The sequence below is a fragment of the Salvia miltiorrhiza genome, chromosome 1 (assembly GCF_028751815.1).
Source record: "Salvia miltiorrhiza cultivar Shanhuang (shh) chromosome 1, IMPLAD_Smil_shh, whole genome shotgun sequence".
In the NCBI taxonomy this organism is placed as follows: domain Eukaryota; kingdom Viridiplantae; phylum Streptophyta; class Magnoliopsida; order Lamiales; family Lamiaceae; genus Salvia; species Salvia miltiorrhiza.
Genome location: NC_080387.1, coordinates 35,403,525 through 35,470,194, shown reverse-complemented (window position 1 = coordinate 35,470,194; position 66,670 = coordinate 35,403,525). Strand labels below are relative to the sequence as shown.

The following is a 66,670-nucleotide window of genomic DNA, read 5'->3' as shown; positions in this document are numbered from 1 at the left end:
AACTTTAACCTATTTTGATTTGTATGCCAACTTTAAAATTAGTGCAAAAATACACAAATTTAACAATTATTGTAATTTTATATATCATGATTAAGATTTTTGTCCAAAATAATATTTTTTTTGCTCAATTTTAAAATTGATATGCAGAACAAAAAATCGATCAAAATTAATATATACTTCTTCCACCCACAAAACTGTTACACTAATTTTTCTTTATCATTTTAATCTATCCATAATAAGTGTGGTGTTTTTATTTTGATACACATATTCTTATATTTTCAACCCACTCACACTCAACATTTACAAAAAACTCATATGACAAACTATTTCTTAATTGCTTAACAAATTAGTTTTAATTGATCTCTTTTGACACTTTACACATTAATTTGTCAACCATTTATTAAAATTTGTACTCCCTTCAAATTATACCAAGCTAATGTTGAAATATAAACTTGATTTGTAAGTAAAATATTTTGTAAAGAAATATCTAGAATATAGGAAATAAGTAGAAAAATCTAGAACCTAAGATATTTAATTAATTATCTAGACTATTCTAGCAAATGAGTAGTCCTAGACTATTCTAGTAGCTAAAATTAATTAACTAGTCTAAAATGGTGAGCTATATCACCGACCTATGCCACTATATATATGTGTGCATTTGTATTGTTGGGATTGTGAGGAAAAAGAAGTTTAAGAAATCAAACTCCTATTCTCTTATCAATTTACACGTCCACACACATACACATTTATACAAATTAGTTTCTCCACTATAAATTATTCATTCTCCAAAATAAAATCCTATACATATTTTCTTATATTCCAACAAAGTGGTATCAGAGCCACAAGATTCTACTTGTGGTATGGCGAATTTACAATCGTTTCAAGTCCCCATGCTCAACAAGAGCAACTTCGACAATTGGAGCATCAAGATGAAGGCGCTATTGGGAGCCCACGACGTTTGGGAGATCGTGGAGAATGGCTACGAGAGGCCGCAGGACGAGGCCGCACTATCCCAACAACAAAAGGATAGATTGCGAGACGCGAGAAAGAGAGACAAGAAGGCTCTCTGTCTTATTTATCAGGCGCTAGGGGACGACGATTTCGAGAAAATCTCAAACGCGAGCACCGCCAAAGAAGCATGGGAGAAGCTCTAGAACGCGTGCAAAGGAGCGGAGCAAGTAAAAAAGGTACGACTTCAAACTTTAAGAGGAGAGTTTGAGTCTTTACATATGAAAGAGTCCGAATCGATATCGGATTATTTTTCAAGAGTCTTGGCGGTGTCTAATCAAATGAAAAGAAATGGTGAAAAATTGGAGGATGTAAGAATTATGGAGAAAATATTGCGCTCACTAACCCCAAAGTTTGAGCACATTGTGGTGACGATTGAAGAAACTAAAAATTTGGAGGAGATGACAATCGATCTTTTGTTGGGGTCGTTGCAAGCATATGAGGAGAAGCAAAAGAAGAAGCAAGAGATTTCAGAGCAACTTTTAAAGTTGCAAGTAAGCCCGAAAGAGAAAGAAGAAGGTCCGAGCAATGGCCATGGACAATTCGGGAGAGGACGTGGTCAAGGTCAAGATCGAGGAAGAGGTCGTGGACGTGGACGAGGACGAGGAGGCTTCGTCAACAGTAGTGAAAGAAAGGAGTTTACAAGTGGTCGGGGGAGGAGCAACCCGCAGTCGAGGTACGATAAATCTTCGATAAAGTGTTATAATTGCCATAAATTTGGGCACTATGCTTCCGAGTGCAGAAGTGAAAAAGTAAGGATTGAAGAGAAGGCCAATTACGCCGAAAGTACAAATCAAGATATTGGTAGTGTGCTTCTGGCATATAAAGGAGAAGCTGGAAGACAAGATGACACGTGGTACCTCGACACTGGTGCTAGCAATCACATGTGCGGGAAAAGAAATATGTTTGTGGAGCTCGATGAGTCGGTAAGTGGCAACGTCTCCTTTGGTGATGAATCTAAAATTCCAGTTAAAGGAAAAGGAAAAATTTTAATCCGCTTGAAAAATGGAAATCATGAATTTATTTCCAATGTTTATTACGTGCCCAATATGAAAAATAATATCTTGAGTTTGGGACAACTCTTAGAGAAAGGTTATGATATTCACATGAGAGATTATAACCTTTCAATAAGAGATGGCAAAAATAATCTTATTGCCAAGGTGCCAATGTCGAAAAATAGAATGTTTCTATTAAATATTAGAAATGATGTGTCCAAATGCTTGAAAGCTTGCTATAAAGATCCGTCTTGGTTATGGCACCTACGGTTTGGGCACTTAAATTTTGGCGGCTTGGAGTTGCTATCAAAGAAAGAGATGGTGAGAGGCCTACCATCCATCAAGCATCCCGATCAACTCTGCGAAGGTTGTCTACTCGGGAAGCAGTTCAGAAAGCCGTTTCCAAAGGAGTCAAGCTCAAGAGCTCAAAAGCCACTGGAGTTGATTCATGCTGACGTGTGTGGGCCGATAAATCCAAGCTCCCTCGGTAAAAATAATTATTTTCTGCTCTTCATTGATGATTTTTCTAGAAAAACGTGGGTATATTTCTTGAAGCAGAAGTCAGAAGTATTTGATGCTTTCAAGAAATTCAAAGCTGCCGTCGAGAAGGAGAGCGGACGACAAATCAAGGCCATGAGGTCCGATCGAGGCGGAGAATTCACGTCAAGGGAGTTTCTAGAATTTTGCGAAGCAAATGGAATTCGGCGGCCCCTGACAGTTCCGAGATTCCCCCAACAAAATGGAGTGGCGGAAAGAAAAAACAAAACAATTATGGAGATGGCGAGAAGCATGCTAAAGACGAAGAATCTGCCTAAAGAGTTTTGGGCCGAAGCAGTGGCGTGCGCGGTGTACCTATCCAACCGATCACCGACAAGGAGCGTGTGGGGAATGACTCCACAAGAAGCTTGGAGCGGGAGAAAGCCAGGAATTTCCCACCTAAAGGTATTTGGGAGCAAAGCCTACGTGCATGTACCAGATGAGAGAAGGAAGAAGCTCAATGACAAAAGTGAAGCATTCATATTTATCGGGTACGACTCTAACTCTAAAGGTTATAAGTTATATAATCCAAATACCAAGAAAACAGTGATAAGTCGAGACGTGGAGTTCGACGAAGAAGGAGTATGGGATTTCAGCTCCAACGGTGACTTCACCTACATCCCACAGTTAGAAGAACAAAGAGCAGAAGAGCAAGTTGGAGAAGTCCAACAAGAGCCAGTGACTCCACCAGCTTCACCAGTGCCAGTCACTGAAGACTCGCCACCATCTTTCTTAAATGAAAGAGCCACACCACGAGCAAGGAGTTTGGGCGAGATATATGAGGAAACTGAAAGGTTAGAAGATCTTACCTTATTTTGCCTATTTGCTGATTGTGAGCCTGTTAGCTTTGAAGAAGCAGCAGATAGTGAAAATTGGCGAGTCGCGATGGATGAAGAAATCAAAGCCATAAAGAAAAATGATACATGGGAGCTCGTGACACTACCAAAAGGGCACAAGGCCATTGGAGTCAAGTGGGTGTATAAAGTTAAGAAGAATTCCAAGGGTGAAGTGGAAAGATATAAAGCGAGGCTTGTCGTGAAAGGATATAGTCAAAGAGCTGGAATAGATTATGATGAGGTATTTGCTCCCGTTGCTCGCTTAGAAACTATCAGACTAATACTCTCTCTTGCAGCCCAAAATAGATGGAAGATTTATCAAATGGATGTCAAGTCAGCCTTCTTGAATGGGTATATAGACAAAGAAGTCTATATCAAGCAGCCAATGGGCTACGAGGTAAAAGGGCAAGAAGATAAAGTCTTGAAGTTAAAGAAGGCCCTATACGGATTAAAGCAAGCACCAAGGGCATGGAATAGCAGGATCGATAAGTACTTGGAGGAGAATGGTTTCACCAAATGCCCTCACGAGCATGCTCTCTACGTGAAAGTCAATGGAGGAGATGCCTTAATTGTGTGCTTGTATGTAGATGATTTGATTTTCACAGGAAATAATCCAAAGATGATTGAGGAGTTCAAGAAGGCCATGTCAAAGGAGTTTGAGATGACAGACATTGGGCTGATGGCGTACTACCTCGGCGTAGAAGTCAAGCAACTCGAAGATGGGATCTTCATCACACAAGAAGGATACGCCAAGGAAATTCTCAAGAAGTTCAAGATGGAGGACTGCAAAGCAATCAACACGCCAGTGGAATGCGGGATAAAATTATCCAAGAATGATAGAGGAGAAAATGTGGACCCGACATTGTTCAAGAGCTTGGTTGGAAGTTTACGGTACTTAACTTGCACAAGGCCGGACATTCTTTATGCGACAGGACTCGTGAGTTGCTATATGGAGAATCCAACCACTACGCATTTTAAGGCGGCAAAGAGAATTCTTCGCTACCTCAAAGGTACGCTCAACTACGGCCTATTCTATTCAAATACTCATGATTATAAGCTTGTTGGCTATAGTGATAGCGATTGGGCTGGAGATAATGATGGCCGCAAGAGTACGAGCGGGTTCGTGTTTTTTATGGGAGACACCGCTTTCACCTGGATGTCAAAGAAGCAACCCATAGTCACGCTATCAACATGTGAAGCTGAATATGTGGCTGCCACATCCAATGTTTGTCATGCAGTTTGGCTACGAAGTTTACTGGAAGAGCTTGGGTGGCCACAAAAGGAGCCAACAACTATTTGCGTGGATAATAAGTCAGCAATCGCGCTCTCAAAGAATCCGGTTTTTCATAATCGAAGTAAGCATATTGACACCCGCTTCCACTACATCAGAGAATGCATCGCAAAGAAGGAGGTCCAAGTGGAGTATGTGAAATCACAAGATCAAGTTGCCGATATTTTTACCAAGCCGCTCAAGTTCGAGGATTTTGTGAAGTTCAGAATTTTGCTCGGGATGACAAATCAAGTTTAAGGGGGAGTGTTGAAATATAAACTTGATTTGTAAGTAAAATATTTTGTAAAGAAATATCTAGAATATAGGAAATAAGTAGAAAAATCTAGAACCTAAGATATTTAATTAATTATCTAGACTATTCTAGCAAATGAGTAGTCCTATACTATTCTAGTAGCTAAAATTAATTAACTAGTCTAAAATGGTGAGCTATATCACCGACCTATGCCACTATATATATGTGTGCATTTGTATTGTTGGGATTGTGAGGAAAAAGAAGTTTAAGAAATCAAACTCCTATTCTCTTATCAATTTACACGTCCACACACATACACATTTATACAAATTAGTTTCTCCACTATAAATTATTCATTCTCCAAAATAAAATCCTATACATATTTTCTTATATTCCAACAGCTAATAGTATATATTTTATCGCAAATAATTAAAACAACCAATAATAGTCCAATTTTTCCGCATATGAGACACACATGCATGTATTCACTATTCTCTTCGTCCACAAAAAAATTTTCACTTTTAATTTATTATAATAGTTTGTTCATACAACTTTATTTACATTTAAAATAGAATTTTTACTTCATTAATAATTTAATTTATATTTTATTAAAATTCGTGTCATCTAATAATAAAATTTTGTGGATATATATGTATTTTTTTTGGCTAATGGATATACATGTATTTTTTTCAATAGACATAATAGTGGTTGGCGCTTCCAACAAGGAAGTGACGCATGCATGACTGTAACAATTGTCATAAATCATAAAGTAAAATATATGCGACGACCAGCTAACTGTAAAATGGAGCAATGCAACTTAAGACGTAAATTTTTGTCACTGTTAAGTACTGGAGTAGTGAAATACTATATATTTGTCACTTATCATTTACTAATTTTACACGTGTATAGTTATAATTATATCGTTATAAATGCAGTTGGATGTGATCAGTTCCCCAAATTTAAAATAAAAGGCCTTGATTGGTGTAAAACCTTAGACGTGGGGACTCTACTCAATTAGTTAGCATTGATGGACAAAAGCATATTTAGATCTCTATATTTATTTTCCATTTTCTTTTTGATAAATTAATACTCAGTATTAAATAAAAATAAATAAAAATAAATAAAAAATCGCACTATAAAAGACTCAAACCCAAAACCTTTGGCCATTTGACCAACACACACTTATTTTCCAATTTTTGTTTCCTTGTAAAAGTAATGGTTAACAAATTGAATCATTGTAAAAGTAATTGTATATTTACAATACCATTTTAAATATTGACATAAAAATATGATCTTTACAATTTATGTGATTTACAATATCAACTAAAAATTAGGTGATATTGAAATTGATATGATTGCAAAAAAAAAAAAAAAATGAGGTGATCTTGCAATCAGATTGTATCCTGATCTGAATCCGCTACCTAATCCGAACCGTGTAAATGACACTATTCGATTATACAAATGACACTGTCCGTAATTGACACTATTTAGTTATACAAATGATATTGTGTATAAATGACATTATAACATTGCGAATGACACTGTGTATAATTGACGCTATTCAAAAATATAAATGACACTTCCTGCAATTGACACTATAAGACTGTAAATGACACTATAATATTTTAAATGACACTATAAGATTGAAAATGACACTATAACATTTTAAAATGCTATAGTGTCATTTATATAACCGAATAGTGTCAATTATAGGCAGTGTCATTTGTATAACTGAATAATGTCATTTACACGATTTGGGTCAGGATGTGGGTCAACTCGATTGTACGGTACATCCAGTTGTACCCAAATTTTTGTGAAAAAAATACACATGAAATTAATCGATCAGTCACCTTAAATGATGTAGTTGTTGCATTTTTTTATGTTAGCGATTAATCCACAATATTTACTTTCCAGATAATTATATCAATTTCAATTTGATCAAAAATAGATTGATGTTGTAAACCAAACAAGTACAAAACTCAAATTTTAAAATTTATAAAATCATGTTGTTAACCAGAAAATAAGTGAAAATGATGTTATTATATGCAATTTTCCCTTTATTTTAACCTGATATTTCAAATAAAAGAGTACAACGACCTAATTATGATAATTTTATATGCATGAATTAGGTGGAAACTCCACTTTTCGAGAAGAAGAGATGGTCACAATTTGGTCGTTGCTAGCATTGAAACCTCACTTCCTATACACATATGAAGTTTGGACTAATTAAGAAGTAATTAGTCTCATTTAAATTTTAGGAGTTAGGACCACATGCCAACAAAAAACACACACAATTAAAAATATATGTAAAGTGATGCCAACAGACATGAAGAAGGCATTTGCCCTATATTCAAGGGATGTGACCAACACACACATACATGTGTCTCCTTAATTACAACTGCAGCCAGAACCAGTGCTTTTGTGTGTGGAAACTATGGAGGATATTATTGATATAGTCTTGGATTCTTTCACTTCAATAATTATAATTTTCTCAACTATGGCCCATGTGCCATTTGGGAGTTTTTCGTCGGTATCGATGCATGTCCGATGTATATTTTTATGAGTAATGCTAAATAGTCACATTGTGGCTCACTACAAAAAAAGCGTTGATTACCGACGGCTAAATGCCGTCGGTAACAAAAGACGGCCGCCGGTAAATAGTGTTACCGGCGGCGATAACGGCGGCAAGCTCCCGCCGCTAAACGGTTCGTCGGCAACGACAATAACGGCGGCGAACATCCGCCGTCAGCAGTTAATGGCGGCGATGCCGCCGGAATTGTCGCCGTTAAACGGCGGAGCCTAGCCGGAGAATTAGCGGCGGCAGACACCGCCGCTAGTTACCGAGGGCTATTTTGCCGTCGGTAGAGAGCCACCGGAGTCCGACTGACCTTGCCGGAAAACTAGCGACGGCGATTACCGCCGGCTAACTAGCGGCGGCGAAACGCCGTCGGTAACAAGCTACCGCCGTCCGGTGGGTCATGCCGGAGGATGGCCGGGTATTTACCGAGGGCAAATTGCCGTCGGTAACTACCGACGGCGTTTTGCCCACGGTAATGTTTTTAATTTTATTTTTTTATTTTATTTTATTTTATTTTATTTATTTATTTATTTATTTTATTGTATATTGTATATCCACAATTTATTTTCGTATTTATACGGTATTGCATACTTTAGACGAACTTCCCAGTCGGCGACCCGACTTCCCAGTGGGTCACCCATCTTGCTTGTGCTCTGTGTCAAGCACGCTTAACTTTGAAATTCTTTTCGAGTGATCACCAGTACAGAACACTCGTATTATTGATATATCTACATCTATTAATTCATTTAAATGCTATATACTCACTCATATAATTATAATCTTTGAATATGTGGAGATAATACCTGAAATATGTTGTTAATTAGTGAGCGAGTTCGTTTCGATCCTTATTTTTATCGTCGGTAAAATATTTAATTAATATTTAATAATTAATTAATTGATTAATTTTTTTTAAACATTAATACACCAAAAGTGTTTTAATTTGGTTATTATAATGTGATTTGAATTTATTTGTTTATGTTAAATGCAATCATCATCATCATTGCCATAAATATATAAAACATATATAGTTTTAATAATTAAAGCACTTGAAATATATAGTTCAATAAAACATAAATTTGAAAAGAAAGTGCAAATGTAATTTTGTTTGAAAACATAAATATATAGTTTTAATAATTCTAAGCATCATCATCATCATCATCATCGGCATCAGGCCCTGGAGGTGGCTGAGCATTATACATCCTCATAAACGCCTCCAATTGAGCCATGCGGTCCTGCATCTGTTGGCGTGCTGCTTGCTCTGCCGCCATGCGCTCCTCCATCTGTTGGCGTTGTGCTTGCTCTGCCGCCATGCGGTCCTCCATCTGTTGGCGTTGTGCTTGCTCTGCCGCCAATCGCTCCTCCAGCGTGGAGATCCGTGTCTCATAAAGCTGCTGAGACACCGCAGAACTGCCCGTGCTGCGGATAGACCCCCTACTAGCCTGACTCTGCCCGGCACTCCCGACGCCGTAGATCCGTGACCTATCCGGATGCACCACCTCCAAATACACCTCGTCTAGCCGCTCCTGTCGTTCTGTGGCAGCGGCCAGTCGATGAACCTCGGCCTAATTCATACATAACAATGCATAATTGTTAGAAAATAAATACATTCACTAAATATTTGAATAAACTTAAACACTTACGTCAATTCTAGCATCTCTCTCCGACGTATAACTTCCGTCGACGTACATATGGAGGCGGAGGAAGGTGGCATAGTTCGGTGCATCCTGGGGAGTACCAGGATCCAAGCTCTGTAGATGCATTTATATAAGATAAATAAGTTATATTAGTCAATATATTAATTTAATTTATATACTTAATTATTTGTTAATTACATACCATATACTGCTGCAGGATACGAGTCGACTGGGACCCGCCCACGTGCCTACTGATCCCTGTACCCTCCCCATCGGGCTCGGACATCCGGTTGGCACGTGCTCGATTTGAAACAGCCTCAACCTCGGGCTGATGCCAGTAATCCCGGAGTCCAGTCCAAAAATCGGGAGTCATCCAGACGGGCCTAGACATCTCTCTCCCTTGGCGGATACACTGCTTGAGATCTGTCTTGTAGTCGCTCATCATGTCGGAGTACCTTTTGCGGCCTTTTGTCTCCCACATTTTCCTCACGTCACGCTCATCATCGGGCTGCCACATAAACTCTTTCTGTTGAAAGAAAGAGAATTAATTTAATATCAAACATTTTAACAATTTAATATGATATATTTATATGTATTATAAATTTAATTGTACCTGTAATTCATCAAAAAATTTATCCTTCATCGCCGGGGGCGTCAACTTCCATGTGTACCCGCCTGGGTTATCAAACATCTTAAATGTGCGCGTGCAAGCTTTGGACAGGCCAGTGGGCTCCAACAAAACACTGTGTACAAGTAATTTTATCACTTAATCATGGTGTACGAGAAACAGTAATTTTAACTAAAATACTTACCCAGTCGTAGGATGCCTCTGAAATACCGTCCTCCCATCAGGTGCCTTAACCTCTCTCTCTCTGATAGCGGCAGCTGTAGGGCCCCTAGGCCTTCTAGCCCGTGAACTACTAGAAGCCTGGGGAGTCTCGGGAGTCCCAGAAATATGCGTCCCAGACCCATCAGATGTATCTGCTGTAGCTTCTGGCGCATTAACGTCAGATCGCCTCCCAAATCCCAAGAAACCTCGAGAGGTAGACATGATGCCTGTTGCATACAATTAAATTAACAAATATATAGCGAAACATAACATTAACAGTAACTAACAAACATAACAAATTTGCAATCAAATTCAACCAAAATGTGCATTTACATTTATTCATAAGCATCACTACTATCATCATCACTATCGTTAGATGTCAACGGGGAATCATCGTCTTCTGCTTCATCGTCATCTTCAATCTCAACGACTCCACCGAGGGGATGAAGGAGAAGTGGTTGTTCAATGCCTACACTTGTGTGAGTAGGCATAATAGTAACCACTTCTTCTTGAAATGGTTGATCTAATGTTGATGTAGATGCTGCAGTAGACACTTCAACCTTTGATCTTGCGTTGACTTTGCATGCTGACCACCAATTTTTCTTTGATTGGTTCGTACTGGGATAGGGACAGTAAAACACTTGAACTACTTGACTCGCCAAAACAAAGGGATCATACTTCTTATATCTTCGTGTGTGGTTCAGTGAAACTAACTTGAAGTCTGTATCAATAGAAGTTCCCTGAGCCGACAAGTCAAACCATTCACAGTTGAACAAGACTGTCTGCTTAATTGGATACCCCGGATACTCCAGCACGCAAACCTCTTGCAGACGCCCATAAAAGTCTAGCACATCTCTATCACTACCATAGACCGAGCCTTTTATGCAAACGCCACTGTTCACAGTCGCACTCTCTCTATCATGATCAGTTGTGTGAAACCTGTAGCCATTCACGAAATAGCCGGAGTATGTTTCAATCTCCCTTAATGGTCCAGCTGCAAGCGACCTAATATAAGGGTTCAAATCGTCGTTACAAGGACGACAAACCTGTTTCACACAAATATCATTTAAGTTTGCTAGCCAATTTTAGAGTAAGTAAATGTATATTTAACATAAATTTATAGTCTCTTACGTAATGGTTAAACCACACAATAAACTCGTTGTGAAACGCGACTTCAAACTCTGCATCAGTCATGTAAGGATTTGCATATCGTTTTTCCTCCTCGAAGATCCTTGGATACAAAGAATCAAATAAATATGTTAACACCTATATATGATGAACACTTCTTATACGTAAATTGAACGAGAATACTCACTTGCTATATGTCTCTGCAACCTCTGCACAATTGCTCAAAATATACATGTGTGCAGCAAGCCATTCGCGCTCATCCATGTATCTCTTCGTCCCTCGGCCAAGTGAACGCCCAATAGGTTTGAATATGGCGAGACAAAGAGGATCATCATTTTCAACAACGAGCATCTCAATATTGCGAGGCAAAGTTGTCCACTTTGTAGATATTTGATCTTCAAAGTAAAACGAAGAGAAGGTTGACATTTCTGCAAGTAAGTATGCATTGGCGATGGACGCCTCAACCTTGGCTTTGTTTTTTATATGATTTTTTAATGTCCTCAAATATCTTTCAAAAGGATACATCCACCGATATTGCACTGGACCAGCCAATCGTGCCTCATCTGCCAAATGAACTGGTAGGTGCTCCATTGAATCAAATAAACTAGGAGGGAAGATACGCTCAAGTTTGCAAAGAGTAACAGCTATCTTCTCACTCAGTATTCTCATGTCATATATGGCCACGTTGCGGGATGTTAATTCTCTGAAGAAGAAACTTAACTCTGTAATTGCCTCCCAAACATTCTTAGGAAGAAGTTCTTTAAATGCAACAGGCAGAAGGATTTGCATGAACACGTGACAGTCGTGACTTTTCATGTTGTGCATCTTCAGGGCGTTCATGTCAATGCATCTACTAATATTTGACACGTACCCATCGGGAAACTTAAGACTCTTGATCCATTGAAGTAAGATCTTCTTCTCTTCCCTGTCAAGCATATAACATGCTTTCGGATATCCTCGAGTTCCATCCACTTTCTTCAACTCTTTTCGCTTGCAGAAGGTGTTCAATTCTTCTCTAGATTTTTCTGTATCTTTTGTCTTCCCCTTCACATTCAGGACAGTATTAAACACGTTATCAAACACATTTTTCTCAATGTGCATGACATCCAGATTATGTCGAATCAAAAGATGTCTCCAATAGGGTAGATCCCAAAATATGCTTTTCTTTTTCCACCCTACACTTGATATTTGGCGAGTTGAGCGTTCCTGCCATCGAAGTCTTCGGTAACCTTCACGAAGCCTAACCCCTCGATTTGATTCAAGATTTGTATTCCTGATCTTTGTTCTGGTGGACCAACATTGCATGTCTTATTCCTCAAGAATGAAGTTTTGTTTCTCCTAAACACATGGTTAGGAGGTAAGAACTTCCGATGATTATCAAACCACGATTGTTTTCCACTCATCGGCAAAGTGAATGCTTCTGTATTCTCCATGCAATGTGGACATGCCAATTTCCCAGCTGTACCCCACCCAGACAACATAGCGTACGCTGGAAAATCACTGATAGTCCATATCAGAGCTGCTCGCATCTGGAAATTTTGCTTCAACGATATGTCGTAAGTGTTCACACCAACCTCCCACAGAGATTTTAACTCGTGTATCAATGGCTGTAAGAATACGTCCAACTTCATCTTTGGGTTTGATGGACCAGGCACGAGGACTGTGAGGAACATGAATTGTTCTTTCATGCACAACCACGGAGGCAGGTTATACGGCGTGACAATAACTGGCCAAGAAGAATATTGACGCCCTGATTGTGCAAATGGGGCAAAACCATCTGTAGAGAGGCCCAATCTCACATTTCTGATCTCCTCGGCGAATCCAGGAAAGACTGAATTCAAATGTTTCCATGCCGGAGAGTCGGCCGGGTGGCGCATTATCCCATCGTCTGTGGAGGTCGCATGCCACCGCATATGTTCAGCAGTTGCAGGAGATGCAAACAATCTCTGCAATCGGGGCGTCAAGGGAAAATAGTGCATCTGTTTGGCAGGCACTTGTTTCTTTCTGCGACTCCCAGATGCACGCAAGCTGTCCTTATATCGTGATTGGTCACAGAACATACAACTATGTAGCTCACTAGTTTCCCCCCAATACAACATGCAGTTATTAACACAACAATCGATCTTCTCTACTGGCAAACCCAAACCACGTAGATTTCTTTTCGTACTATAGAAGTCTTCTGGACAGTTGTTACCCTCTGGTAAAGCAGCTTTCATCATCGAAGACATCTGATTGTAAGTCCTCTCTGACATGTGGCTTTCAGTCTTTATGCTCATGAATTGAGTCATCCAACTTAATTGTGTGTATGTGTCACATCCTGCGTACAATGGAGTATCCGCTGCATCCAACATGTTATAAATCTGTTGAGCGTCATTATTGGGCGGCTGCTCCAGATTTGGAGGATCTTGATAATTACTAGGTCCAGCATGGTCATGCACCATCCTTTCGTAGTTATTGTATAATCCATCATCCTCATTCATTATAGCATGTTCTCTCGGCATAGACAGCGGTGCTTCCCCGTGACAAACCCAAACTTTGTAATTCAGGACAAATCCACGCCTACTAACATGTTTTCTGACCGTAGGTACATCTAAATACGCTTGATTCTTGCACTTCTTACACGGGCACCTAATGTTACCTTGTCCATCTGTGTACGCCGTTTGATTGAACGCCCACTCAAGGAAAAACTCAAGCCCCGTTTCAAATGCGGTACGATCATTGTATCTCGCGTACATCCACGTACGATTATCACTCATTCTTGCAAATTCTAATTGAAAAAAACAAATAAAATATAATAAATTACTTGAAATCTAACAAAATTTCGACAGCATAACCCCACTATCCTAACTACCAAGTGCTCAACTCTACCAGCAACTATAGTGACCATAGTGGTCCTAATTTACTAAGCCTATACTAGGTCTACCCGGCCCCCCAATGTCGAAGCAATAATACAATACAAATAAAAGCAATAAAAATCATGGTAATTAAATTAAAAACAATCATTTGTTGGGAGAAGATCCTTAAGAAATAATCAATTTCTATCCCAAAGGGAGAAGATCCTTAAGAAATTGATTAAATCTATCCCACAATATTATCCAACATATATAAATTATTCTAACAAACAACTTAAACTAAATTATATTGATTAAAATTAATATAATTTAAAATTAATCATGCTTCATAATTTAAAACTAAACTAACAACATATACTAATTGATTAATATAATTTAAAATTAATCATGCTTCAATTGATATAATTTAAAATTATTCATGCTTCATATAATTTATTTATAAACAAAGCCAATTATAAATTAATTATTAAACTATATATAACAAATAAATCTATTTAATTAACATATAAATACATAAATAATTAAACAAGAGAGCGTACGGTGGTGGTTTCCGGCGGGTGTCGTGAAGAAAGCGGCGAAACGAAATCGTCGAACTAAAATAAATTAATAATATAAGTCAAAATTTAAAAATTATATATATATATATATATATATATATATATATATAGAGAGAGAGAGAGAGAGAGAGAAAGAGAGTTACCTGGGCGACTGGGCACGGCGGCGGTCGGCGGCGGGGTTCGGCGGCGGCTGTCGGCGGCGGTGGTCGGCTGGTGGAAGCAGCAGGCAGCAGCAGCAGGGGCGAAGCGGCGGGGGGGGTGGGGGGGGGTGGGGGGATTGTTCTGCGCAAAAGTGAAAAAAAGGAGGTTACGCGTGCCCTAATATTGGCCATTACCGACGGCAAGTGCCGCCGCTAGCTAGCGACGGCATAAACGCCGTCGGTAATTGTGTTAATTTAATGTTTTATTATATATTCGAAACTTACCGGCGGCGTCGCCGTCGCTAGTTAACGGCGGCAAGTTTGCCGTCGGTAACGGGCCGGTAATTTCGAAAGCTCGGGTCGCCTGGAATGCCGCCGCCGTGCCGCCGTTAATTACCGACGGCAAAATCGCCGCCGGTAATTACGCGTTTTTTTGTAGTGGCTATTCATAATTTACCTAAGTAGAAAATAATTTAATTTATTTAACTTATTTTTTAAAATAAAAATAGGATTTAGTTATTTTATCATATTCTCTATATTATAGTTATTTTTTTGCAATTTTTTGGTAACTTTTTTATTTTTATTAAAAAATAAATTAAAAATAAAAAATGCAAAAAAATTAAAAAAAAAATAAGTACAATGTAGAGAATATAATAAAATAACTAAATCCTATTTTTATTTAAAAAAATAAATTAAATAAATCAAGATTATCCTTATTATATTAGTGTGTCTTATTATATTAGTGTGTGGATGTCCACAATGTGGCTGCATAGTTTTATTGTATTTTTATAACAATATTTATTTGGTAGCGACGAACTTAATTATGTTAAGATATTTTAGTAGAATTAAGAAAGAAATTAGAGAGTAAGTAAGTAGTTAACCACAATAGACAAATAAAGTAAAATTAATACATTAAAAAAAATCTTTATCTTGGTTTTTCTTATGAGTTATGAATGTTGGAGTAAACCCTAATTAAACTCCAAAAAAGCAAAAAAGAAAAAACTAGGAAATTGCAAGGAGAGAGAGAGAGAGAGAGTTTTATTTGTAGTGATTTCATTATACATTTAAATGTATGTGTGTGTGGTGTGTGTAATGATGGGAACAGTTCAAGTGTTGATGAGTCACATTCAATGATGAGGCTACATATCAAATCAAGATATTGAGGCCCCAATGTCCAGAGATTTTGATGCCACCCTTCCCACACACATGAACATGCATTTTAATTACCAATAATATCACTATTTTGAAGAGTAACAACTTGTTTGTATATACATCTTACTTGTCGTATTTTATTTTATCAAAAATTATATATTATGTGAGAGAAATTGAAACAAGAAAAGAGAGTGGGAAATGCAACAACGACCTCCACAGATTAATAATTGCCGCTGGTGCTTGTATAAAATCAATGCATCCATGATGTATCAATTCATTGTCAGTCTTTCATATTTGAAAGAAAAAGAGGAATAAAAAGAAGAGCCAACTTCTAACTAAATCATTATGAAAACAAAAAGAAACATTTGAATTTTAATTATAAAGATTTGGGTGTTAGCAAAGAAAAATGCAATTCTTGTGCTTTACGTGAGGGTTTCTTTGGTTAGTAAAATTATGGTTGCAAAACATGGTATTTAGTTTTCATTAATTATGTAAAAAGTCACATACATTTATAGTGAGGAATGTTTTGCAACGCATCTATCATGAGCATTTGAGTGAGCAGCATCTAATTTGGTAAGATGGGCTTAATTTCTCTTATTATCCTTTGTATGTTATGCTTTTAAATATCAATAAATCTATGCAGCCACATTGTGGCCACCCATACACTAATATAATAAGGATAATCTCAATTTATTTAATTTATTTTTTAAATAAAAATAGGATTTAGTTATTTTATTATATTCTCTACAATGTACTTATTTTTTTTATTTTTTTTGCATTTTTTATTTTTAATTTATTTTTTAATAAAAATAAAAAAGTTACCAAAAAATTGCAAAAAAATAATTATAATGTTGAGAATATGATAAAATAATTAAATCTTATTTTTATTTAGAAAATAAGTTAAATAAATTAAATTATTTTCTACTTAGGTAAATTGTGGGTGGCCACAATGTGGCTGTTTAGCATTACTGTTTAAATATACTTTCAATTACTTTGATTTTTTTATAAATTTGTCGATTTTCAACTAATTAATGGCACTATGCAGTGGCGGATCCATGATTTGTGATTTGAGAGTACTAAATTTATATGAGGGTTTCGGGGGCGGGAGCTCCCGAACTATTTTTTTTAAAACATTCTGTACAGTTTATTTTTATATTCAAGTAGAATCTTAATGAACTTAGAATTAGAATCAATCACTTAATATAATAAATAGTTGTTCGCAGTTCTATTGATCATTCAACAACAAGTACATTGAAAGCATATAAAGACCTACTTCTTCGCTCTTTTTTTTTGAAAAATTATTTCATCTTCTAAAAATATAAACTAATTCATTATATTCATAATTTTACTTTGACTAGATCATTTGCTCAAATTCAAACGCTAAAAATTAACTAAGAAATGAAAATGAGTCAAAAATAACACAAATTTAACAAACTAATATAATAAATCACTATAAAATATTAAATAATTAACATGAATATTATAATTATTAAAAGAATATATTATATTTGTTCTTATATTTCTTATATATATATAATATAATATAATATAATATAATATAATATAATATAAGAAATTTCGGGGTACAGGCCAGCCTTGCACCAATATAATGTGGCTCTGCCACTGTCACTATGGCTATATGACTGAAGTGACAAACTAATGTCATCGTGACTAGATAAAATGGCGTAGACATTTAGTTATGCCGTTAATATATCGATCATTTATATTATGCATGTGGAGGGGCAACTATATATCAACTGTGCTAAAAATCAAAATAATTGAAAATTTACGTAATTGGAGGCAGAGAATCTTTAGCTCATGTATAAATTAGAATTTAGTAGATTTGTTGAACACATAAGATTAAAATTAGAAAGTTCAACACATCAGATTTGATGGGATGCTCATTATTTAAAATTCCAATGTATACATATATTTTTGAGGGGTCCAATGTATTTTTTTGAATAATCTGTTGAAAGATGGGGATTTCTTGTCACGTCTAATTAAGTCAAGATCTAAGTGCAATCAAAATCAGCCAAATAAAGAAAGAAAACACCTTGATCTGCTTAATTTAATTTTGTTTCTGAACCAAATATTTGTAGTATACATGCACAGGAAATTAAACTAGACTAATTGAGAATAGTTGAAAGAATCAAAATCTGCATGAAAGAAAAGTGAGGCCTCTTCCCTTTTTTGGCTTTTTCTCAGTCATCTTTTTGATAAAGAAACTTTCTTGAAATTAAGTTACAATTAAAGAGAGAATCTGTAACGTCAAATCATGTAGTTGGGGATTGGATGGGATGGTGGGGATGGAGGTGTGGTGGTGGTGGGGTGGGGGTGTAGGGGGTAAGGTGGGGTTCAGCTTTAGATGATCACCCTCTTGTCCTGTATCCACAAGCCAAACGTTGTCGTTTTCTGGAAATATACATGTACATGTATGTGAGTGCCGTCCACGTTTAGCCTGTATTATCGTTATTTTTATTTATTTTATATAGTATATATTTTAATTCTTATAAATTGTATTCTCTCTGTTCCATTCTAATAGGCTCGTTTTTTCTTTTTAGGACGTCCTACTAGAATAGATTCGTTTTCCATTTTGAAAAAAAATATTGTATTTAATTGGTGTGGATCACATCACTTTCCTCATAAAAAGTAAATTTCTTAATCTTTATACATAAAAAAATGAACATATTAGAATGAGACGGAATGAGTAATTGATATCATGAATTGGATAAATTACATAAAAGTCAAAGCTTAATTTGATTTTTTTTTAATATTTATTTGAAGTTAAGTGGAAAAAGAATAAATCGAGCAAGAGTAGGCAGTACCTATCCCTTCTATAGTACTGTAATACCCATGTATTTTTGTGTAGAAAACAATGCAATATTATATTTCATCTGTCCACTAAAAATATGACAATTTTGGTGATACATGTTTTAATAAAATAATTATGATTTCTATGTAGTTGAGAAAATGGTCCCATCATTTTATGAAATGAGTGGTTGAGATTGAATTAAATATGGGTCAGAGGTGATTTTCTTTTTTTGTAGATAAATGATAATGAAAAGATATGAAATCATGTCTTAAAAATAAAAATACCATATTTTTTTATGAATGCTATAAATAACAAAATTATGATACTTTTGATGGATAGATGAAGTATATATATAATCAAACATCTTTTGAAAATTGCATTACATGCACATATGCAATAATGGTAATGCATTTATGCAAATTTGAATTCATATATGTAGTTTTTGTATTCAGCATTATGCATTACTAAGGGTACTTCAGTACTACCTATAGCTAGAGCTGTCAATAGGCATTGGACCAGTCCGCCCAATCCAACCCCTATCAGGCCACTAGGCGGTCGGGTCAAACCCACCCAATATTTGTTTTCTCTCTTAAATTCCTCCGTCCTTAAAGAGTATGTGGTCGATATGGCGTAGTGGACTTGTGAAGTCTCAGCTCTAGCGCTCTTCTCAGCTCTAACGTCCGCATCTGCTCTGGTACCCTAGTCAGCTCAGGTACCCTGGTCTGCTCTGGTACCCTAGTATGCTCTGCTCTGCTCTGGTACCCATGTCTGCTCTGGTATCCATGTCTGCTCTAGTAGGGGGTTATCAGCGCTGGCAGCTTTGATAATTGTTATAGTGTGGGCTTGATGTAGCTATGGGTTTCCAGTTTGCAGCGGCTGCTGCAACTGATTCAAGGCCCCTGTGAGTTGCCCAACTGTAGTCTCGAGACGCTTTATGGTAGCACTCTGAGCCTCTATCGCTTGCTTGCTAGCTTGCATAAATGACTGCATCGTGTCCTCTAAAGAAGGTCCCGAGTGTTGGTACTGTTGCTGCTGGGGCTCGAAAGTATTTTGCTGTAGTGGCAAAAATTGTGGTTGATTTTGATATCCCATTTGAGGTGGTCTACGGACTTGATTCCATTGACTTCCTCCTGGGGCTTGAGTTCTCCACCCAGAATTCTGCTGACCTCTCCATCCGCCATTGAAGTTCTGTTGGCCTTGATTATAACTCTGCCCATACTGCGGTATGCTCAGTAATCCTTGCGCAGAGTGAACTTCAGCTTGCCCTTCTGGCGTGTACTCTCCCATTCTGTTGCATTCATTAATTCCATGGCTAAAATCACCACAGATTCCACAAGGCTGTACGCTCTGCACCGGGACAGGAGGAGTTTCCATCTTGCTCATCTTGAGCTGTTGCACTTCTCTCATAAGTGTAGCCAACTGTTTCTACAGATCGCCGGTCTGTGATACAACGCTGGCCTCAACCTTCTTTCCACGGACTGATTTCTGCTGGGAACTCTCAGCTAAGGTCTTGAATATTGCCTTTAGCTCGTCTGCAGTCTTTCTAGCTATGTTTCCTCCTGCAGTACTGTCCACCATGAATTGGGCAGTCTGCACTAGCCCATCGTAGAAAAATTGCATCAACATCACATTGGTAAATTGATGTTGCGGGCACTGGCGGATGAGTTCTTGAAATCTTTCCTAAGCCTCATGAATGGGCTCGTCCGTTCCTTGGATGAAGTTCATGATTTGAGATCTGATCTCCTGTGTCTTGTGATTATGGTAATGTTTCAATATGAACTTTTCACAAGCTTCTCCCCAAGTGGTGATGGAATTGGACGGTAGAGATAGCAGCCACGTCCTCGCTCGATCTTTAAGTGCATAAGGAAACACTTAAGCTTTAATTGATCCTCCGTGAGATTCAGCAGTGGGATGGTTTGCACTTGAGTACAAAAATCGCGAATGAATTGCAGGGCGTCCTCATTCGGCATCCCGTGGAAAAGAGGTAGCAAACTTGAATCGTTTGGCTTCAAGTTGTAATTTCTGACTGCGGTAGGGGGCACAATAGCCGAGGTGTTAGTGTCCCCTATGACGGGCCGGGTGAAGTCTCCCATGTATTGTGGATTATTCTGCGCCATCTCTTCGTTTTCCTCTTTTAAAGTTTGCTTTGAACGATCAGAGTCAGAGTCAGAGCTAGAGCTAGAACCAGAGTAGAATTCGTCTGCTCTGTCGCACACCTTTCTGTCAGAGCCAGACTTAGAATCGTTTGCTCTGTCACGCGCCTTCCCGAAAATACCCGCGTTCGTGCTGTCCAAGGGAGACACCAGTTTTCTTTTCAGACTACGACGTCCCTGCATGCACAACATTAACAAACGGATCAAACGCACCGGCGGGAGACAAAAACAAGAAAAAGCAAAATAAACAAAGCAAGTAAAAACAGAAAGCAAAGTAAGCAAAGTAACACAATTAAAAAGCCTAAAACCTTCCCTGGCAACGGCGCTAAAATTTGACTCAACCTAAAACACCTCTAGATTGACTTGCAATAGGACAAGGACACTCTAGCAATGGTAAGTTGACCCAAAGTCATCTCTCAAGGAAGATCTTATAGGGCTTCTAATTGTATTACAAGAAAGCAGTAAAGAAGGATTGAAAACAGTAAAATTAACTAAAGCTTGAAATTTAAAACTTAACTAGAAACTTAAACTTAAGAATTAACTGGGCAGAAAAGGATTAAACTAATGCTTGTAATTAAAACTTAAACTTAAAACTAACTAGGCAGAAAAGAACAAAGCATAAATACGAAGCAGAAATAAACTATTAAACCTAGGCAGAATTAAAAGCATAAAGTAAAGGCGACTTGAAATTAAAAGTTACTATGCTAAGAATTTAAACTACTGTAATTAAAAGCTTCTAATCTAATTGACATAAACTAAATTGCATAATTGAAAGCTAAACATAATTTAAAGTAGAAGCAAGGAATTAACTTAAATAAAATAAATATCGAAATCGTCGAGAAGCAAATCTATCACTTGATTACAACTCAAACGAAGAACTAACTAAAACTGAATTGAATGCTAACGAAGAACTAACTAAAACTCGAAACTAAAAAACTATGAAAAACGAGAATTAAACTAAAGATTGTTTTGATTGCCTAAGGTCGAAGTTATTCTTGTTCCGAAGGCTAAAAGATTATTTTTCATGAAGAACATTAAGCCTTATATATAAACTACCGATCAACCCTAAAAATCCTCAAAACGGCCCAGCCAAACTGGGCCTAAAAGATAAACATCAAGGCAGCGTGCGCGCACAGGGGATTGCACTGGATAACTTGCTCGGCAAGTCTTGGCAGCTCTGGCAAGTCTTGGCAACTCTGGCGAGTCATGGCAGAGCTGGAAGTTAGCACTGACGAGTCAGGTCTGTAAAATTAGTCAGCTCTGTAGGAGTAGTCAGCTCTGGAGCGTTTGGTCAGCTCTGGATTAGTCGGCTCTGGAAATGTAAGTTCAGCTCTGGCATATGAAATTCAGCTCTGTCGAGCTTGGTCAGTTCTGGAGCTTCACTTGGTCAGCTCTGGAACTTTAGCTCTGTCGATTTTAGAATTCAGCTCTGCCGACTCTGGAATTGCTAGCTCTGGCTCTGGCACGGGAAATTCACTATGACTAATGGACTTCAGCTCTGTCAGCTCTGCGAGGCAGCAGAGTATGCGCCGTCAACTCTGGACACCACTTTGAGCCTAAAATAGCACTTTCTGATCCAAAAACTCGAACTTAGCATTCTTCCTCCTGTTTTATCAAAAGCTCCTACAATGCATTAACAAACTCATAAACGCACCAACTTCCAGAATATTTAGCTTAAAAATAGCACAATCAAACCCCCAAAATACGAACAATTAAGCATAAATCACTGAGGCTTCAATCTTCAAGGTTCCTTGTTTGGTGAGAATGTCTACTAAGGAGCATGCGATAGGACATCTCTGAAAAGGTAATCAGCAAAAAGGAATGCTCTGCAGAGAAATGACGATCCTCAAAATCTTTGCATTTAATGTGGCTGTACTTGGGAGTGTGTGTCTTCCTTTTAACGTTGGAGGTTCAGTCTGAGGAAGAATGTTAACTGATACTTGACTTTAGTATCAGTCCGCTGAATCCACGTGGCCTGCATTGATGTATCCGTTCGTAACTGATTCTTGAACTGTTCGGTCAAATATCAGTATTTGACTCTGTCTTTAATCGCTACATCAGTCGGCATCTTCAGTCTTCAGTCTTCTGTCCTCCGGTCTTCAGTCTTCAGTCTTCAGAACAACATCTAAACTATAAAAGAACTCTAACACTTGAGTTCGAACAGTTTTAGTCTATTACAAAGAAAACCTAAGGATTTTGGTATCATCAAAACTAGGATTAAGATATTTCATTAAGTTCCCAACAGAAGTCCTGATGTAAAGAGCATACATCTCATTCTTTCCAGTAGGGTTCTGTTCATCCTTTCCACTACTCCATTTTGTTATGGATTGGATGGAACACTCTTGTGCCTCTTTACTTCTTTCTTCTTACCGAATTTATCAAAATCTTTAGACAAGAATTCCAACCCATTATCTGTTCTTAAGGACTTCAATGTCATTCTATTTTGGTTCTCAACATCTATACACCATTCTCTAAAACATGTGAAAGCATGTGATTTCTATTTTAGAAAGTATATCCATACCTTCTTGCTATCATCATCAATAATACACAAGAAATGTTTTTCTCATCCAAGAGTAGCATTGTTAGCAGCCCCCACAAATTAGCATGTGCATAATTAAGTGGTGATTTAGATGTGTGTAGTCCTTTAGGGGTAAGGCAGTTTAGTGCTTTTACCTAGCATGCAAGATTTACAGTGATCTAGTTTAAAGTTCCCTTTACTTAGCAGTATATTTTGTTTTATCAATTTTTTTAAACCTTTCTCACCTACATGTCCCAATCTAGCATGCCAAGTCATGATATCAGTTTTAATAGCAGAATCACTTTCTCCTATAACAACTTTAATAGCGGAATCACTTTCATCCTATAGGCTTTCATTATCAATTCATCTTCCCTTTTGACATGCAATTCACCATTTTTAGATTCCCAGCTACATGATTTCTTTTCAAGCATGCCTAATGAAATAAGATTTCTTTTCTTATCAAGAATATTTCTAACATCTATAGCTAATACCACAGAATCATCATGCATTTTAAATCTAATATTTCAAATTCCTTTCACTTGGCATACCTGATTGTTGCCAAGAAGTACATATCCTTGATCTTTAAGCTCTAGTTTGCTATTCATGTCCTTATTGGGACACATGTGGAAGGTTCCAGAATCCATGATCCATTTGTGTTGTGGATCATACTGAGTAGTATTCAGTACCACTGCATCACTGCTTTCTTGGATGTTATCAGCATTACTTTGACTTTGGCTTTTCACTTCTTGCTATTTTTGTTCTTCCATATAAAGCAGTTCTTCTTGAGGTGCCCTGGAATCTGGCACTCAAAGCATTTTCTGACTTCCTTTGAACTTAACTTTTTTCCCTTGTTTTGATTCTTCTTCTTTGAATCATCATTCTGCTTCTTGGACTTTGATTTGAACTTCTTTATGTTTAAGATTTCAACGAAAGCTTCTTGTCTTCCATCATTAAGTTTCTGTAGCTCTTTTGCTCGAAGAGCAATTTGCACTTCTTCAAGAGATATATACCCTTCCCTCCTAAAAACTATGGCATCACTTAGGTGTTCATAACTTTTGGGAAGTGCATTCAGCAGCAAAATCTCCTTATCCTCATCAGCTATCTGTGCATCAATGCTTTCATGATCGTTTATGGATTTGGTGAATTCTTCCTTCTGATCATCTATGCTCTTGTCTTCAGAGAACTTTTGAGAATAGTGTCGTTGCTTCAAGTACAATCTATTTGCAAGAGATTTAGTCATGTATAATGACTCTAATTTCAACCAAACTGCACCTGCTGTCTTTTCTCAACTTCGCGAAGAACTTTGTCTCCTAGGCACAAGATAATCATGTTATGTGCCCTTTGATCCATCTCTTCCTTGCTCATCTATGAAGCAGATCCACCTTCCTCCTTCTTTTGATCTCCGTTGAACTTATCCATCTCGATCTTGGATGGATTCATCTCCTTCCGATCAGACAATTCCTCGAATCTTTTAACAATAGATTGAGTGTTTTCTAAAGTTTAGATTCAACGCAGCTACAAGCGTTGATCGACGTGGGTTCGATTTCGACGGACGACGCCAATTGTTGATTTTGTGACAAAGAACAATCAAGAACAACACAAGTTTTACGTGGTTCAGCCACTAAGGACCTACTCCACGGAGGAAGACGACTGCTTACTTTATTCACAGTGATAAGAAGATTACTCGACGAGTTTCGAGCTCAATACACAGCCACACTTAGCTCTCAATACAAATCACTCAGCTACTCTTGTTTCTATTTTTATAATGTTCAGTAATATTTCACAGAGAAAGAAACTAACTCAATGAGGAAGATCTAAAATCTAAGTTTATATATCTAACACTACAAAAAAACAAATGATTACCGGCGGCGTTTGCCGTCGGTAATTTCGAGGTGGCCGTCGGAAAACTAACTACCGGTGGCATTATCGGCGGCGTTACGCCGCCGGTAAATTTCTCGTCGGTAACACAATTATCGGCGGCAAAACACACCGCCGGTAATTACCGGCGGCGGCACCGCCGTTATAATTCGTCGGTGAACGGCGGAGAACTGCCGGAGTATTACCGGCGGCGATTTTGCCTCCGGCAATCTTCACCGGAGGGCGGCGGTGTTTTCTGCCGGATACTGTGGCCGTTACCGGCGGCTATGCCGTCGGTAACCATTATCCAGCATAAAATTAAATCCAAATTATATTACTTTACAAAATACAGGCGGCTCGCCGTCGGTAATTACCGGGGGGAGTGTCGCCGCCGGTAAATTGGCCGGAAACTTCAAATAGGCGGGTCGCCTAGTGTGCCGCCGGTGTTTACCGGTGGGAGTGCCGCCGTCGGTAATTTTCGCAGGTATTTCAGCGTTTTTTTGTAGTGTAAGCTGCGGAGCATCTCCACCGTTCATGCAAGATGGAGGGCTGTTGATGAAGATGGCTGTTAGTTTGTTAAGATTTAACAAACTTACTAACTCCAGTCCTTGCATGCATACCCTCAACTCTCATGCATATTGCAGAATGGCCCCTATGCTTATATACAAACACAAACTACAATATAAATGTATTATAAATCGATCTTGCACTTGTTGTTGTAAATAATAGTTTTTGCATGTTGAATTCAAGGGTTTTATAATGCATATATGATATATACCCGATCAGACTTTGGGCTATAGAAAGTAACAAACTCGAAGTCACACCTATTTCAAATTTGAAAAAAAGTGTTTGTCGCGTAATTTTGTTGAAATTAATTTGTTTTTGTTTTTTTTTTTTTGAATTAAAATTAATTTGGTTTTACTCGAACCTTTTTTTTTTATGTTGAACTAAATCGATTAGGCAAAAAATTATTAACCTACCACGCCCAATCCAGGGTGATTCTATTCATAGCCCCATTTTATTCTTTAAAGTCCCTTATTAAATAATAATTAAAAATAATTAGAAATTTATAATTTACTTTATACTTTATAATTATCAAATTAAATTAAATTAATAATTTTATTTAAGTAAGTATGAATAATAAATACATATAACTCTCAATTGTAATTTGAGTATATTTATAGCCTCTTGTCATAATATGATAAAGAAATAAGTTTATGCAGATATAACCCTATAAAAAATTGTATAGCCCCCAACTCAAAATTCTAAAAACCACATAAAAAAATTACCGATTAATTATTCAGAGTTTCACTTATCATCTTTGATTGGTCTGTTATGAGCAAGTAGTAATCATAACAAGCAATAATCATAAATAAAATATACGAATTACAAACAAAAATTTGAACAGGTATGGAAATCTTCAAGCATCAAAATGTCTTTGAATAATTAATTAGACACTTCTATTTTCTCCGTGAATTAATCTTCATTGTCCACATATATACTTCACAATTCACTATCCAAACTCACACACAAACCCTAATCAACCACTCAATCCTCAATTTTCTAGGCTTAGGTGCGAAGTGCAGACACACACATCACTGCGTGTTTTTGTGTGCTTGATTTTTATGCTTTGCAATCTGTTAGATGCACTTCTCATTTGGATAAAACCGTTATCTGCATATCTTCAGAATTTGTGTAATTTGTATATTCGTTTCATGAGGATTAATGGAGTTTGATGTGTGAATGGATCAAAAATAGAAAAAAAGTCGATGAAGATGAGGCGTTGTCGAACTATCAGTGACAGATGGCTCTAAATATTTTCAGATTACAATTGACAGTTATATGTATTTTTTTTTTCACATTTACTTAAATAAAATTATTAGTTTATTACAAGTATAAGGTAAAATAATAAAATTTTAAGGGTAAATATCAATTTATATCCCAACGTATTATCGTTTTAACGAATATGTCACATCGTTCCGATAAGTTCAAAAAAATACCCAACGTATGAAAATTTTATCATTTTTGTCCTATAAAATTTTTCCGTCGAGACGGAACAGTAACATGGCTTTTATGGCACAAAAAATTAAAATAAAATAAAATTACTCATCCTTAAGTATAAGTCAAATGACTAATTACACATCATTTTCGGGTTAAATAGAAGAACAGAAACCCTCAAATTTTTCTCTCAACTAAAGCGCTTTTGCAAGAATCACTTGTCGATAGCCAACAACAATGAGAAAATGCCCTAGAATCAAGAAATCAAGAAACGCCCTTTTGAGTTCTTCCTACTTTTCTCTCTCAATGTATCAACAACAAAAGGAAACTGTTCGGAGCAATTGAAAGATGAAATTTTTTGAACTAATCTATTACCTTTGCTCAGAGAGTCAATAGAATTTTGAACTGATTATCAATGAACAAAGGCATTAGATTGATTCGCTACATCAACATCTACTGTCGAAATAAAGCTCTCGCTTGCTTCTCCGCTTAGAAGTCGTCAAATTGGGTGGTGTGGTGTTGCACTGAAATTTTCGAAGAGGTAATGGCAGAGAAGAGTGGAGAAATGGTGGAGTGGTGAACTTCAAATTTGGGGAAAATTTGAGGGTTTATGTTCTTCTATTCAGCCCGAAAATGATGTGTAATTTTTTTTTTGTTTTTTTTTTTAAATTCGTGCCATAAAAGCCATGTCATTGCTCCGTCTATCCACGTCACTGTTCTATCGACATAAATTTTTTATGGGACACAAATGATAAAATTTTCATACGTTGGGTACTTTTTTGCACTTATCGGAACGATGAGACATATTCGTTAAAACGCTAATACGTTGGGATATAAAGTGATATTTACCCAAATTTTAATTATTATAATTTATATTAGATAAGGGGCTAAAAAGAGTAAAATGGAAACTATCCCGCCACGGCAATATTGGTAACAAGAAATTAATACTAAGCGAGCCTTTCTTAAAGTAGTAACAGTTTAAATTACAAATCCAACCAGCATCAAACAATAATCGCATTGACAGTTCTAACATCACCTTGAATATTGGTTTTGACGACTTGGTTTAAAAATTATGCATAACTAAAAATAACTTTTTAATTAAAAAAGAAAAAAAAAACACTCCCTCCCTTTCACTCTATAGTCTTATTTTCTTTTTGGAATGTGTCACTAGAATAGTCTCATTCTTATTTTAGGAGTGGAGTTAAATGGCTAAAATAAAGTGAATCACACAACTTTTCTATTAAAAAGTAAGTTTCTTAATCTCCGCGTCGAAAAGAAACAAGACTATTAAGTTGGACGAAGGGAGTAATTTTTTTGAAAAACTTTATAATATCACCCTTGGAAGCCAATAGTCGAACTGACATAAATAACTAGTCTTGGATCAAGTCCATTTACAAATAATAAAATTTGATTTGATTGAATCGGATTGAGGAAATTCTTATAGTTGTAGGGGATTTGATTCTCATTTATGGGGAAAAATGGGGATCAAGTGTTTGTCCAACTAGGCCACCCTATTTCTTTCATTCAACATATTTTATTTTCTTTTGAAAACCCCACCCCACGTACTCGAGGAAATTCGAGGGATTGCAAATTAAATCCACAAACAAAAAGTGGTCCTCTCATAAACATAGCTAATTCAATAATTCAAAATAGTCATCACACGTGGTCCACCACAATTATGACTATTTCTACTAATGTTTCCTTTAAACTTGAAATCAAACTAGCAAGAAAACCACCCCTTGTTCAATTGTGTCACTGCTCTCTCTCTCTCTCTCTCTCTCTCTCACACACACACACACACACATGAACATGAACATGAACATGAACAATGCATAGAAATGAATGGAACCAGCCAGAGATAACCTGTGACAGCTAGTAGTAAGTCGAAAACCACCAAACATCAAACAATTTGATTAATATAATTCTCAAAATTGTACAGGTTACAATATTTTTTGTGTTTTTAGCTTTTCTATTGCCCTTCCACTACAAAAGGTTGTTTCGAACTAGTTATTACTCTTCATATGATATGAACCTCTCTCACCTCTCAGCTTATCACTATGTTATGATGATATCTTCTGTGATGTCATCATCCTATACTAAAGTCTAAAGGAATATCTCATTTTTTCCAAATCTTGAAAGACTGCCTACAACTATATGAATATTCGGGACAAAAGAATGGCACAACATCACAAATACAAGTTATCTGTTCGATAGTAACTTACAGTATTATCTTTGGTTAGGCGTCTTCGACTCTTCTATAAAACAAAACATAGGCTGCCGAAGTTTTGATCTTGTCCTCGCTGATCGGAGACACGTGGCTGTCGTCGAAGTCATACCACCGGTCACCACCTTGCTGCATCAGACAGAGAAATCAACTTCTATGGTGCACAAATTACATCAGAATACCAAAATGAAAAAATGAAAAAAAATCCAAAGTCATTAACAATTAGAACAAGTTGAACTTCCCCTCAAAAAAAAAAAAGAACAAGTTGAACTTACACGAACAAATGCTGTGTAGTGACCGCCTCCCATACTTCCATAATGGTTACTGATTGCATAAAGCATGTAACGGTTAGAAGATTGTCCGCCCTTCTGAGCAATGTAATCGCACAGGTCAAGATCATGAATGGGGAAATCAACAAAAGTCTCCAATTTGTTTTTGAGGAAACAGTTATATGAGAATCTTTTCAGGTGAATCACCAATATTTCTGGCAATCTCCAGAGATCTAATTTCTTCCCAGCTTGGCAATGCTTCTTGCAAACTGGACAATACCTAAAGTTGATGATAGCGAATTAGACAAATTATGTTTGGTAGAATTCCCAACTGAGAGCCGTCAACACCCATAAATGAATAAATAAGAAGAGAGACCGAAGAAATTCACAATCCGCTAAAGTTAACAAAATGCTCTCAATGTGGACAATTCACAACGATGCTTGTTTACCTTAAATGGGTTGAGAACAACTTATTGGGTAGTAAACTTGCATCAGAAATAGTAGTGTTCAGGTGTTTCTAGGAAAGAATTTATTGGTGTACATATAGATTTTACTTGCATTAACGGGCCACAATGATATCAACTGTTGTTTCACAATGTGTAAATAGTAAAGAAATTTAATGAGCTAAGGCACAATGTATATATGCTAAACACAATTTCCTCGTAGTTGAGATATAGACACAAGAATTACTAGTGAGCTAAGCAATGATATAGAAAGATTTGGGAACCAGGGACTAGCTTACTGACCACATATCATCTGGTCCCAGCGGCTCCTCCTTGAGGAATGCTTCGAGACATTTATACAGAGAGACCGACTCCTGTGGTCTTTTTGTGAAGAATGCAGATTTGGAAACCTCTGGTAGCAAGCTGAGAGGCTGTATGTTGTGTCGTATAACCATCTTCTGTGACCACGAAACCAGCACATACTGTATTTCAGGCACAGGTGTAGGTTTTACCAGCTCTTCCATTCCAATCTCGCAGCCCTTCTCTGTTACCTTTTCATTTGTTAGGTAAAACTGGAACTCTGTATCAGAATGTGCATTGGATTCTTCTATATCAGATTTTGTAGCTGTAGGGGATCCACTTAATCTTGCATAGCTGGCATTGTCCATTTCTGTGAGTGCTTCATTTGCACCCTTGTCCGAGCAATCGCCATTGTTGAGCGAGTCTTCTTCAGGTACCAAGAATGGAGCAAGTAACTTCGTGTAAACCTCACGAACCTCATATCCATTAGTAATGTTTTGCCGAACTATGAAAGGAACTCCAAACAACCTCGAATTGACTATTGATTTCCCATTAATCAATTTACTGTAAGAGAAATTTGATCAGAGAACTTGGGTCAAAATTTAACAATGCAATTGACTCATATGAATAGACGTAGGCGATTAACATAATAAAGCATACACATAACCACAAAGCAACAAGAGCTAGAAAATTCTAAGCATGACATTATGTAGCACCTTGCACTATGACATTACATCCATTGTTAGATCAAAGATTCATCTATATGTTGCCTTATTATTAGTGCATGACTTGCAGCAGCAGGGAAGTGTCCCCATAATTTAACAAATAAAATGTCCTTATGGCCTAAAAAACATGCAGCATTTTGGCGTCCTATTCACTCCAGTTCTTATAAACTACTAGAATGCACCAAGAATAGAAACTCTTAGAATCACAAAGTGCAGGTTTCAGCAGTTCCGTGTCTCAACCTCAACTAAGGTACGCATCATTTGAAGTTTTGTGATGGTAGGGAAGAAAGATACTGAGCAACTTTGTGTCAAAAAAGGTGTTATCCATTGATTATGAAATGGAGATGATGACAATTTGACTTACTATCAATCAATTTGACTTTTTCCTACTACCAATTACCTTCCACGTTTTCTTTGAAACATGCCAATAGTTGATACAACAATGTCCTCTATTTCTGTGTATCGTTATGAAAACATAACTCGAATATATCTAAAAGATTTTTTAAGTAGAGAAAGCAGACTTACTCTTCAGCCTGCTGATGCATAAAGACAAACAGAGGAGCTTCTGTATCTGGTAGCCTGTAGGCTACTAGTCGATCGTTGTCTCTAATCAAAGATAACGAACCATTTGGATCCTTTAGAAAATGTATAATGCGATTGTTGTATATCTGCACAAATTTATAGTCTTAGAGCAATAAAAATAAGTAATACAGCAAAACAGGAAAGATACAGAAAGCCAAGGGCTTGCAACATCGATCTATCAGTGTCATTGGCTGCAGTTACCTCAGCCACCAAAAGTGATTCATCAGCCCCAACAGAACATGCAGTCTTTAAAGCCTGAGTCAGATCTTCAAGCTTTCCATTCTTTGGTACAGTAACAGTAAATGCCAATGGCTTATCAGTCCCATCAGCTTTCGCAACAGTCAATGTCATTGTTCGCATAGAAGTCGATGGTAGAGGTAAAGATAGATACATAAATGGGTCAAAAGTAACGGACATTTTTCGACAAAGTGGGCATACTAATGTTGATCTGTATTGACCCTGCAGTGATAGCAATCATGTGTTACTATTGGGACGTGAGCTTAGGAAGTAGTCAAAAGATAGGAAATCTATTAGGGCACTCAAAAACCATTAAAATCCATAGAGCACTGTAATCACTGATATCAAAATACAAATACTTGCGAGGAATACAAAACTAACAAAATTAAACTGTTTTGAGTCAGATCCTCCTCCCAGTAATATACTAGGTTGACATGAGCAAACAAAAAAAAGAAAAATAAGATTTTCAGATGGAGGCCCGAGAAAAGAAAAACAAACTATTACCAGCTTGTCTAAAGTAGATGAATCTTAATAAAAAAAACAGATAAATGTATGAACAGATACTAACTTGGCAAACATCAACTATAATTGAATCATTACGAGCAAGATGATTCGTCCAATATTCATCAGCTACTTGTTCATCTGGTCTGCCATCAGAATCCTTAGCTTCGACATAAGGTTTGCACTTGACACGATTCAAATCTTCATGGAGTCCGTCCAAGAGAAATGCCAGGAGCTCCTATTGTAAGAAAATATAGTGAAAACATTAGTTTTGACACTGAGAATTAGGAGAAGAGATTACAAGGACTGAGAATTAGTTTTGAGTTTCACTTAAAATAGTACATACTTGAGAGTCGTGTTGATTGAAACCACTGAACTGGGGAGCAAAATGAGCGAGCTTCAATTTGAATGTTCTTGGTGCCAGTGGAGTTGCTCCAGGAGCCCATAATTTCTTCATCAGGTCTCCAAAAGAAGAAGCAATCTCACCCTACGAAAGCAAATTTTTTCATTCTTCAAAATTGAAGTCACATATATAATAGTTGCATCATTTCTAAGCCACGCGGGAGGCAGACTGAGCCTAGCACCAAGTGGGGTTAAGGCAGGTAAGACAAGGCGTGGCCACCTGGTGCTTAAGCAATGTCTTCAAGAAACACTTAATACATTATAAACATAAAACAGCAACAACTATAATAATGAGAATAATAATCCAATTTCACATACAATCCATAAGTTGGATGAAGTGTCTTTGTTAATCCTACAGTACCTCTCTCCAATATGGTTCTTTTCAAGGGCCCACACAATTAGTCATTATTAAAAGGTCTAAAAAATGTAGAAAATAGAACCTGACGTTTATTAATAACATATTGGGGCAACCTAATTGATTGAAAGGGCAACAATAATTCATGAATAGCAAAAGGGAAATCTATAACTGAAAATTAAAAGGTTTCATTACTCATAGAGCCTGGTTATTTTGAACTCCTAAAAAGAGAACATACCTTCATGCCCAATGGGTTGTCTGGGTTTATTTCTCTTTTATAATCTCCAAGAAAGTAGTCAACAAGCTTTGGTGTGTGGGCTAGACACTGAAGAGCACTGTTCATGAAGCAAGTATTCCCCAGGTTCTGTAATCCAGTTAAGCCTAATACACCAGCTTCAGCAGAACCTCCGAGAAGCTTAGAAGAAGTGCTGCGTGCAGAATTAGAGAAGTAGTTGGAACCACCATTCAGAGTCCCATTAGAACATTGGGCACTATCATCCTTTCTAGCTTTATTTCTAAAAGATTCTGATAATCCATAAACTTGTAACTCAAGGAGCAACTGCATAAATCCACAGAAGAAAATAATTTAATCTTTAAAAAAAGGTAGATAATTCATACAATGGATAACAAGAACAATGTCCGGATTCAGTTTAACATTGTTACATCATGAGTAGACCATTCTAGTTGATTTAGCCATGCAAGCCATGTCATTGAAAACATACAAAGAAAGAAAGAAAAGAGAAACAGGACATAGGACTTACGAATAATTAAATCAAATGGTGCAATTTACAATTAAGACTACAGAGCACATATTCATGTTTTGAAAAAGCGCAACTGAAGCAAGTTAACGCAAAATCCATCTATTGAGGTGCATCTTGAACTTTTACTTCAGCTTTTCTTCACCAAGTGAGGAATTACAGATGATCATGGCCTTGATTATGAAGCCAAATACAGCATATTTGCATAGCAGTAACAGATTTTGGTGATGAACTCTTCAGAAAACACAATCTCATGTTGCAGCCAGAGAAGGAGTTCATAAAATGCATTTTCTTAATTCAAGTGCAACAGTAATAAGTTGAAGATGCAAAACAATGGAGAAGTAAGTTATCACTTGATTCACAACAGACAAGATCTATTACTTACATCCTGATCAGTTTGCTTTTGAGACTCTTTTAAGATCTTATTTTTGTCATTCAATAGAAGCAGCATCGTCTGCCCTGATAAATCCCAAACGCGCAACTGCAGAGCATGTACAATGGAGTTGAACCCCAGTCTCCATGACAAAACATACGCTTATGTTTGTGAGAAATTTAAACTACACTCACAGGCTCAGATTCCATATTGAAAATCTTGCAGGCTCTTCTGAAGCACTCAACTGAATTGTCCTGAAAATTAAGGAAGAAACTTCAAGAGAAAATGAAAAATTGTGTTGAGATCCCTAAAACGGGCTATTAGAATTCCTGTCATTTGTTGTTATGTGAAGGTTGAAGCTTGGCTTGGCTATTTCTTTAGAATGTGAATGTGGATTATAGATCAAGCATGAAATGTCCAAAGATTGTATGGAAAAATTATGTAACTGTTCCAGGAGAAGATCATTGTTCCTTATACATAAATGAAGTACACCAAACAAACTGATTTGATTCTCAAAGCTAAGCCATAAACGATATTCCTTAAGATTCGCCATAATCAATGCATGATAACGTTATTAGTTCACAGAAAGGGCCATCAAGTCTTAATTGATTCAGTAATATACAGTGTTAAATGTTCATAATTATTTGAAATTGCTCCTCCCTAAAATATTACAATATCAACATAAAATTCATAAATGAGAGGATAACAATATTAAGAGAGGAAGAAAAGCAATGAAAAATCAACAGAAAATGTCCAATGCACATGGTGAGCTACTTTGTAAGATAATTGAAAATAGAAGCAAGCACATCATCTGGCATATGCTCAGAAATCACGAACCTTTTTGCTTATTTTTACAGACAGTACATTGGTTTCACATAGAACAGAAAGCCTAAGTTGCAAAGGGTAGACATCGGACATATCTTCTTCGACCACTGAGAACCCTTTTCTTTCCTTTGATGAACTCTTAGAATCACTGTGCCTGGACAGCAAAGAAGTAATATTTTTATTGGAGGGATATACACACGCACACAGATAAAAATATATATACACATTTGTATCTATCATAAATACTCCTGTAAACTAGACGTACATTGATAAATCCATTTACAATCATGAAAGAAAGAGAGAAAAAAAATATATCAAAAAACAGAAAGAAAACTCCAATTACATTTATTTGGGCTACAAAAAAGCCACTTAAGAATTTAGTAAAGAAAATTCACATAATTTTACAACTGATAGATACTCCAATTACTTTAGCTAAAAACTTCTATTAAGAATTGGATTATACTTCATTTCCTTTGATGGAAAATTGTTGCCATAGGTAACAAAAGGCCTATATATATGAATACACTATCTACGTTACACGTGTCACACAAATACATTGAATCAAATTTCCAAATCTACTTATGCCCTAGAAATTTACTTTCTTCGCCACCTTTTTTCATTATAATTTCACCAGATTCTAGTTCACGCTGTCAGCAGTGCATGGATGCATACGTTGCATTTCCCACGCGGTATAGTAAATTTGAAATCTACCAAAACACAATGTTTAAGAAATGTAAGTGACCTACAACTACTACAAATTCTGTAACATACTCACCATTTTAGTGTCTGAAGCCATATCTCTCCTGGCACCAAAGCATAGTCCTTACCATTCTCTCCATTCTCTCCATTGCAAGACAACTCATCCTCTTTCCTCAGACTAAATGCAATATCTGAGTTGAATATGTTGTTAAAAATTTTCATCGGACCCCCAGAAGGAGCAGGGGACGCCGCAAATGGGATCCCCCTCTTTACCTCGGACGATGAAGGGTCCTGAGCTTCCTTCCACCATCTACAGCACAACCAGCAAACATGAATTAAGCACTGGCAGCCAAGCAGTATAACAAACAGCATCAGAAAAAAAGGGCAGAGCAAGCACAGCTCCATTTCTTCCACACTTCCTCGCCCAATCTCCGCAGCCATAGAACTCTAACTAGCTCACAAATCCAACACCCTCTTCCCAAAAACAATTACAACAATCAAATTACTAAAAAGAGGAATAAAGCAAATCAGTATCCACAGTAAACAGCTCAACGCATCATATAATCAGTTTCAAATCCAATAAAAGCAGCTAAGAACAGCAGAACTAAACACAGACAAGTAAATCGATTCATTTCAAGTTGCTCACATCTGCCCCGATTTGGTCAATCAAACTAAAACCAAGTCCCGCTGACACAATTCCAATACGCGCAAAACTCCATCTCGAGTAAATTTCACAAATCAATTATTTTCTTCCTTTCCTCTTCCTTCAACTCAGATTTGTTCGCTACTTCACTATTTCACAGTAATTCCTCCAAGACTTCCCCACGGGGGAAAAAAAAGATCAGTTAAACCTCGATTGCGGGAACGGCATTCGACATTGTAATTACCTGAATGGAACTAAATAGAGGCTCTGATCTTCGTCAGAAGATACAGACTCTTCTTCTTTCTCTTGTTGCTGCCGCGGCTCCAAATGCAGAGAGCTGGAAGATATCTCGGATGCGGAATCATTGCTATCCATTGTTATTTTGTCGGAGCAAATGTATTTATAGAATGAGAAAGACACGGCCTCAGCAATGGGAGAGGAGATTTGCAGAGGCGCACATAATTTTAGAGAGAGAGAGAGAGATTGTCGGATTTGCAGAGAAACTATTACCTGCGAACACAAAAATCTTACTACTATATTCCTAAATCACAGCTTTATTTAATCAGTTTTTTTGTAATCTTTTTGCCCCTTTTCCTTGGTTTTGAACTTTTTTTTTTTTTTTCAATATTGATAGTACTACTATATCAGCGCATCAAAATATATTGATAATAAGATTTTTTAATAGTTATGTAATTTGTGTTTCCTGGGGTGGAATATGCGAAGAAAGGTGCCTTGCTGGTGCTGCTCTGTCTAAATATTAACGTCTAATCCGATCCGACTATATTATAATATTATTAATTATAAAGTAACTAAATATTTACTACTATTAGCTTTTAGTCCTAAAATAAATTGTGAAAAGATGATTACCTCTCTTTTTCCTTTTTCTCAATGTTGATACAACTAGAAAGGTGGCCATGATTCAAGCGTGATCAACTTATACAAAATTTGAAATTTAAATCCTACTACAATCTCGGATTCCAATCTCAGGAATTAGGACTTGTAAGAAAAGATGAACGATATAGTAATATTATCTAGAAAAAATCAGTGACAAAAATGATGTCTTTTTTATATTTCAAGTTCCAGATATTAAATACCGACTAGACACTATATGTATGGTATGTGCAAGACGCAAGAATTAATATGCAAGTGATAGAGTTATTGCATTCGGATAACATTTACAACATGCGAAAATTGGACAAGATACATTAGAATTGAAAATGAGCCAAAACACTGTGAAGCTAACATTTTCTTTTTTTTGAAAATATTATGTTTCAAATCATGGCCCTATTTTAAACTTGCATGAGACCGTGGAATAAGTTAAAATACATTAAATTCAGATTGAAAAGCCCATATCCGAATATAGGTATTTGCATTCTCAAAAAAAATAAAAAAATACAGGTATTTGTAGGCGTGAGCTCGCGTGAATTCCTACTACTTGGATTGATGTATTCTGGTGTAAAAATAAATGACGATACAAACACAAAAGTCTCTCAGCACAGAGCCACATAATGTAAAACGATGAGTTCCTCAACGACATGAAGATGGCAAGTTAACGAGATTTCAGTAGCTCATCCTAGAAATACAAAGCTATGCCGGTCCTAGAAAACACTAATCAGTAATAACGGGAGGCCGATTCGTAGGCGCGGCCCCTCGGATACGGAGCTTTAGGCTCGTATCCATGATCCCTAGGGTATCGGCCCCGTTCTCTGTACGAGTCATACGAGTCTGAGTTGTAGGAGCGGTGTGGTTCGCCACCCGATCCTGCATTCACACTCCGAGGGTCACTGCTAGGGCCGGCTCCGCTGGTGGGATACTGCTCCATAAAAATCTGCTGGTATTGCTGATGCCTTGCTTGAGATTCTCTCCGGAGGAACTCGTCTCTCCGGCTGACGTGCTTGGCTCGGAGGGCGAATAACTGCTCTTCGTATTTGGCGTTGATTGCAATTATTCTCTGCAGCAGAAAAGGAATACGATTAGGCTAATGTCTTTATTTGAAACATAACAGCAAATCAGTAACGTCTCTGTTTTCTTCTGTAAATGTACATTGAAATTGCATGACTACAGCAGCATACTTTCCATGTTTCTCTGTGCCAAAAAGAAGCATACAAAATGAATAGCATCACTATTTTTTGTGGTAACTTAACAATGAAATGAATTGCATCACTAATTTATGTCCAAGTGAGATCATAGCTGTTTTCTTTCTTCTATTGTGAAATGACACAACACACCACTACTTTCAAGTGAAACTTTCCGACCATTTAATTGAAAAGCTTAGGAGACCATTATATTGTGTAATGAAGGAATCCCTGTTAGGCAGGAAAATCATGTTTCTACTACTGAGGATATATAGCCAACAAAATTAGATAGTTCGGTTTAGAGAAAGAATAAGCTATCCCGCCAAAAATATTGATTGTAACAATCAACAAACATACTTTGTTGAAGTTGTTAACAGTCACATTATGCACAAGTTCTCTTTTAATCTTAAAGTTGCCTGCTATTCCCAGTGCCTCACAATTACTCGTAAAACTTCTATATTTCAATTTTTCCAATACAGCAAGAGAAAGATGATTTTTTTAAGGGAGAAAATGTCAAAAGTATACTCTATAGATTCAAAACAGAGCCAGAACATACCTCCCTATGCCTAGCATTTTCAGCATCCTCTGCATCTGTTTGTTCTTTGCTCAGTTTCATGATGTCATCCACAAATCTCTGTTCAAGACCTTCCAATGTCGGCGTCACACGAGTATCTTCATAGCCTATATCCATATCCTCTTCATGGGACTGAGATCTAGGATCTCCTCCACCCTGTCTCTCCGTTGGCATCCGGGGGTCCATCCTCTGGTTCTGGTAATAGGATCTGGGTGCATCACGCCCTTGGCCTATAACAACAAACAGTACAATTTTAGAAGAGACCTTTTAAATCATTTCCGAAAGTGCTCTGAAGATAATACTTAATACTCCCTCCATCCCACTAAACATGGCTCACTTCTTTTCGGTACGGAGATTAAGGAGAATGTGTAAATTGGATAAAAGTGGTAGGGCCACAACATTTCAAGAGTTAAATATTGCCTTTTATGGAAATGAGACATCTTTAGTGGGACAACCCAAAATGAAAAGTGAGCCATGTTTAGTAGGACGGAGGGAGTAGAAAAGAAAACATCTGTTTCAGGAGGCAAAGATTTTACTAGAGCCTGCACTAGACGATGACATACCTGGTTCTGAGTGTTATGGGAGAAGCTAAAATATTTTACCAATTTCTTTAAATAACTTGACCATAGTAGTTACTTTGGGAAATTGCAAATCAAGCAGAACCCAAATTTTTTTGAATTAACCCAGTCAGTTCTCCAATTACAGCTAAGTAACAAACCTCTCTACAAGCAAATGAAGCAATATCCTAAATATTAAAAGCAAACAACAATAATATAATCTTTAGCAAATTACAAGAACACCAAAGAAAAGCAAATCCATGCATCGAGTTATATTATTAATTGACAATACAACAATTTTACTTCTTAGTTAAGGTGGGATCACAGGGAACTTGCCAATTGTTTATTATCCAAATACAAATTGTAAAATTCCTCAACAACCTTAATGCCAGTCAAACATGAAAGATGTAATGAACCAAGTTGACACGCTTCACTAAATTTGGACGACTCTTGCATTTACTCATTCAACATAGTATTGCACCATCCGGTATACTCAAGTTTCACCAATAGTTGAAGAACATGCCATGCCCAACCTGACTATAATATCAATTAGCTCTCTTCATTGCTAGCCATATATCATTTTTTCTCCCCAGATTATTCAACTCCACAAATTTTCGCAGTTCAGGTCTTGCCACATATCTTGTTCAGACCTTAGAAATCTAGCTATGTTCTATGCAACACCAAGAGATAATCGAAAGGGAAGTTCACAACCTTATGAATGAGCTTAAGCTAGTTCCAAGCTTCTAGTATTTTAAGCAGGCTGGCTAACACACCGGTATTAAACTCACTCTGCCAGGCTTGTTAGATTTTGGCAAGCTCATACAGACCTTCTCCTCGTCCATGGTTGGTATTAGCAAAACACAAGTTTCACCGATAGTCGAAAACATGCCAAGCCCTAACTGATCTACTTCCACTTAGCTCTCTTCATTGCCAGCCATTTATCATATTTTTCCCTAGATTATCCAACTCCACAAATCTTCACATTTCAGGTCCTCTCATATATCTTGTTCAGGCCTCAAACATCTTGCTACGTTCATAAAGCATGTGAATGAGCTTAAGCTAGCTCCTAGATTCTAGTATTTAAGCAGGCTGGCTTGCAAACTGACTTTAAACTCGCTAGGCTGTGCTTGTTCAATCTTGGCAAGCTCATGCAAAACTTCTTCTCTTCCACAGATAATCGATGAAAACTAGAATGCCCAACAAGAAAAAAGATGCAAAATAGCATGCACGCATTTAAACTGTCAATGCACCAGCTAGCACATTAATTAAAGACATTATCCAACCAATTCACACAATCGAAACATTTTGCACGGTGTTAAGGGTAAAAAAATTGTGGAATAGCAGCATTCACACTAACAGAATACACACACCCGACGAGACTAGCACAATCGCTTCAAAAAAGACTAAAAATCTCAAACAAACCTTGAATCAAAATTTAAAGAAAAAGGAACTTGCCTTCGGAGAAAGGCGCAGTGGGAGACATAGCAGTTTGCGGCAATTTAGCTTCGGGGCCGCCGTCTCTTTCCCACCGCCATTGATTGCTATGCTGAGCTCCATCCTTGTCTCCGGGCTGCTGATGCTGCTCCTGGTGGCGCCCCTGGTAATACCCAGACTTGCTGTTCTGATTCGATTGAGCCCCGCCACCGCCGCCGGAATCGCCGCCGTAGTGCCCGCCCTGCCGTCGCATCTTCTCCGTCGGTTATAATTTGAGTAATTATACCCTAATTATTACAAATATTGTCTAATTCGAGCTCGATTCGCAGCCTTTTTCTTTAATCAGTCTTAATTTGGGGCTTTCCCTTGTATAGCATGGAAGCAATTTGCTTCAGACGTTTGAAACCGAGATATTGATTTGGCAAGGGAAAAATATAAAATTGATAAATTTGATTTTATTTATAGAAAAAAAAATGTTGGCCGATTCGGCTCGAGTGTTATGGACTGCACTATTTATGAGCCCAATTGCTGCAAATGAAAAAAGGATTTTATAGATGTCATTTAAAGTAATATCATATTTTTATTTTACAAAATTTGTTTGATTTATTCTATTTTATTAATTAATGTCATAGGTATGTGGTACGAGTAATTTGGATTATGTTTGTGTTATGGCCTTTAGATAGAACCAACCAATTTTTCAGTAATTACAATTATTTGCTGGGTAATTCTATTCATACTCTCCATTTTACTCTTTATAACTTCTTAGATAAAATAATAATTAAAAAATTATTACTTTACCCTCTATTTTATAATCCTTGTAATTAAATTTAAATAAATTTGTAATAAATTAAATGATGTGATGTTGTCGCCAATAATAATTGTTCTACACCGTGTTCTGATTTGCATCTGCTTATAAAAATCGAACAATTTTTTTTTATTGAAAATCGACGCTCACACATTGTTGCTTACTGCTATATATGGCTTCTACTGTACTTGCTATCAGATTAGGATAGTGATTCAAGTGTGTCATGTGTGATTTATAGGATTTGAAAGGAGACCAGATTCTTTTGAGAAATCCATTTATTCGGCCAATACCAGTGCCGCCGCTCCATCAAATCATCGTCGCGGAGACCCTGTTGCGTTTCCTCTCCGGCAATCACCGATACGAGATTCCGATTCAGCAACTCCACCTCGGCACCAGTCCCCATCCCGTGACACTATCGCAACGGCGGCGTCACCTCGTCGATCTCCGATCCAACATGGATTACTTGGGGAAACTGTCTCCTACTCTTGGAGAATCATTTAAGCCATATCTATCTCGCAAGTGGGGGAAACACTCGCCTACCAGCGACAATCCGGCGTGGCATTTGTTGAGGCATGAATCACCTCCACAATATGAAGCTCTCGGCAAGGAAACGATGGCTTTGTTGAGCATTGAAGACTGATATCACTCAACAAATTTAATTATTTTGGGGGCTATGAAGTAGAGGATAAAATAGTAATATTTCTAATTATTTTTAATTAGTACTCCCTCCGTCCACCAAAAATATGCCTCAATTTCCTTTTTCATCCATCCACAAAAAATATGCCACATCCATTTTTAGTAATAGGGTCCACATCATTCCACTCACATTTAAAGTGGGACCTTACTCCACTACCAACTTCACTCACATTTTATTAAAACCCGTGTCGAATGTAAAGTGGCATGTTTTTGGTGGACGGAGGGAGTATTTTATATAGAGGACTATAAAGAGTAAAATGGGTCTAAGAATAGAATCCCCCTTATTTGCTCTTGGTTAATCATCGAAAATAGCCTAATATTTACTCAAATTTGTAATTTTCACATTACAAGTTTTGTGATGTCCGAAATCTATTTCGGCCCAACCCAAGTTCTCTGGGCTTAAAATTTTGATTATCATGTTTTAACGCTATTGGACTGGACCAAATAATAAGTGCTGAAGCACATTGATTTTAAATTTTTTATGTAGCACTAGCATAACAATTGACAACTTTAGTTTCTTTTTTTATTTTTATTTTTTAAAAAAATCTTCCTTTTCAGATTAAATTTGAAATTATATGTGATGGTAATTTTTTAACATATTTTAAGAATTAATTAAGTCAGATATAAGCTTTAAAAAAATGAATACAATTTTTTTTTTCTTCAAAATATAAACTTTAAGAGTAGCATTTCAATAAAAGTATTGTCATGATATATACTCTTATAAATTTTTTGAACTATAACAGAAAAGAAAATGGAAAATGGGTAGCCACAAAAAATCAATTCAGCTACAAATTTCATCCACAAACCCGACAACTAAATCTACAAGTGGTGTCTCATCCCACGTGGACAAATATATAAACCTATCAACTAAATCAAATCCCAATTCTTGGCAAAATTTTGAACTACATTATTTGATGCCAGCTCCCACATCTGAGCCTTGTCTCTTGGCACACTGTCTCCTAAAACAAAAGAAGAAACAATAAAAAGAAAAATAAGAAGATTTCTTCCTCGAGTTTCCAATTAAAATTAAATCCATAAATTATGTTTAAATTAGAGTTGATATGATATTCCACGTTAGAGCCGGCATTGCCAAAATGTGATTGGCTCGATATTTTTTATTTGATTAATATTATGCTCGATGTTAAATATTTGGTGATCGAGAACATAAAAGGTGTTATAATTCGTAACAAAATGAAAAGCTGTGACAAATTTCAAGTATTTTAAAAATTCTGTTGAAATTGCTAAACACATGAAAGTCCGTGCGTTAATCTGCAATAACCCATATTTTATTAATTACTAAGTGAGTACTTTGTTGTAATCAAACCAAGATAATTAAGCTTGGGACTTGAGATTTGGGATTCTTCTCCTATAAAGAAAAATACGAACCAATAGATTTTTGAGTTAATTGTTATAAATAACACTACTTTCATCTGAATTAATAATTTTTACACGATTTTTAAAATGTTGAAACTAAATAAACCTCATCACATTTGAATTTTTTATTTCGAATTACAAAATTTTAAGTTTTTTGCATCAAAGTTTGTTCAATGTATGCCGCTAAAATAAGGTGATTTCACATCATAAAACAAAAGTAGTCGGTTGCAATCGGAATAAAATAGTAGGGGGAGAACAAAATCTCGTAGGGCAACAAATAATCTTGTCTTCCTATATTGGGCAATGATGGCCATTTTGAAGAGATGATGATTTGCTACGCAAATTAGGGTAAGTGGAAAGCCTTGTGTACCCATGATTTCAATTTTAGGGGTGTTCATAGCCAGACAATTTTCTGTTAAATGCACACAAAAAAAATATCACTCGACATATAGTATCATATATATGTATGCAGCATCTCATGTTCTTGCTTGTACGAACATACATTGAAACTAATTGAAGAAACAATAGTTTAAGCTATACTATATGACTATATGTATTGAAATAAATTACAGTACCTGTGTTTAACGGGGCCCTAAACAAAAATTTAAAAATAGGCCCTTATAATTTAACTTTTTTCTCTTTTGAGCATAGACATATACTCTTTCCGTTTCATAAGAGTGTGCACTCGTTTTTATTTTGGGACGTCCCACAAAAGTGTGCATTTTTCTTTTTCGGACTATTTTTTCACTAATAAAAGCGGGCTCCTTCTTCCACTAACAACACACTCACCTAATATTTATTAAAATCCATGCCACCAACAATCATGCACATTCTTATGGAATTAAGAGAGTATATATTTAGGAGGCATCTTGTATTAAATAGTACTCATACAATAACAAATCAAAATAATTAAATAAATAAATAAACAAATAAGATTGAATAGATATTCACATATTAGAATTTTAATCAATCATCAAAATAATTAATATAGCAAAAAAATATAACTACACACAAAAAAACTACAATATTCTAGATGTTAAATTGTGAAAGAAAAAAAAAACAGACATAAACATAAATGAAAAACAAATATAATCAAAATTAACTAAGATATTATTTTATTAAAGAAATTAAAAGAAAAAAATTGAGAAAAACTCACCTTGAATTATGACTTGACTTTATCGCCACCTATTGCTTTTTGCTATTTGTTTAACTTGTTTTAGTAAAATTAGGGAAAAGTTAAATACATAAATATATATATATATATATATATATATATATATATATATATATATATATATATATATAGGAAGAGGTTCTAATAAAAACCTCTGTTAAAATGAGAACTAGGAACCTAATCTTGACCTTTTAAATATTAGATCTAATGATTATGATTTAGTCAACAAAAGAAACTGTGCATCTATTATATTTTACTGTGTATACATGGATGGTGGGCCAAAAAGCGGGCCCCCTGAAATTGGGGGCCCTAAGCAAGTGCATGCCTTGCTTACCTCAAGTTACGGCCCTGAGTATATATGTATTTGAAATAAATTACAGTATATATGTATTAGAAGATATTCAAGTGAGAATCTCAATCATTTTCATCTCTTCGTTCATGAAGATCTACGAGGAAATACATCACCTTGATGTATTAATGAATTATTTGGGTTCAAATTCCATGAGGGGCAATATTCTATTTATTTTTTACAGATAATTATTTTCATAGCGAACGTAGTAACTTTATATGTTCAATACAATGTTTTCACATTTTTACGAGAACCAACCTCTATATATACGTATATATCACTACAAAATTCGCCGAAAATAGCTACGAAAATTTTTGTACCTAAAAACACTAATCCCGTAGCTAAACAGTTTTAACTACGGATCGAAAACGGACGTCGTCCGATGGTATATCGCTCGTCGCTAAATTTTTAGCCACGGAAATACAATTTGTCGTTAACGTTAGCTACAGATTTAGCTACAGAAATCTTCTTCGCTGGAGTGTGTCGCCGTAATCGTCGTCTAACGATCAGCAACTGAATTAGCCGTAGCTAAATGGCTATGGAAATATCCATAACTAGTCCGTCAGTAGACGAATCCGGCGACCGAAGTTTTTTTTTACCAGCGATTTGGATTTAGCTACGGAAAATTCGTAGCTAAGTTGCAAAAATTTTGTGTATTTTTTATTTAAATTTTTGTTTACCTAGTTACAACCTGTTACATACTCGATTCCAACATAACTAGCAACAATTAATATTATTTCAATATTCAACACATATACTCATTATCCCATCAACTATTTTAAAACCAAACACCTAGGAATAGTCAATATCAAAGTCATAAATCAAAATAGTTTAAAAATCACATATCTAACAAGTATTTCAAAACCAAACACCTAGAAATAGTAGTCATAGACCTAAATAATTTAGAAATCACATATCTAATAAGTATTTCAAAACCGAACACCTAGAGATAGTTGATATCAAAATCAAAACACATGTATGATCATGAAACATGTGATGGTGGATTTGGATGGCTAGTGGCGCTACTTGATTGCCCTTGTAACTCCTTGATAATCTCCATTGCAACTTTAACATATTCTTCTAATTGAGATGTCCTTTCTAAATCCGCTTGTAGCTGCTGCTCTACATCTCCTAGGCGAGTGACATACTGCTGGTCCAGTATGTTTAGATTAAATACTTTTATCTTACTACAGAATGCATCCAAGTATATGTAAGCAAGATGATTTCCTCCCTCATTGTTCGCTATTTTATTTGACACGCCGCAAGTGTACGGGTACAATTGTGTACAGTAGCAAGCAAGGTCGTATTCCACAGAGACTGAATTAACCAATTCCTATCCTAAATTATTTTACTCTATCTGGACAAAAGAAATTAAGAGTTTTGTTTTTAAAACTAAATAAATAAATAAAGAACATGGAACAAAATAAATCAAGCTGCGAAATAGAGAAACAGATAAGAGAAGATTTCCCAAGGCAAAGGTTTCAACAGATTCTCCTTATTAACATGTTCAATTCAATTAATGAGATGATTCCTAAGGCAATCTCTAAGCTAGTTCATAGCCACTCTCGTGGCATACAAACCGTTGATTACATGCAAGGCTACCGTCCCCGGATCGCACTTCTAACATGCAACTCCTAAAAGCTCATAGGATTAACGCCCTCACAAATATCAATTCCCTTTAGAATTAAATATATGTATTCTATGTTCTTAGTTCAGGTAATAATTATCATCTCCCGATCTCAAATTGAAACCTATGATTATGCTAAACTGGTGGCCAATCAATAAAGCAAACAATTGTAACAAGAACATAAAAAGGAAAAACAATCTCAATTAATTGAATCAAACAGTCAAAAATTCAAATCATGTCTACTCCCTAAACCCTGGGAAAAAGGATTCTAGCCACACATAGACATATGACTAGAAATCAAAATCTCAAAAATACAAATAATCATTCAACAATAAAACCGTAGTATAGTTGAGAATCTTCAATCTTGCTCTGCTCCGTTCTCCGTCTCCCTCAGCTCTCAGGAAAAGTAAAATATGATATAAGATGATAAAAGGTGCTTTCAATATGTTTCTGGGGAGTATTTATATGCCATAGGTCTCAAAATATACGTCAAAACCATGTAGAATCAAAAAATAGCTGAAATAATAGAAAGATCGCGCAAAATCTGTGCTGTCACGCGGCCCGAGGCGCGGCCCCGCGCCCAGCCGGCATGACGAAATAGTACTCCTGACAACTTTGCGCAGAGATTTTGTTTTGACTTATTCTCCCTCGTCCGAACTCCGATTTATAATCCGTTTGCGCTCACGAACTCCTCTCGAGATGAACTACAATTTGTATTTCAGCCAATTCTTCCAAATTCTGCTTCATTATTTCTGAAAATTCGTTCAAACAACAAGCAAGTGACAAGTTCTTGACCATAAACCAATGTAAGCTCAAATAAATCATCAAACACACAAAATCCTCATAACTAAACATCAAATATGACATACCAAGAGGTAAAAATTGCATGTTCATCAACCCCCCAAACTTAAACTATTATCCGTCCTCGGACAATACAAAGATGAATCAAGAATGAATCAACAAGAGCGCAGGGAAAAGTGGATAACATTGTGGTTTCAGATTTGTCAACAAAAAACCAACATGCATTTGTATCTCCTATCATCAAGATATCACACTCATGACAAACTTCAAATTATAGTCTTAATGACTTGCAATCCTCACCAAAAGATAAAGAATTTAAGAACTCTCAACTCTCAAGTGTATCAATCAAGATCATGGACGTGTATACGCTCAGTTCAAGCAAGACAAGTGCTCAACCATAGGCTTGTCGATCGTCTCACCTCTCCACCACTACACGTATGCTCCTATAACCAAGATCAAAAAGGTCTTTATTGAAGGTTGTAACGTAGGCTCTTTGGTAGGGTAGGATATATTTGGCTAAGTGACTAAAAGATAATTCTCATGTAGCACAATCACCAACCTTATAACATTATAACTCAACAATCATCCACCTATCACAAAAACCAAATTTCCAATACAAAATCCATCACAACACAATAATTAATTCTCATGATATTATGACTTTCTAAAGCATCCTATGTACCATTTTTTTTCCAATTCTTTTCTCTCTTTTTTTTCCTTTTTTTCTCTCTTTTTTTTTTTTCAAACAAGACAGGATACTAGGATTTTTTTCCAATCAAGATCAAAGTTCATAAACCATAATCACGCATCTCCACAAACCAACTACCCCATAACAACAATCTCCAAGATCCCACCCACGGTTAAACCAAATAAAATAGAAAAATAAGGCTCAAAGGGGTGAACTAGGATCATATAAAGATATAGGACAAATATGGGATAAATAGGCTAGCAAAGATGGCCTTCTATCATCTCAAAGTTATTAAGCACACTATGTGACCTCGAGGGAAAAACCAAGACAAGTTCTAATGAGAAACATGCATGCTCGAACAAACACTCAAGAATAAGAAATAAGACTGTAAAATGGTGACAGTCAAAGCTCAAATCTCACAGCTTATTTTATTGATTGCAACATCAAAAGAGACCATGCTTATCATTCATCAATCATGCTCAATCACAACGATATCAACACAAATGCATGCAATTTCACAATTTTAAAGCATAAATCATCATACGCCAATTATCCAACCAATCTCTACACTACTCACATCATCATCAAAGTAACATCACAGAGAAACTACCAAAGCAAGACTAAAACAAACTCAACGACAAAACAAAAACAACAAAAAGTGCACCCACAAAGACACATCCCCCCAAACTTATTCACCACCAAGGAGAATAAGTTTGAAAAGGAATTGTGGGGTACAAAAACAAACAAGCAAACAAAAAGAAACGAACTAACCAAGATTGGGTTGCCTCCTAATAAGCGCTATTTTTAACGTCGTTAGCTCGACGATCCAACAGGTGTAGGTGGTGGCCACTTTTCATCAAATTTGAGTACATCATCTGTTGCGAACCAATGATAAGGTGGTTTTCCAACCTTCAAAATTTCTTGAAAACTATGGCCATCCTGTGAACAATCAAAAGTACTACCACACTCCAAAAAGTGTTCATCAGATGAATCAAAATTAAAATCAAAAGATGGAGTTAGATAAAAGCTAAAGAGACAAGCCTTCAATGATTTCCCTTGGTCGATGCAAGTGTCGACTACATTTAGGACATTGCGCTCTTCAACACTTTTAAATTTTCATCCTTCAAGCTCATCTCAACTTTCAGAACTTCTTGCTCTTCTTCCATCGCTTGAGGCTCTTCATATGATGTATCACTTTCGAGCTCAATGGTCATACACTGCTCTTTTGGACTCACCACGGTATTGCTTGAGAATTGGCCCGACTGATATAGATTGCTAATAGCAGTGGTCATTTGAGTCATCTGAGTCTCAAATACCTTCATCTCAGTCCCTAAAGCAGCAGTGGTAGACTCAAGCTTCTCCATCCTCTCATCCGACTTGGAGATAAATTTCATCAGCAGTTCTTCCAAATTAGGCTTCTTCTCCTCATTGATGACTCCATTGGTGACAGAGAAGCCTGGTGGAGCCTGAAGCGCGTTATTCGGGCACCCTCCATGATAGAACTGTTGCCAACTCTGATTGTTTCCCTGTTGTACTCTTTGAAATCCACCTTGCTGAAAATTCCTGAAATTCCAATTGCTGACAAAATTTGCCTCTTCCATCATCATCGGATTTTTCACAGCTGACTCCATCTTAGCAATACTCAAAGCATTTATCTTGGAAGACAATGCAGCGATTTGAGTGGCTAACAAAGTAACTGAATCAGAATTTGTGGTGGCTGCAACATTCTCCAAATACACCCTCTCGGCTGGCCATTGATAGCATGTAGTGCCCATGCTATCAAAAATATCCATAGCTGCTCATGCACTACATGGAAAAACTCCACAATCAAAAAATAAGAACCAAAAGAAAAATAAAGAACATAAATAAAAATAACAAAAAAAAATCCAGATTAGTCTCAAACAATCTACAGATAGTACTGATAAAAATCAGTCCCCGGCAACGGCGCCAAAAGCTTGTTCGCTATTTTATTTGACACGCCGCAAGTGTACGGGTACAATTGTGTACAGTAGCAAGCAAGGTCGTATTCCACAGAGACTGAATTAACCAATTCCTATCCTAAATTATTTTACTCTATCTGGACAAAAGAAATTAAGAGTTTTGTTTTTAAAACTAAATAAATAAATAAAGAACAGGGAACAAAATAAATCAAGCTGCGAAATAGAGAAACATATAAGAGAAGATTTTCCAAGGCAAATGTTTCAACAGATTCTCCTTATTAACATGTTCAATTCAATTAATAAGATGATTCCTAAGGCAATCTCTAAACTAGTTCATACACACTCTCGTGGCATACAAACAGTTGATTACATGCAAGGCTACCGTCCCCGGATCGCACTTCTAACATGCAACTCCTAAAAGCTCATAGGATTAACGCCCTCACAAATATCAATTCCCTTTAGAATTAAATATATGTATTCTATGTTCTTAGTTCAGGTAATAATTATCATCTCCCGATCTCAAATTAAAACCTATGATTATGCTAAACTGGTGGCCAATCAATAAAGCAAATAATTGAAACAAGAACATAAAAAGGAAAAACAATCTCAATTAATTGAATCAAACAGTGAGAAATTCAAATCATGTCTACTCCCTAAACCCTGGGAAAAAGAATTCTAGCCACACATAGACATATGACTAGAAATCAAAATCTCAAAAATACAAATAATCATTCAACAATAAAACCGTAGTATAGTTGAGAATCTTCAATCTTGCTCTGCTCCGTTCTCCATCTCCCTCAGCTCTCAGGAAAAGTAAAATATGATATAAGATGATAAAATGTGCTTTCAATATGTTTCTGGGGAGTATTTATATGCCATAGGTCTCAAAATATAGGTCAAAACCGTGTAGGATCAAAAAATAGCTGAAATAATAGAAAGATCACGCAAAATCTGTGCTGTCACGCGGCCCGAGGCGCGGCCGCGCGCCCAGCCCGCATGACGAAACAGTACACCTGACAGCTTTGCGCAGAGATTTTGTTTTGACTCATTCTCCCTCGTCCAAACTCCGATTTATGATCCGTTTGCGCTCACGAACTCCTCTCGAGACGAACTACAATTTGTATTTCAGCCAATGCTTCTAAATTCTGCTTCATTATTTCTGAAAATTCGTTCAAACAACAAGCAAGTGACAAGTTCTTGACCATAAACCAATATAAGCTCAAATAAATCATCAAACACACAAAATCCTCATAACTAAACATCAAATATGACATACCAAGAGGTAAAAATTGCATGTTCATCACTCATCACTTTCATAAAATTTGTTAACAAACAGAACACTATCCAGCTCTCTACCAAGGTCATTTTTTATTAGCAGCAACTCATATCTTCTATTTTAATAAGAAAAACACATCAAACAAAAAGAAATGAACAAGTGAATTGTTACACTAGAATAATGCCAATCATGTCTAGTCTCTATTTAAAGTGCTCACTAACTAATAAATCAAATTCCCTAGTGATAAACAGCTTGTGATATATAGCAGATTTGCTTATGCTAGAGAAGAAATATACATTCAGTTTTAAATCATCTCCAAAACAAGATAGAAACAAGAAATATACATTCAGTTTCAACTAAAGCTCTTAAGTATTTCTAGATCGATTACATAAATATTATGCCTGGGTAATCCAATATTGTACGGCTACTTCAAGTAGTTTCTAAAAACAAAATTAGCACAAAATGTTGAAGATAAATTTCTTCGTATCCTCAAATTCTGAATTTATATGAAATTAGTGCTTACTCCAATCAGCTCAAAAGTCACTAGAGCGAGCTCACCTCCAGCAGATTGGCCCCCAGAATCTCGAATAAACTTTCAGAGCTTTTTTCCTACCTGAAAAAAGAAACCAAAAGAGTGTCGAGGCTTGGCTTGGTTCTTGAAAGATACGAACTAGATATCATGGACTGTGTGACAAGAACTAGATCGGCTGAACAAATAAGACAAAATTCTGCCTTCTCCTTCCAAAATCAGGCAGAATAAGCCAAACTTTAATACTTGAAAATTTCAAACCTTAGAAACTGACGATGTTTGCGACGGTGAGCGAGCACGGTGGCGGTGCCTGTGAAAGAGAAAGAGATGGTGAGAGAGATAGAGATCGATACTGAACGTGGTGTGAATGTCGTGACCTATACCTACCGACGACTTTGAGAGAAACGGCGGAGCAACCACGGCGACGGCGAGGAAGATCCCGGAAGAGTGAGAAAACGCTAGGGTTTGCAATTAGGGAAAAATTAGAAGAAGGAAAACCGCGACTGCAACTTTAGATTTGAAATTTGGTCTTAGCTACGGACGTTGCTACAGACATTTTGTAACTAGTAAGTCACAATAATCTCGCTACGGATAGGGTCCGTAGCTACGGATTAAATTTTAGTTTAGCTACGGATTTAGTTACGGTTATTCCATAGCTAACAAATTTTAACAAAAATTAAAAAAAAAATTACTTTAATGACAGATTACATCCATAGAGAAAGTATTGCTACGGAAATCCGTCGTGAAATCCGTTGTTAAATTCAACAAATTATATACATCACGAATCCATTGCAATTTCGTCACAAAATAGCTACAAAATTAATTCCGTAACTAATTTCGTAGCTAAATCTAGCGTTTTTTTCTTGTAGTGATATGTATATGGGGTTAAGTTATATCATTCTTCATTTAAAGAGTTCGAATCACTTAAGAAAAACCATTGTCTCCATTATATGATGAGTCAATATATTCATCGAGTGATATATTGATGATATGTAATTATACTATACACCCCTTAAAATCTTTTATTAGGATAAATCTATAGATTACTTCAATATTTAGTTACATACCTTATGTTATATGTCATGCGGAAAGATAATTATCAAGATCGATTTCGTCCATCTTAACAACTTAATTTAAAGGAATGGGTTATGACGTTGACTTTAAAGCCTATTACATACGGTATACTTAGCAATGTCATGTACCAAAACTTCATACATCGCATGATTATTTGAATTCACCGATCATGACAAAACTAGCTCTGATATAATCGGTACAGTAATAGTATGATCAGAAATCAAATATGGTTGAAATTGAATTAAACCTATTGTTATATATGGTAGGTGTTGAAATAACAATAAACAACTAAAAATGTAGACATGTACAATTGAAATCGAATAATAATAACAAAATTGAATAACTATCTTTATTGATGAGCTGAAGCAAGAATTGGACTCTTTATCCATAAGACAATAATGCTCCGCTACAGATGCTTGCACTCCACAAATTTTTTCCCTAAGATACAATGATTAAGTTGAACTCGAGATGTTGCACCACATGTCAACGTTCCGACGAACTACTCGATATACGGGACTGAATATATTTCCTATGACTCGAACTATATGCAAAATATGATAGAGCATTTGAATATGATCGAAATGATATGCTGAATGGAATTATTCTAACTATTTGGATGGCTCTTATTTATAGTGAGAAGGTGGCTGCTCGGTGGTTGGACCTGAACGGGTACAAGCGCTTGGGTTCGAATGGCTACGTCTCCTGACTCTGGATTAGGTGTGTGCCATCAATATCTTGGATTCGTAACTGTTTTCTGGTTGAAGCGGCCCCATTTCTCACTTATATAGGTGATCAATTATTTTATCTATAGAAACTATCGTTTATATTTGAACGGTATTTTATGTATTACTAAACGATATCATCTTTAGTAAACTTTTCAAACGATATCTTCTTTTATCATTATTCTTTACCTTCTTGTCAAAACACCATCATTTATTTATATGTTGGTTCAAATACCTTCACATTTCAATGTTGTTCATTGTATCTTTCAAATACCCTTGCAATTGTATTTTGAACCAATTTTCTTAAAGTTGTCCAAATTTTAATCCCAATGATTAATGTTTATTCATAACGTTGACTTGTATGTACATTAATAATAATTCAATGTTATTTCTCTCTTGCTATTAAGTATGATTATCTTGAAAGACTAACTCTGAACATTTAATTTGACAAATTAAATGTTCCAACAACAACGAGAAACACATATTTATATATACTTATTACTACAATGTATAATACTATTCTTGACATCAAGCGGGCTTTCCACTTAGGAAATCCCTTTCTTGTATACATATGTTTAATTCAGACAAGTTAAGTGGAACATATTATTCTTCCATCATGTTGCTTGATGACAATCATCTTTATCATCTTCTTCAATTTCATCATCTTTCTTCTTTAGTTTGCGACAATCTTTCGCGATGTAGCTTGCTATCCCACAATTGTAGTAGTTTCATTTTATCATTTTTTCATTTTGCATCCTTGATTTTGACATGCATTTCTTGCTTGATTCTGCCAAAATTTCCTTCTATTCCATGGATAACATGTGGGCTTTGTGTTCAGATTTCCGATTATCTTCCTCGATTCACAATCGAACAATCAAATCTTCAATTCTCATCTCATTGCGCTTATATTTGAGATAGTTCTTGAAATCTTTCCACAACAATGTGAGTTTCTCAATCATGGCGAAAATGTGAAATAGTTTAGACGTTGACATGCCATCGGCATGGATATCATGTATAATCAGTTGCAACTCTTGCACTTGTTCAAAGACAGTCATTTCGTCTACCACCTTCAATGCCAAGAATCCTCCAACGATACACTTTTTCAAGCCAACATCTTTCATCTTATGTTTTGTCTCCAGTGAGTTCCATAACTCATTTGAAGTCTTGGCAATAGAATAAACACTATAGAGAGTGTTATCTAGCCATTCAGAAAATAGTTGTGACATAGAAAGTCACTATGATTACATGTATCCAATGCAGTGCATCGTTGCTCATGAGTATCGTTCACCCCCACAGTTGGAGGTGACTCTTTCATAAATCGAGTTAAATTGAGAGTAGTCAGGTAGAAAAATATTTCAGACTGCCAATACTTAAAATCAGAACTTGTGAACTTTTTTAGCTTTTCGGCATAAATTGTGGCGTTCGAAACGTTGCTAACAGTATGGCTGGAAAATCATGCGTGTCGAATCGTTATTGGGTCTACATGACACGATAAAGTCAAACACGAACATGATCTGTTAAGAAATTGCTCGGCACGAACATGACACGATCTATACAAACATGGACACAACACGAAAACGATATCAACACTATTTGAATCGTGTTGACACGACACGATAACGACACGAAAACGACATGATCTAGTAAAAGCTTGATTAAAAACGGCCTGATAAAAATACGATAAAAATAATGAATTGAAATAAATAAGGAAGGGTACGAATTTGTGTTGCTTAGCGGCAAAACAAATGACGAGATTAGAAAAAAAAATTACAAACGGTCAAAACTCCTAACTTTAAAATAAGAATTAAAATAAATATTTAACAAAAATAATAATATTAATTTTAACGGATTACACGAACTCGACACGAAATTATCGTATCCTTATCAGGTCGACAGGATAAGGACATGAACCTGATAAGGCTTGACACTAACCCATTACTTTCGTGTTGTTTCGTATTGTGCTTTCGTATCGTGTCCAAAATTGTCAGCTCTAGCTAACAGTGATGTTCGGAATATAGCTGGTATTGCTACTGCTTATCTCCATCTCCAACACGAATTATTGCTTTACAAGTGTTTTATATGGTAGGTGTTGAAATAACAATAAGCAGCTAACAATGTAGATACGTACAATTGCAATCGAATAATAATAATGAAACTGAAATAATAACGTTATCTTAATTTATTGACGAGTCGAGGCAGGAGTTGGACTCTTTATCCGTAAGATAATAATGCTACGCTACAGGTGCTTGCGGTTCACACCATTTCTCCCAAGATAAAACAATAAAGTTGAACTTGAGATGTTGGACAACATGTAGATATTGCAACGAACTACTCAATATTCGGGAATGAATATCTTTCCTATAACATAAACTATATGCTTAATATGATAGAGCATTCGAATACGATCGAAATTATATACTGAATGGAATGATTCTGACCATCCTGGAGTCTCTTATTTATAGCAGAAGGTGGCTGCTCGCGAAGGGGTGCGAGTTGGTTCAGTAAGGTGGTTGGACCTGAACAGGTGCGAGCGGTTGGGTTCGAATGCCTACGTCTCCTGACTTTAAGTCAGGTGCGTGCCACTCGTATGCCAACCGCTGCCATGTAGCGCTATCGCTATCGCGCGTCTTTGCCCTCTGCCATGTCGCACGTCCACGTACACTGAACCAAATCACGTCTGTTGTGCGAACCACGACCGAACCATCTCCACGAGTCACTTTGCCAGACCCGGACTCTCGGAATCAGATGGTGCTATGCTCCATCCTTGTAGGAAATTGGACTAGCAATAAAATGACTAACACAAAAGTTCTACTAGGATGCACCATAGTGGTCTACGCTCGATATTTTCCTTCTAATGAGACAACACTTATAAACGGATTTGGAGACTACTATTTTTCAAATGCGAGATACTTAATTCGTCCACATTTCTAAACATTAAATTATGCATTTATTTTCTTCTCAAACACCAAATTTTATGAATTAATTGCTCATTTATTACAATTTAGAAATGAACAATCAAATAAATTAAATTTATGTGCTTGAGACGTAAATTCTAAATCTGCAATTAAGTCTCGACAAAATCCAACAGATTAACCATAATTTATAAGCATTATTTTCAACAAGGTTTGCCTTAAACAAGTTTTAACGAGACCCGACCCTTAACCTGCGTCTTTGTGCTTGCAAGGGTTTCCTTATGATCTTATTTTTTGTTTTTTGTTTTTTTAATAAAATCTCAATTTAATAATAAATATTATTCTCAACACTTATAACAACATGCAATTGTACGGACTCCCAATAAATAAATAATTTCCTTAAAAGAAAAAATTCGATTGATATTTTCACAAATTAAATTCATCTTATCCTTTGCGAGTCCCATCAAAGAGGGCATCTCACAACTCAAACCCTAACTAGCTTTATGCCTTTTCCTTGGTACACAAATGTTGTTCCACAAATAGCACTCATACACTAGTTGCCCTTTTGCTTTTGCAGATGTTTAGCACTCAATTTGGAAATCCCAATTTTCTCATTCTGGAATCCATTGGATTAGGGAACCAAACAAGAAGGTATCAGTTTAATTTCTACATTGCATAATTCACCACTACCTGATATTTTAATATCTATAACATTATTTAATACGTACATTCATGCTATGTAATATAAAGGGGCGTTTATGCCGCATGTCATTGTCCAAAAATTATCATTTTTATTTTCTCTAATAAGCTAGAGATTATAGCCAGAATCGTTAAATCAATTTATAGATTATATAAAAATCAAAGCCTAATTTATCAATTGTACGTATTTCTCTTTTTTAAGTCAAAAGGGAAAGAATTAATAAGTCAGGTTTCAAGTTTTAGTACTCCATTTAATTTGGAATTTCGATGAGTTTGGTCATAATTTATGAGTCTTTAAGTCGGGAGTTAGTGTGAAGATTGACAATATGGGAGGACAGACGACAGTTCGTACGACAAACTTCAAAATTTCTTAAATAAGTTTTGACATCATACGTACGTATGCCAAAATTTCAATTTTAAAATTGGGCAAAAAATTAATTTTAAAGGATGCATTTACTAAAAATTGAAAGATTATATTGAGATATATATCACTGAAATCTTTAAATTATGGAACAAGTTCCAAAAGTCTGAGATTTAAATAGTAATTATCTCAAAAAAGAGTTACAGATGCTCGACATTTAGTAAAAAATATTGTTTAATTATACCGAGGTAGACATACTAATCCTTGTATACAGACTTTTGTCTGGAATTTTATCGAACTTTTTAACTTTAATTATGGTGGAGCCTATTTACGTATTAACTGGAGTTGCTGCTCTAGATAATTTTAGTTATGGTGAAATAAATTGTTTGATATATATATATATATATATATATATATATATATATATATATATATATATTGATATTGATATTTTTAAGAAAGTAGTTCCTTTTCAAATATGCCCAACACTAGAAATGGTAAGTATCCCTTTTACCCCATGTTTTCACATAAATATTCTTTTATACTCAATTTTGTTACTTTTCGAATATGTCATACCCTTTTGCGATTAGTGGCATCGCCGGCTATAGGTTTGCTACAATTAATCTAATACTAAGCCCACTATTTGATTATTTCTACCAACTAGTGTATCTCCCGCGCGATGCGCGGTGATTGTGATTTTAAACTTACGTAAATTATATATATACTTTTTAATTATCACTCCTCCTATTTCAATTTGATATACATAATTTTCTTATTTATACGTTACAATTAAATATGTCACTTCCTATAAAATGAAAAATTAATACAAAACAAACACCATCACTCAACTTATTATTTACATTAAATGTCATTGTGATCCATAAATAATTATCTATCTTTTGACTTAAAAACTAATAATGATTTCTTCTACTTTTTTGACAAATACCATAAAAAATTATTTTCTCTTTCTTATTTTATTACAAATTATTCGTTTCATAAATTAGTTCCCAAGCCCCATGGTTTATTGAATTCGGACAGAGTAAGTAATAGTACAAACTAATAAAATTAAAATGTGATATCAAATTTATTATTTGCAAAGTGATCAATGTAATTTATACAAAAATATACTCCCTCCGTCCCATGAAACATGTGGAGTTGCTATAACTATACAAATAAATTAAAGTACCATTTTATGATAATTACATAATGTCCTATTCATAATTTTTTGATATAAAAAAATAAAAAATATATACAATTCGACTACTTTTGAAAAAAAGAAAGAAATAAAAGATTTAATTAATGTATTGCACAAAATTTGGTGCGTGGTTTGGTATAGTTAACGGCAGTTTTTCAATTATCTAGTCAACATATTGAATTTAATTTCAGTTATCTATTTTTTTCAATTCCAAAATTACCCTTCAAATTAAATTTATTGACATTTACTTTGCTTTTTATATATATAAAGATTACCGAGTTTTGTTTGAAACGACCGCTGTAATTTTATGTTGAGACACTCTCCCGTGCAATCAGTTGCATCGTACAATTAATTTCTGAATGACACTACTTCAACATACAAATGACATTTGAAGATTTAAGTGTCATTTGTATGTTGAAGTAGTGTCATTTTGACTCATTCAGAAATGTTTAAGTGTCATTTCTTGAATGAAGTAGTGTCATTCTAGAAGCTAATTGCACAGTGCAACCGATTGCACATGAGTATTTGTATTTTATCTTAAGTAGTACGAGGCTATAAAAATGTAAGTAATTGTATTTGTTCATATAATGTAGAGTAAGGGATTTTTTAGGACAGTAACTTATGTTGATTTGGAAATTAGGACAAAAACTTTTGGATTTGTAAAAATAAGACACTAATTTTTTTTAGAGTAAAATAGGACACTAATTAATAAGCGTCGTAAAAATAGGACATTTCTCGGCCGATAATTGGCCGAAAAATGTCATGCGGATGCAACACTTATTAATTAGTGTCCTATTTTACTCTAAAAAAAAATTAGTGTCCTATTTTTACAAGTTCGAAAGTTATTGTCCTAATTTCCAAATCAATCTAAGTTACTGTCCTAAAAAACCCTCGAACTCTATAATGTATTAACTTACGACCAAAACAAATATTGTGACGGTACTTGTAGTTTTAGTTAATCATAATTTGTGTTATCACTTTTTTTCTTGATCTCCAAGAGAACATCCAACTAGCTAAGAGGTACAGACTTTAGTTCGTAATTAAATAGTGATGTCTAGAGTTCAAATGACACTGTTCTCCCTCCCTCCTTTCCTAAGAAAAAAAAAAACAATTTTTCTTCCGAAAATATCATAAATCAATTTTTATTTGAAAATTCCTTAAGTTTGGAAAAGTTTGATTTATATTCCCTCTTCACAGAATTCAAATAGTTGATGCTTGAGGCATCAGACCGTTAGGCGGCTTAGGCCTATCAAAACGAAATTGGTTTATGATTTTTTTTTTATATATTAAAAGATGTATTTGAAATTTTGAATATGATCAATTATGCAACTCGTTGAATATGACCAATTATGCAACTCGCACACAGGCGGGACCTCAACATCACTCAATAGTGAGAAAACATCACTCACTACAAAAAAACGCGTTTTTACCGGCGAAAACTACCGGCGGCTATTTTGCCGTCGGTAGCTAACGGCGGCACGGCGGCGGCAGTCGAGGCGACCCGAACTTTCGAATTTATCGGCCATCTACCGACGGCAAATTCCCCGCCGTTATCTAGCGGCGGCGACGCCGCCGTTAATATTAAAATATGCAATAAATAATTTATTTTATAGAATTACCGGCGGTAAAATTGCCGCCGCTATCTAGCGGCGGCATTTGCCGTCGGTAACCGTTTAAATATAGGGCAGCGGGTTCCTTCTTTTTTCAGTTTCTGCGCCGCACACACACACACGAAAATCCACCCCCCTCCCCTGCCTGCTGCTGCTGCTTCCGCCGCTGCTGCCGACCGCCGCCGCCCTAGCAGGTATCTCTCTCTCTCTCTCTCTCTCTCTAGATCTATATATATATATATATATATATATATCTCATTAATTTTAATTATATATATATAATTATATAATTTTCACTTATATTATTTATTGTAGTTCGACGACCTCGTTTCACCGCCTTCTTCACGACACCCACCGGAAACCACCACCGTACGCTCTCTTATTTATTTATTTATTTATTTAATTATGAATTTATTTATGTATTTAATTATATATTAATTAAATAGATTTATTTGTTATATATAGTTAATTAATTTATAATTGATTTTGTTTATAACTAAATTATATGAAGCATGATTAATTTTAAATTATATTAATCTATTTAATATATGTTGTTAGTTTAATTTTAAATTATGAAGCATGATTAATTTTAAATTATATTAATTTTAATCAATTAGTTTAAGAATTGTTTGTTAGAATAATTTATATATGTTGGATAATTTTGTTAAATTAAATGTTATGTGCTATGTGTTTATGAAATGTTATATTATTATATATATATATATATATATATATATATATATATATTGTGGGATAGATTTAATCAATTTCTTAAGGATCTTCTCCCTTTGGGATAGAAATTGATTATTTCTTAAGGATCTTCTCCCTACAAATGATTGTTTTTAATTTAATTACCATGATTTTTATTGCTTTTATTTGTATTGTATTATTGCTTCGACATTGGGGGGTCGGGTAGACCTAGTATAGGCTTAGTAAATTAGGACCACTATGGTCACTATAGTTGCTGGTAGAGTCGAGCACTTGGTAGTTAGGATAGTGGGGTTATGCTGTCGAAATTTTGTTAGATTTCAAGTAATTTATTATGTTTTATTTGTTTTTTTCAATTAGAATTTGCAAGAATGAGTGATAATCGTACGTGGATGTACGCGAGATACAATGATCGTACCGCATTTGAAACGGGGCTTGAGTTTTTCCTTGAGTGGGCGTTCAATCAAACGACGTACACAGATGGACAAGGTAACATTAGGTGCCCGTGTAAGAAGTGCAAGAATCAAGCGTATTTAGATGTACCTACGGTCAGAGAACATGTTAGTAGGCGTGGATTTGTCCTGAATTACAAAGTTTGGGTTTGTCACGGGGAAGCACCGCTGTCTATGCCGAGAGAACATGCTATAATGAATGAGGATGATGGATTATACAATAACTATGAAAGGATGGTGCATGACCATGCTGGACCTAGTAATTATCAAGATCCTCCAAATCTGGAGCAGCCGCCCAATAATGACGCTCAACAGATTTATAACATGTTGGATGCAGCGGATACTCCATTGTACGCAGGATGTGACACGTACACACAATTAAGTTGGATGACTCAATTCATGAGCATAAAGACTGAAAGCCACATGTCAGAGAGGACTTACAATCAGATGTCTTCGATGATGAAAGCTGCTTTACCAGAGGGTAACAACTGTCCAGAAGACTTCTATAGTACGAAAAGAAATCTACGTGGTTTGGGTTTGCCAGTAGAGAAGATCGATTGCTGTGTTAATAACTGCATGTTGTATTGGGGGGAAACTAGTGAGCTACATAGTTGTATGTTCTGTGACCAATCACGATATAAGGACAGCTTGCGTGCATCTGGGAGTCGCAGAAAGAAACAAGTGCCCGCTAAACAGATGCACTATTTTCCCTTGACGCCCCGATTGCAGAGATTGTTTGCATCTCCTGCAACTGCTGAACATATGCGGTGGCATGCGACCTCCACAGACGATGGGATAATGCGCCACCCGGCCGACTCTCCGGCATGGAAACATTTGAATTCAGTCTTTCCTGGATTCGCCGATGAGATTAGAAATGTGAGATTGGGCCTCTCTACAGATGGTTTTGCCCCATTTGCACAATCAGGGCGTCAATATTCTTCTTGGCCAGTTATTGTCACGCCGTATAACCTGCCTCCGTGGTTGTGCATGAAAGAACAATTCATGTTCCTCACAGTCCTCGTGCCTGGCCCATCAAACCCAAAGATGAAGTTGGACGTATTCTTACAGCCATTGATACACGAGTTAAAATCTCTGTGGGAGGTTGGTGTGAACACTTACGACATATCGTTGAAGCAAAATTTCCAGATGCGAGCAGCTCTGATATGGACTATCAGTGATTTTCCAGCGTACGCTATGTTGTCTGGGTGGGGTACAGCTGGGAAATTGGCATGTCCACATTGCATGGAGAATACAGAAGCATTCACTTTGCCGATGAGTGGAAAACAATCGTGGTTTGATAATCATCGGAAGTTCTTACCTCCTAACCATGTGTTTAGGAGAAACAAAACTTCATTCTTGAGGAATAAGACATGCAATGTTGGTCCACCAGAACAAAGATCAGGAATACAAATCTTGAATCAAATCGAGGGGTTAGGCTTCGTGAAGGTTACCGAAGACTTCGATGGCAGGAACGCTCAACTCGCCAAATATCAAGATGTAGGGTGGAAAAAGAAAAGCATATTTTGGGATCTACCCTATTGGAGATATCTTTTGATTCGACATAATCTGGATGTCATGCACATTGAGAAAAATGTGTTTGATAACGTGTTTAATACTGTCCTGAATGTGAAGGGGAAGACAAAAGATACAGAAAAATCTAGAGAAGAATTGAACACCTTCTGCAAGCGGAAAGAGTTGAAGAAAGTGGATGGAACTCGAGGGTATCCGAAAGCATGTTATACGCTTGACAGGGAAGAGAAGAAGATCTTACTCCAATGGATCAAGAGTCTTAAGTTTCCCGATGGGTACGTGTCAAATATTAGTAGATGCGTTGACATGAACGCCCTGAAGATGCACAACATGAAAAGTCACGACTGTCACGTGTTCATGCAAATCCTTCTGCCTGTTGCATTTAAAGAACTTCTTCCTAAGAATGTTTGGGAGGCAATTACAGAGTTAAGTTTCTTCTTCAGAGAATTAACATCCCGCAACGTGGCCATATATGACATGAGAATACTGAGTGAGAAGATAGCTGTTACTCTTTGCAAACTTGAGCGTATCTTCCCGCCTAGTTTATTTGATTCAATGGAGCACCTACCAGTTCATTTGGCAGATGAGGCACGATTGGCTGGTCCAGTGCAATATCGGTGGATGTATCCTTTTGAAAGATATTTGAGGACATTAAAAAATCATATAAAAAACAAAGCCAAGGTTGAGGCGTCCATCGCCAATGCATACTTACTTGCAGAAATGTCAACCTTCTCTTCGTTTTACTTTGAAGATCAAATATCTACAAAGTGGACAACTTTGCCTCGCAATATTGAGATGCCCGTTGCTGAAAATGATGATCCTCTTTGTCTCACCATATTCAAACCTATTGGGCGTTCACTTGGCCGAGGGACGAAGAGATACATGGATGAGCGCGAATGGCATGCTGCACACATGTATATTTTGAGCAATTGTGCAGAGGTTGCAGAGACATATAGCAAGTGAGTATTCTCATTCAATTTACGTATAAGAAGTGTTCATCATATATAGGTGTTAACATATTTATTTGATTCTTTGTATCCAAGGATCTTCAAGGAGGAAAAACGATATGCAAATCCTTACATGACTGATGCAGAGTTTGAAGATGCGTTTCACAACGAGTTTATTCTGTGGTTTAACCATTACGTAAGAGACGATAAATTTATGTTAAATATACATTTACTTACTCTAAAATTGGCTAGCAAACTTAAATGATATTTGTGTGAAACAGGTTTGTCGTCCTTGTAACGACGAGTTGAACCCTTATATTAGGTCGCTTGTAGCTGGACCATTAAGGGAGATTGAAACATACTCCGGCTATTTCGTGAATGGCTACAGGTTTCACACAACTGATCATGATAGAGAGAGTGCGACTGTGAACAGTGGCGTTTGCATAAAAGGTTCGGTCTATGGTAGTGATAGAGATGTGCTAGACTTTTATGGGCGTCTGCAAGAGGTTTGCGTGCTGGAGTATCCGGGGTATCCAATTAAGCAGACAGTCTTGTTCAACTGTGAATGGTTTGACTTGTCGGCTCAGGGAACTTCTATTGATACTGACTTCAAGTTAGTTTCACTGAACCACACACGAAGATATAAGAAGTATGATCCCTTTGTTTTGGCGAGTCAAGTAGTTCAAGTGTTTTACTGTCCCTATCCCAGTACGAACCAATCAAAGAAAAATTGGTGGTCAGCATGCAAAGTCAACGCAAGATCAAAGGTTGAAGTGTCTACTGCAGCATCTACATCAACATTAGATCAACCATTTCAAGAAGAAGTGGTTACTATTATGCCTACTCACACAAGTGTAGGCATTGAACAACCACTTCTCCTTCATCCCCTCGGTGGAGTCGTTGAGATTGAAGATGACGATGAAGCAGAAGACGATGATTCCCCGTTGACATCTAACGATAGTGATGATGATAGTAGTGATGCTTATGAATAAATGTAAATGCACATTTTGGTTGAATTTGATTGCAAATTTGTTATGTTTGTTAGTTACTGTTAATGTTACGTTTCGCTATATATTTGTTAATTTAATTGTATGCAACAGGCATCATGTCTACCTCTCGAGGTTTCTTGGGATTTGGGAGGCGATCTGGCGTTAATGCGCCAGAAGCTACATCAGATACATCTGATGGGTCTGGGACGCATATTTCTGGGACTCCCGAGACTCCCAATGCTTCTAGTAGTTCACGGGCTAGAAGGCCTAGGGGCCCTACAGCTGCCGCTATCAGAGAGAGAGAGGTTAAGGCACCTGATGGGAGGACGGTATTTCAGAGGCATCCTACGACTGGGTAAGTACATTAGTTAAAATTACTGTTTCTCGTACACCATGATTAAGTGACAAAATTACTTGTACACAGTGTTTTGTTGGAGCCCACTGGCCTGTCCAAAGCTTGCACGTGCACATTTAAGATGTTTGAAAACCCAGGCGGGTACACATGGAAGTTGACGCCCCCGGCGATGAAGGATAAATTTTTTGATGAATTACAGGTACAATTAAATTTATAATACATATAAATATATCATATTAAATTGTTAAAATGTTTGATATTAAATTAATTCTCTTTCTTTCAACAGAAAGAGTTTACGTGGCAGCCCGATGATGAGCATGACGTGAGGGAAATGTGGGAGACAAAAGCCCGCAAAAGGTACTCCGACATGATGAGCGACTACAAGACAAATCTCAAGCAGTGTATCAGCCAAGGGAGAGAGATGTCTAGGCCCGTCTGGATGACTCCCGATTTTTGGACTGGACTCCGGGATTACTGGCATCAGCCCGAGGTTGAGGCTGTTTCAACTCGAGCTCGTGCCAACCGGATGTCCGAGCCCGATGGGGAGGGTACAGGGATCAGTAGGCACGTGGGCGGGTCCCAGTCGACTCGTATCCTGCAGCAGTATATGGTATGTAATTAACAAATAATTAAGTATATAAATTAAATTAATATATTGACTAATATAACTTATTTATCTTATATAAATGCATCTACAGAGCTTGGATCCTGGTACTCCCCAGGATGCACCGAACTATGCCACCTTCCTCCGCCTCCACACGTATGCCGACGGAA

General features: G+C 36.4%; 2 protein-coding genes across 3 annotated transcripts; both read right to left on the bottom strand.

Moving 5' to 3' along the window:
* Nucleotides 1-29,007: 29,007 nt before the first annotated feature.
* LOC131022572 (ubiquitin carboxyl-terminal hydrolase 8) lies at nucleotides 29,008-37,089 on the bottom strand. 2 transcript variants are annotated; one of them, XM_057952083.1, is made up of 13 exons: nucleotides 36,688-37,089; nucleotides 35,877-36,110; nucleotides 35,114-35,255; nucleotides 34,471-34,530; nucleotides 34,289-34,384; nucleotides 33,384-33,704; nucleotides 32,735-32,875; nucleotides 32,456-32,626; nucleotides 31,852-32,109; nucleotides 31,594-31,736; nucleotides 30,347-30,907; nucleotides 29,607-29,880; nucleotides 29,008-29,460 (listed from the first exon to the last, which is right to left on the bottom strand). In XM_057952083.1, exons 1-13 carry the CDS (start codon nucleotides 36,816-36,818, stop codon nucleotides 29,344-29,346), a joined length of 2,649 nt encoding a protein of 882 aa, XP_057808066.1. In that variant the 5' UTR covers nucleotides 36,819-37,089; the 3' UTR covers nucleotides 29,008-29,343. The 2 variants fall into 2 exon arrangements, with proteins under 2 accessions (XP_057808066.1, XP_057808071.1); XM_057952088.1 differs by lacking the exon at nucleotides 36,688-37,089 and adding an exon at nucleotides 36,447-36,639.
* A 770-nt stretch (nucleotides 37,090-37,859) lies between these two features.
* LOC131022562 (uncharacterized) lies at nucleotides 37,860-41,610 on the bottom strand. Its single transcript, XM_057952074.1, has 3 exons — nucleotides 41,105-41,610; nucleotides 39,075-39,322; nucleotides 37,860-38,394 (listed from the first exon to the last, which is right to left on the bottom strand). The coding sequence occupies exons 1-3, from the start codon at nucleotides 41,334-41,336 to the stop codon at nucleotides 38,056-38,058; spliced, it is 819 nt and encodes a 272-aa protein (XP_057808057.1). The 5' UTR covers nucleotides 41,337-41,610; the 3' UTR covers nucleotides 37,860-38,055.
* Nucleotides 41,611-66,670: the final 25,060 nt, after the last annotated feature.

Bases quoted from the DNA above. Each gene is read 5' to 3' on its own strand.
- LOC131022572 (XM_057952083.1), bottom strand. From the start codon at position 36,818: ATGGATAGCAATGATTCCGCATCCGAGATATCTTCCAGCTCTCTGCAT. The intron at 32,110-32,455 runs GTTAGTATCTGT...CTATCACTGCAG, and splicing joins TTATAGTTGATGTTTGCCAA to GGTCAATACAGATCAACATT. The intron at 31,737-31,851 runs GTAACTGCAGCC...AAATTTGTGCAG, and splicing joins AATCACTTTTGGTGGCTGAG to ATATACAACAATCGCATTAT.
- LOC131022562 (XM_057952074.1), bottom strand. From the start codon at position 41,336: ATGCGACGGCAGGGCGGGCACTACGGCGGCGATTCCGGCGGCGGTGGC. The intron at 39,323-41,104 runs GCAAGTTCCTTT...TTGTTGTTATAG, and splicing joins CACTGCGCCTTTCTCCGAAG to GCCAAGGGCGTGATGCACCC. The intron at 38,395-39,074 runs GTATGTTCTGGC...TTTCTGCTGCAG, and splicing joins AAAATGCTAGGCATAGGGAG to AGAATAATTGCAATCAACGC.